Raw genomic sequence first — 56,435 nt, forward strand, 5'->3', positions numbered from 1 at the left:
TAAAAAAATTGATTTCCAGAATTTTTTAGCACTTAAAAAATTTCGGAAGTTTTTTAAAAGATTAAGATGAAAAATTAAAATTATAAATAATGGGAATAGAATTCCGGAAGTTGTGACAATTTCATAGAAAATTACTTCTTCTTTAATAATCGTTTTTTAATTTTACGCTTCCTCTATTAATTCTTGAGTTATTGCTAATAATCAGAGTCTGTCGTTTTTTCTATTTGATTTTGACTTATAAAAATTGCTATTTTTATTTGTAAAAAAAAATGTCTTGTCAAATTTAATAACAAATTCAATAAGCTGTCACTCGTATTTATAAAAAACTAGATTCATTTTCTACAGAGAACTCACTTCTCGACTACAGTATTGTACACTCGTTGTCATTAATGCCTGGTCCCCTGTATGGCTAAGATTCTATAGTCTGGGGGACCAGGCATTAATGACAACGAGTGTAAATAAAACTATTGTAGAATGAGAACCTCTACTCTATAGGATAGTCCCAAAGTTTAGCAATAGATGGCCCCAGATTTCTGGTCAAATTCTGACCTCAGTCTGGCTCAAGTCTTGACCAATACTCTTGGTCAAGAATCTGGACCAATTCTTGTACAATTCTTGATCTAAAATCTTTCTATAGTATCTTGATCCATGCTGGCACAAGGCTTTTACCAAATTGCTACTAAGGTGGATAACCCCGTTCGTACACGGAGAGATATTTATGGTAACAATTACAATATATTATGGTAATGGTTCCCATAATGCATGGTAACCGGTTTTTTTGAAATGTTGATTATAGGAACAGAAACCATATATATTATGGTAATCATTCCCATAATTATGGGTATAATTTCTATAAGCCCGGGAAAAAATGTTCAGGCCTGATCAGACATGAGCAGGCATGAGTCTTCAGGCCTGATCAGACATGAAAAATGATCATGCCTGACCAGGCCTGATCAGGCATGTTCAGGTCTGATCAGGTCTGTTCATGCCCATTCTGGTAAAACAATTATATATAAAAAATGGTCCTATATAATTATATATAATTATGCATAACTATATACAATTATATATAATTATTTCTATAAAAATGAAAAAAAAAATAAAAAATATGGGAGTGTTTAGGATTCGAACCGTGGACCTTGCGCTTGAAAGTTCGCCTCGTTACCTGTTGACCTAAGAGATTGAGTTGAAAAATAGGTATCGTACGAACTTCAAGTACTGAAAGTCTTAAGACTCATGCCTGTTCATGTCTGATCAGGTCTGATCCTTTTTTCCCGGGTTATACGTGATAGATTCTTTGTCAAAAAAATTTTATATCTATGAACAGACATGAACAGACATGACCAGGCATGGGCAGGTATGATCAGTCCTGAGCGTAGTTAACGCTTCAGACATGAACAACCATGAACAGCCATGAACAGACATGATCAGGCATGATCAGACCTGACTGTATTTAACGCTTCCGACATGAACAGCCATGAACAGTCATGAACAGACATGATCAGGCCTGACTGTATTTAACGCTTCAGGCATGAACAGACATGGACAGGCATGGAAAGGTAAGATCAGGCCTGAACGCATATAACGCTTCAGACATGAACAGACATGGTCAGGCATGAACAGACATGAACAGCCATGAACAGGCCTGAGTGTATTTAACGCCTCAGACATGGATAGGCATGGACAGGTATGATCAGGCCTGATCATGTCTAATTTCAGGCCTGATCATACATGAACAGGCATGATCAGGTCTAATTTCAGGCCTGATCATACTTGAACAGGCATGGTCAGGCCTGATCATTTTTTCCCGGGAGGTATCGGAATAGTTTCTATGGAATTATGGAAATCGTTACTATGTAACTATGGTAATGGTTACCGTAATATTATGGTTACGGTTACTATAATATTATGGCAACGGTTATCATAATGTTATGGTAACGATTACTATAATATTATAGTAATGATAACTACAATATATGGGTACCGGTCCTATAATCAACATTTCAAAAACACCGGTTACCATGCATTATGGGAACCACTCCCATAATATATTGTAATTTTTACCATAAATTTATCTCCGTGTTAATTATAGGAACGGTACCCATATATTGTAGTTATCATTACTATAATATTATGGTAACCATTACCATACTATTATGGTAATGGTTACCATAATGTTATAGTAACCATTACCATAACATTATGGTAATCCTGGCGATTTTGAATCACCCTGGAAACACCCTGGAATCACGGTGGATCCACGGTGGTTAGACGGTGTACCCACCCTGATTCCACGTACACCGCGTAATCACCGTGAAATCAGGGTGGGTACACCGTGTAACCATCCTGGTAACACCGTGTAACCACCGTGGAATCAGGATGATAAAATGGCACAAAACCACCGTGTAACCATCCTGGATCCACCGTGATTCTACCGAGTTTCCAGGCTGTTTCCAGGGTGATTCAAAACCGCCAGGGAACCATCACCATAATAGTATGGTAATGGTTACCATAATATATAGGATTTATTCCCATATGCACTCAGGAATCGTTACAATGTGGTTATAGGATTGGTTCCTATTTGCTTATGGGAACTATTCCTAAGAGTATGGTAATCATTACCATAATTCTATTACCATGCGATATGGGAACTGTTACCATAATAATGGGAATTGTCCCCATACTTATGGGAACTTTTCCTAGAAAATATGGGCCTGTATCCCATAATTCCAAGTAATCATTACCATAACGGTATGGGATGATATTTCATAAACATACTAGGAACGGTTACCATAAATTTCTCTCCGTGTAGTAGGTTAGAATTTGAGGGTCAACAACGTCTTCACACCTTTAAAATTGAGCCTAGTTATTGACCCTCAAATTTTAGCAACAAAACTCATTTTAATATGTTTTATCCGTATATTAAAATACATTTTAATTAAATATTGATCTATCCATACATTTTTAATTAAATTTTTTTACTGACATGATAATTAGTGCACAGATTCAATTGTCGCACCTTCTAACGTCAACTGCTTAGACTACACTTAAAAAATGGTTTCGTCAGCCACCTCCGACTAAATCAATTTTTTTTATTCAGTTAATAATTTCTATGTTTTTTAAATTGCCATTAATTAGGCTCAGAATAGATAACTATAAATTAAGAAAAAATCGATTTTCTTATTAAAGTTATAGTTTTTTAAGTAAGTTAGAAAAAAGTTAAAAAGGTCAGAAACTGGATCATGGTCAACAACAGGGTTTTTTACCTTATGTGTATGTTTTTTTTAATTTTTCTGAAAATTTTAATTTTTTTCAAAATGTTAATTTTTTTTTCAAAATTTGATTTTTTTTTATTTCAATTTTTTTCAAAAAAAATTTTCTTCACAACTTTTATTCCGAGGACTTCAAAAATTTTTTTAGTGTATACTCGGTGTAAACACTGTATATATCGTGCGCATATACACCGTGTAAATTCAGTGTAAACTTTGAGTGTATTTGGTGTATACTCAATATGCAATAAATACTCAGACATGAGTTCAATTTTTCAACTGCTCTTTTTTCCGTATACGTAGAGTAAGCTGAATCTTATATAAAAAAAATGATCTAAAGATTCCGTCTTAATTAAGAAATCTCGAAGGTCATATATATATGTGTGTGACTGATTAAAAAAAACGACTATTTTTTAACTTCCCGCTATGAAAATTTGCAATTTTCATAGCGGGAAGTTATTGGTCTCGGTCCGATTTTCGAAAATCGAGATTTCAATAGATTTCAACGTATTAAGATCTGAGGAAGCTATTCTGACTATTTCTGGACGTCTGCGCGTGTGTGTGTGTGTGTGTGTGTGTGTGTGTGTGTGTGTGTGTGTGTGTGTGTGCATGTGAACTTTGTTTATCTGAAGATATCTTTGGAACGAATCAACCGATTTGAACGTTCTTCATGGCAATCGAAAGGGCTCACCGACTTGAAATTGATTAGATTTTGGAGTTGATCGGTCATGTAGTTCACAAGTTATGAGAAAAATAAAAATAAAAAATTTTTTTTTTTACGTTTTTTGCGTATAAATCATAAACGACTTGACCGATTCGCCCTAATATGTAATCAGTTCTTTATTGGCAAGCTTTTTTGATTGCCATCACGAACGCTTGAATCAGTTCATTCGTTCTAACAAAAATTTACAAGCTCCCTGAACTCGAAAACAGCGGGCAGTTTTGGGACTGGCCTGCAGGGTCAGGCGGTTTTCAAAATTTTTTTTCTCGATAACTCTTCCGACGAACCTATCAATATCATACACTCGGACATCATCGTGAAATTAGTCAGAATAACTTCCTAGAACCTCAAAACGTTAATATCTGATAGAAATTCGGTTTTCGGAAATCGTACTGAAACCAATAACTTACCGAATTTTTGAAAATTTTAAAGTTTCTTAGCGGGAAGTTAAAAAAATTGTCGATTTTTTTGAATTGATCTAATACATGATATATATATATATATATATATATATATATATATATATATCTCTTGGAAAAGATGAAAGATAAGATAACATATTGATACCAACTGTGATATTCCTATCTGTTATTAACACAGCGTTTGAAGTGATTCACTAATTTATAACTGATTGCTTTATAAATCAATGGATTACTTTGAATATGAATTAAAACCAGATATCTAGTAATATTTTCACTGTGCTTCACCTTCCCTCATATAATTGTTTCTGAAAAATTTCAGTAAAATAATTAACGTGCGTTGATGTTAGTGCGTATTTTTTCATATAGACTTTTTATAGCTTCATTTTATTTATTATTATAACATTTTTCTTTTTAAATACTTTTTACTCAACATTAAATAATTTTTTTTTATAATAAGATTATCACTTTCATAGTAATATTATGTCGTTTATAATCAATAATGGTATTACTTTCATTGTTCACTTTCTTGTTTTTTTTTATTAAAATTATAAATGGTTTATTAAAAAACGAAATTGATAAAAATAAGGGAAATCGCAAAAAAAATATTTAATCTGATTTTTTTCTTAAATTAAATGTTAATAGATGAAAATACTATAATTACTTAGATCTGAAGGATAAATTAAAAATTGTTACTAAGAGTGGTTTTAATGAATTTAAGCATTATAATGCTATATTTGCGTTTTCAAATAACTTTCCATAAACTTTTTGGGTGAAATTAAAAAAAATCGTCAAATGAAAAAATACTAGAAGAATTAAATGTTTCCTATTTTATAAAATGTTTTATGAAGCCAGTGCTAATTTGGTTTTTAATTATACTTTTATTAATTTTTTTTACTAATTTTCTCTTAATTTATTCAAGCATTTGGCCTCAATTGAAAAAGTAAGTCAACAACGCTCTCGTCAGCTAAAGTTGAAGTATCTCCTACATTACGATCACCAATTGCAATTTTTCTAAGTATTCTTCGCATTATTTTTCCTGAGCGTGTTTTAGGCAGGCCTGGAGCATGTTGAACTACATCTGGTTGTGCAAATGGTCCAATCCGTTCTCTTACTGTAAATTCAAATAATTATGATTAATATAAAATTATTAATTAATAATTCTGTTTCTTGTTAGTCTTACTTTTTTTTTTAAGTTCATCTTGCAATTGTTTGTCAAAGTTTTTTCCCTCATTAGTTGTAATAAAACAGTAAAGACATTGCCCTTTTATTGGATGAGGCTTACTGACAACTGCCGCTTCAGCAACTGCTGTGTGTTCTGCTAAAACACTTTCTACTTCAGCCGTTGACATAAGATGTCCAGAAACGTTGAGCATGTCATCAATTCGACCGGTAACCCAAAAATAACCATCAGCATCACGTCTTGCTCCTAAAAAATTTTTCGCAAATTGAAAGCTTTTACTTTTTTCGAAATTAAAAAAAAAAAACAATGAATAATTATAGTTGGATTAGCGAAATTTGGCGCTTTGGTATTTACCCCCATCATCAAGGTGCAATGTGTTAGATATTAAATTCAGATGGTTAGGGTAAAAACTGATAATATCCGAAACGCAAAGTCTTACTAATCCAACTATACAAAGATTGATTGTAATAAAATATTAAGATATTAGTAATTGCATAACTTCAGAATGAAGTAAGTTCGTAATTTATATAGTCTTTAAAGTGAAAATTTTTTTAAAAATTCTTGTTTTTATTGCCATATTAAAAATTTTAATTTAATAAAATGCCTATCGAAAAAGTTAAAGCGCGACAAATTTTTGATTCACGAGGTGAGCCTACTTTAGAAGTCGACTTAATAACGGATATTGGGCTCTTTAGATCTTCAGTACCATGTACCCCTTCATCAAATTTAAACGAAGCTTTAGATCTTCGTGATAATAATGCAATAATTTTTAATGGACGTTCAGTTTTGAATGCAGTCGAAAATATTAATAATATAATAGCTCCAGAGCTAATAAAAAGTCGATTTGAAGTTTGTCAACAGCGAGAAATTGATTTACTTATGATAAAGCTAGATGGTTCAAAAAATAAATCGAAGCTCGGGGCAAACGCTATTCTAGGAGTGTCAATGGCTTGTTGTAAAGCAGGTGCCATTAAAGGGCGTATTCCTTTATATAGGTATATAAGTCGATTAGCAGATACTCAACCAATCATTCCAGTCCCTATGTTTAATATTATCAATGGTGGAAAGTTAGCAGGAAATTCTTTGATTTGTCAAGATTTTATGATTATGCCAACAGGTTTGATTACTTTGTAATAAAAAAAAAAAAAATGAATATAAAGTTTATGTGTTAAAGCTATAAAACTTTTTAATTATTATCAGGTGCTGAATCTTTTAAAGAAGCTATAAAAATGGGTATAGAAGTATTTAAAATACTTGAAAAAATGATTGCTGAATCTGAAGAATTAAAAGTTCCTTTAACTGTTGGCAACGAGGGAGGTTTTTCTCCGCAAATTGAAGAAGATTCAGAAGCTTTAAGTATGATTGTAGAAGCTATTAAAGCTGCTGGTTATGAAGGAAAAGTAAAAATTGCCATAGATATGTCAGCGAGCTCTTTTTGCAAAGATGGTATTTTTTTTCCTTAATTTTGTTGTATATAACTAAATTATAATATTCAAAGAACTTATAATGAGATACTATCCTTATTGCATTTATCAAAGGACAATATGATCTTCAGTTCAAGACAGAAGATACAGATCCTGATGATTATATAGAGGCTCAAGCATTAAAAGATCGATATCTCGAAATTTTAACAGATTTTCCACAGTTGGTATCAATTAAGGACCCATTTGATCAAGACGATTGGGATGGTTGGCTTATGTTATCAGACCAGTCGATTCAAATTGTAGCGGACGATTTGACCGCAATGAATTCGGAAAGGATTGAAGAAGCCACGGAGCGAGGAGCAGGAAATTGTTTAACAATAAGATTGCCTCAAGCTGGAACAGTTACGGAAGCTATTGATTGTTTTAAAATGGCACGATCAAGTGGTTGGTCAACAATTGTAAGTGCAGGTTATGGTGAAACTGAAGATTGTTTTGTAGCGGATTTTGTCGTTGGATTATCAGCAGGACAATTTAAAGCTGGTGCGATTTGTAGAGGAGAGAGGATTTCAAAATATAATCAAATTCTGAGGATTGAAGAAGAACTCGGTCAAGGAGCTAAGTATGCTGGAGAGATGTTCAAGAACCCATTGTCATTAATAAGTCATTCAGAAAATCATCAGAAAGACGAAAAAAAAAAAAAAAAATCAAAGAAAACATATTAAAATTGAATTTAGATTATTTTGCAGATGTATTTACCATCTCCTGTACAGTAGAAGCCATTAAATTTATCAAAATATGCAGTTTCGAAGCGTTCGTGATTTCCATAAAGTGATCTCATCATACCTGGCCAAGGCTGTCGGAAGACTAAATATCCCTCACCTTCACCTTCAATTATTTTACCATCTTCATCTAAAAGTTCTGGGAGTACACCAAAAAATGGGAATGTCTGTAAAATATAAGTAATGATAAATAAATTTATAATAAAAATATATTTTTTTAATATCAAAGTTATACGAACTGCTGATCCAGGTTTCATTGGCGTAGCTCCCGGAAGTGGTGTTATGACATGTCCTCCAGTTTCTGTTTGCCAAAATGTATCTGCAATACTACATTTACCCTGACCAATTAAATTATAAAACCACAACCAAGCCTCAGAATTAATTGGTTCTCCAACTGACCCAAGAACCTAAAGAAATGATTTTGAATTTTGATTGTAAATTTTTCTCAAATTTGAAAAATAGATTAAAATTGTTTAAGTATTATAACTATACCTTAAGGGACCTAAGATTATATTTTTTTATTAAATCATCTCCAAATTTCATTAAACTTCTGATGGCTGTCGGTGCTGTGTAAAATTGTGAAACTTTATATTTTTCAATCACCGACCAGTATCTATCGTTTTGTGGATAAAATGGTGTCCCTTCAAACTGTAACAAAATAATTTAAAACTAAAATATTTGTTAAATTATAAATAAATTATTTACCAACACTGAAGTTGCAGCATTAGCTAATGGGCCGTACACTACATATGTATGACCCGTAATCCAACCAATATCTGCCGTACACCAATAAATATCATTTGGTTTATAATCAAAGACGTATTTAAATGTTGTGGCAGCGTAAATTAAGTAACCAGCGGTAGTGTGAAGAACGCCTTTTGGTTTCCCAGTTGAACCACTTAACAAATTAATTTTATATTGCAATAATTATTATTAATTATAATGAACTAATATATTTTATAATTACTATTTAAAGATGTATCTTTGTATACCTAGTGTAAAGAATGAAAAGAGGATCTTCAGCTGCAACCCAAACTGGATAACAACTTGCTTCAGCATCTTCCATTTCTTCGTGCCACCAACAATCGCGGTCGTCATCCCACGAAAGATTCATTTCATTGCTCCTTCCATTAGTGGTCCCGTTGTTAATATTTTTTGTTTTCTCTAGAATTAATGAGTTATCGAATTTTAATAAAAATATTATGGGAAACGGTTGACAATCGATTTACGTACCGTAAATCGAAACTCGTTTCGAAAGCGAAAAGTTGCATTCTCACCCCCGTCTGATGTGCTTCCTGGAGGACTGGTCACACGCCGTAGATGTGATACAACAATACAAGATTCCACCTTATGATCATGAGATTTAACTTTAGCCATTGCTTGATCACAAATTGATTTTAGGTTCAAAAATTTTGGACCACGCCAAACACCATCTGCCGTTAATAGAACCTTGGCTTTAGAATCCAACACTCTTTCAGCTAACGAATCTGATGAGTAACCAGCAAACTAAAATAAAAATAATAATATTTGTTATTATATATATTTCATGACATAGAATTCTTCATTGTTTTTATTTTAATATAAACTTTAGAACTTACAATAACACTATGGACGGCGCCAATTCTAGTACAGGCAAGCATTGCAATTGGCAATTCTAAAATCATTGGCATATAAATTGCTACTCGATCACCTTTTTGAACACCTTTAGATTTGAGGACGTTGGCAAATTTACAAGTTTCTTCAAGCAATTTTCGGTAAGTCAATCGTGAATAATCTTCAATATCGTTACCTTCCCTGAAATTTGGTTAAAAAAAAAACATTCTATTTTTATATTATGAAAAAGATATGAAAAGAAAATTTTCATTAATTTTCAATAATATCTTGTCCTAGCATAGAAAACAAAATTACCAAATATGTAATAAATATTGTTAGAATTGAATCAATTTTGTTGTTAGTAACTTTATAGAATATTAAAAAATATTAACGTTGAAAAGCCGTTAAATATTATAATAAACGAAACAATTTTTTTTTTCTGTGGGATTTCATTCAAAATTATTATGAATAATTATAAAATGTTTAATGAATGACAAAATTTTAAAATGAGCTACCCGGGGAAAAAAAATACATATAATTCTATATAATTATACAGAATTATATGTAACCATACAGAATTATATATAATTATATATAATGCCATAAAAAAATCACAAATGATTATATATAATCTCACGTAATTATATACGGTTATATATAATTAACAAGCAATCTCCAGATTCTATAATAGGTACATGTGTTTTACTAAAGCTTGAATTTTTAAATAACTTGTCATTTTACTATGTTCTGCTTTCAATTGTTCGATTAAAAAAATACAATTCATTTTCACTTTTAACGAAAAACTTTCTTCAAAAAAATATCTCTCATACTAAGAAATAAAAACACTTTAAGCAATTAAAAATTTTTCAATTTAAGCATAAAAATATGTCGATTTGAAAAAAAAAAATTTTGACATAAAATAAAAATATCAAGATAATTATTTACTTGGTGCAAGATAATTTTGATTTTCCAGATTTTTCTGGATTCGAGTTAACTGTTTTTTCTATGTAGTTATAATTTACAAAAACATCAGATAATTGTAAAATGTATTTTTGATCAATGCTAAAAGTTAAAATTATTTTATAATATAAAAATTAGGGTGTGCCGAAAAACAACATTTTTTTTTTTGGCACCACCAGAAATTGATTAAGGACGTTCCCACCGAAATCACTTTTCTTACAATCTTCCTGAAACTTTGAATACACATACTTTGAAGTATATTTTAAGCGTAGAAATTTTACAAAATAGCCCTTGCGGTACTAAATTTGTAATTATTGACTAATTAAATTTGCATATTTAACATGTGAACCCTACCCCGATCAATGTTGTAGCACACGTTTTCTTGAATAAAAATAGAAATTTTCTTACGATTGTTTTAAAAAACTGAAAATCATTAATTGAAGATATAAAGAATATGTTCCTGTAAAAATAAGAAAAATAAGCGGTATTTATTTTGTTGTAAAAAATTCTAAAAGTTAGCTACTCTTAACAGTTTGCGAATTTTCTGTCGTTGCTTGAATCATGAGAGATAGCGACTTAGCAACGTTACACTTGGCGGGAAGTTTGAAATTTGGAATTTTATGTTGAGCTGTTTCATGAATTTCTTCTTGATTTTTTTGCTTTTAGCCTCAGACATACTTGCTAAGGCTTTGGTTATTTTAGCACTAAGCTTTTTTAAATAAATATTTACTTACAATCACCAATATAAAAGTAACCTCTAAAAATTTTTCAAAACATTTAAGGTCATTCTCAAACAGTACCCCCCACTTTTTAAAAATCTTCAATGACTTTCACCTGTCATTAGCGTATCAAATTTTTATTAATTAATTAGAAAAAAAAATTAAAGCATTAATTGAAAATTTTGCCGACATATAGACTTAAAAAAAAATTGTTTCCACTTGATATCAATTAGGAGTTAAACAAAATTCGTTAAATAAATTTCAGTAAAATTATCATGTCAATTTTATAATTCGAATTTTTAAATTTTGTTGGTTAAAATTTATTCAACAAATTTCGTTTAACTCCCAACTGATATCAATTGTAAGTAATTTTTTTTAAATTCTATATCTTAACGAAATTACGACTACGTTGTCTTTTTTTCAATTAAGGTTTTAATTTTTTTTTTAATTAATTAATAAAATTTTAATACGGTTATGACAGTTGAAAGTCATTGCATATTTCTAAAAAGTGGGGGGTACTGTCTAAGAATGCCCTTAAATTCTACGACAAGCGTCTTCACATAAGAATAAACAGAGGAAAGAAAACCACGTTGCCAGATCGGAGAATCAACGCAATGAGAATATTTTTGGACTTCTGCGCATGTGAGAACAAGCGAAAAAGTGCACTGTACCTCAACTAGTTTTCATTATATTAAGGGGGGGGGGGTAGGGCTTTAAAATTAGTTTTTTTTAATTTTTTTTCTGAATGAACAATATGTCGAGAATATTGTGTACAAATTTTAAATCAATCCGAGTAAAACTAACGGAGTTACAGCGTTTCGAATGACCGGCCGTTATACCTGATTTTTATACCTGCCCGACCTGCCACTACATACCCCTAGTAGAAATCAGCTGCAATTTTCTTTGTTCTTCCGAATCCCTTTCTCCGGCTGTGTGTCTTTCAAAGGATAAAAACTGATGACTCAATATAAGTATAAAAATTCATATTCTTTTATCGATAGTTCATTTCAAATTTTCACGAATAAAAAACTTTAAATGGATTTTCCCGACAACGTTATTTTTAAAGTCCGTGAACATCATAACTCAAAATGTACTGAACCGATCCTTTTGAAAATTTGAACATTATTTCTTCACATAAATCAACAGGTAACCACAAAGAGTTTTTTTTTGTTTTTCATTTTTTTCTATTTTTTAATAACAAATTAACCGCGATTTTTTGAGCTAAAATCGCGTTTTTCACTTCCAAGTGCTGCAAAAAATCGAAAAAAATAAAAAAAAACTCATCGTGGTTACCTCGAGAAATACATCAACATTAAAATGCATATCAATTTTTTTTTTTCCGATGATCTGGTAACGAGTTATGATGTTCACCGCAAAACGACTTTTTTTCGAGGCGCCTCCGGAGATTCAACGTTACCGGCTTATTAATCAATATTTTTCGTTGAAAATTGTTTCTGATATTCTTTAAAAGTTGTACAATAATATGTGATTAAGTTTAATTAAATTATATTACTCATCTCGCCGGGAAAAAATCACAAAAATATGCTTTTTTTGCCTTTAAACCCCCCCCCCCCTTAATAGTACTTAACATAGGGAGAATCGTCTTTAAAGTTGAGCACGACTTAGTTAAAAGACCGAGACAAGAAATATACATAGCTCGATTACCTTTCGAGGATAAAGAAGGAATCTGCATTTATCTCGCACACGGGACTTGTGAACATGTGTACACAGCCACTTCCACCATGCACGCGTGCACATGTTGGAAGTGGTCGTGTGCAGTGCCACTAGTCTACCAGTCAGCAGTGAGCCAACCCGGCTTCTGTACGACTGCTCGGTGGGAACGTCCTTAGAGGTAGCCCGTCGCATCTTTCGGTTTCCGATTTAAATAACATAGGAAAAATTTTTTTTACAGTTTAGAATTTTATCACTCACCAGGGAATTAGTGTATTGGAAAAATCGATGAATACTTGTGTTAAAAATTGAACGATACAAATTATATATAATTATATAGGGCCATTCTCCATCCCTGTGGAAAAGCTCTCATAAATTCTGATAAGACATTGAATGTTTTTTATGAGAATCTATGAGCTTCGAAAATATCTATGAGATTTAAAAAAATTCTCATATGAATTTTTATGAGAATCTATGAGTCAAAGCGTTTGATGTTTTCCTATCATGATTTCCGTACTAGATTTTTAAAAGAATGAGTAAGATTTTTTAATTTATGAGATTTTGTGACTCGAATTCCGCCAACGATTATGAGATTGAATAAGTACTTTCACTTCTATAAGATTGTTACAGTTTATTCTAATGTATTTTCAATAAGAATTGATCAGGCGAATTCTGATGTTATAATACTTACAAAATCTCAATAAGATTATTTTTTTATACGAAATTTTCAGAATTTATAAGTTTTAGTAAGAGTTATCCTAGGAGATAATATCTTATTGAATATGATAAAATATCTGTCATATTTTATGAGAAAATATTTAACATGTATTTCTTCGAAATTTTATGAGACTGAATCAGGAATCACATGGACAAATGCAGACCTTTTTCTCATAAAAATTTTATGAGAATTAGTAAGAAAATCTATAATCGAATTAACTTGTAAAAACTTGAAAGATTTAATTTTAATTTAAAAGCTATGTGATTTATGAGTTTTTGTAAGTTTTATTTAGAAGGCTATTACTTATAAAATATTATGGAGTACTTATGAGATTTTATAAATAATTTCCATTCACATAAAATATTAATTTTATCAGATTCATTTAAAAATAATTGCTTAACTTCATTTTTTTTTTACAAAAATTAACACCAAAAATACTAATATTATCACTTTTTCTTGTACTTTGAATATTTAAACTGTTCGGAGGTGAGTGAAAATATAAGTTTTTATGTTATTTTTTACAAACCCAGTAATGTATCTTGCCCCATTTTCTTTTTTTTTGGTGCAAGATACATTATTTTTTTGTAGCAATATTGCATTTTTTTGGTTAAACAGAATAAAATTTCTCGGAACAAGTACTATTCTTTTCACGCAAGTATTTTTGTATTCTCTGACCAAAATAACAAAAGTTGCTTAAGCCAAGAGAAAAAAATTTCTCGGGAGAAAAGATCGATATGGAGAAGGGGAAAGTCACCGGTGCTAAGCAGCAGCAGCGGGAGTAGTTCGGTGCTCGCCACGAGATCGCGCCTACGATTTGTAGTGTCCCTGGTAAGACATTTATTTCAGAAGTGTTATATTCCAAATTTCAATACGATTTTATTCGAGTACTCCTCGGTCATTTGACAGACCAACAAGTACCTGTTTGGATTGTACTATAGTATATCCCATAATACATCATGACTTTAATATTTAATATTAATGTTTACTTGAGTAATTTTTGATGAATAAATATACTGACTCAATTTCATTGATTTCTCGTGAATAGATTGCTAAGGATTTTCAGCATAAATACTCATACAAATATTCTTGAGTATATATATAATAAAAACTTTTTGAATTCATGCTAAAAAATTTAATAATTTAGCATATAAACCTTAATCAATCTCATAAATTTTTTCGTTACTATATGGAAAATTACTGTAATCACATTGATTAATCAGTATCAAATCTTGTATGATTACTTCAGAAATCGTCTCATACAATCTTATTCATTTCCAAAATCTACTCAATTGTAAACTTTATATTTTTCGAAAACTTATAAATACTTATAATCACAATAATTCAGCTTCTGTTTCTTATAGATTCTGATGATTTCTATGAGAATTTTAAGAAAAAATTTTTTTTGATGCACCATCTATGAGAAAATAATTGTATAAGAATTTTTGAGATTTTTCGTGGACAAATACTGATCGTTTTCTCATAGCCAATTTTTTTTATGAGATTTTATAAGACCTTTTCCACAGGGATATATAATTATAAATAATTTTTTTTCCTCGGCTATAGTCGACTATTATTTATATCAATCATTTATATAGCCGTTTCATTCGACACTATTGATAAAATATCCATGTTTAATATTTATTTTTGTAACTTTATAATATATGTGCTAATTTGAATATTTTCTTTACAAGAAAATGCATTCAATTTTTCAGAAAAAATCTGTCTATCGGTTGACCCTAGCTGCGGGCCAGCCCTAAAATTTCCCGCTGTTTTCGAGCTCAAGGAGCTCAAAACATCGTCGTGAATACATTTTCGAGCTCTTCGAGCTCGAAAATACTTTTGTGTGCCATGGTTTTCGATAAAAAACCGTTTTTTAGCATTTCTTTCTTCCACGATATCTCGCGAACAAATTAACCGATTTTGATGGTTGAGGCGGCAATCAACGGGCTTTATTGCGTTCTAGAGTTGATCAGATTTTGGAGTTTTTTGGTTAAGTTATTTCAAAGATATTCGCGAATAACTGTATTTTACCATTTCTTTCTCCCGCGATATCTCTCGAACAAATTGACCGATTGAGATGGCTAAAGTGGCAATCGACGCATTTTATTGAGTTCTAGAGCTGAGTAGATTTTGGAGTCGATCGTTTGAGTCGTTTCTGAAAAAATCAATAAAAAACTAAAAAAAAAAGTATTTTCGTCGTCATCGCCAATATTTTCGAGTCTACTTGATCAAATGATCTGAAATTTTCAGGAAAGTTGATGGCCGACATGCTCTTTCGATTGCTGTCTTAACCATCCAAATCGGTTCATTAGTTAAAAAGTTACAAAGAGTTTACATACATACATACATACATACACACACACACACACACACACACACACACACACACACACACACACACACACACACACACACACACACACACACACACACACACACACACACACACACACACACACACACATACACACACACATACACACACACATACATACATACATACAGACACTCGGGCATCATTCTGAAAATAGTCTGAATAGATTTCTAGGACCTCAAAACGTCGACATCTGATAAAATTTCGATTTTCGAAAATCGGGGTAAAAACAATAACTTCCCGAATTTTTCGAAAATCATCGATTTTCTTAGCGGGAAATTAAAAAAGTGTATCAGACAGTGATATTTTCGAAAATTTAATGTTTCTGTTTACATTAATTATCGTCTTAATATTTTAAAAAGAATTATTATCTTTCATTTGGATATGTGACAATAAAATGATTCATAATGTTTTTTAGTATTTATTGTAATTTAAAATATCACGAAATTTGCATTTTATAAAATAGTTATTTCTGATTATAAAATGGAAATGAAATCAGGAACAGGTCGTATTACATTGTGTATTATTATACAAGTTTGTATAAGAGCTATTTGTGTCAAAAGTCAAGTTCCCCGTGCATTGATAAACAAAATTATTTATGTGTTACTGTGAATACACAATCGAGCACAAAAATATTTTCGTAATAATTTTTATTGAAAATCGCTAAGATTATTATTTTTTTTAATAATTTAATGACTTTACTTGAAGTATATAAACATAAAAAAAAGATATGGATAAACATAGTCTTAAAAAAATTTGAAATTTATAACTTGTTTAAATTTTGTTGTAAAGATATTTCAAATTAAATTTTTTTTTTGTAATGAATTAATCTTTTGATAAGACTATTCAAATTAATTAGTAAAATCAACCTAGTTTATTGATTTAGGGTGTTATTAGATCAAATATATTTTATCCGTTACATAAATATTTTTCTGTATTTTTTTTATGCAAGTAAAAATATAAACGCATGAATAATCACACGCTTTATTATTCAGTCTCGTAAGAGATGAATTTTATTTGATTAAAATAACGTCATATTCATTACGGCAAAATGAGTAGTTCTATAAACTCAAGAAACTGAATAACTTACATTATTCTATTGTATGTATTTAAATTGGAAATTTTCCGATATTTGTTTTATGCGACGTAATGGATTCACTAAAATTAGACTTTATAAAATATATGTAACTTATTTTTTGATAATGAAGTTTTACATATTTTAAAAGAAAAGTTTTTCATAAACTCAAGAATTGATTGTCAAATCATAAAATAAAGAAAAGTAAGGAATGCATTTGGTATTTTAGGGTCAGCAGGTATATCTGCAGATGCATCTCGTACCACTCTAGTAACAGCCAATAGTAAAGTCAGAATGAAACATGCGTTATTTTCAACCAATAATATGTTTTCAGAATCTTAGATGGTTTTTCGATGCTTATCATTCTTCATGTTTTTTAAATTATCTCAATTACTTGTTTCATTTTTTTTTTCTAAAGGTCAACTAAGTATGAGATTAAATTTTTTTTTGTTTATTTTTCGTTTTTATATTTCATTTATACATCTACAATAGCGTTTATTAATATATGTTGTAATTTTACGAAATAAAAATTTTGAAAGGTCGTTCTTCAATAGTAAACGACATGAATCTTACTCAAATTCACGTTTTAGTTACGTACAGAATGAATGAGTGACTTGCGAATACAAGCCAATTTTTTAATATCTTAACATAAACTTCGTTGTTCTTTATTACAGTGTTATCGATTCTATTGAGCGTTCTAACGTATGTATAAATTAAATTGTGGTATGTAAATATTCGTTTCATCGATAACGAAAGTGTCAACATGACATAAAAATAAAAAAATACTTTTTTCCTCAATGTCATATTTAAAAATGGTAATTTTTTACATAATCCGTTTATTTTATTTTTTTTGTTTGATTGAAATATATCACAATGTTTTAAATATAATTATGAAGTTTTTGATAAGATTGATTCATAACTAATGAAAAGCTTACAAATACATACCAATAAAATGCGATTTTATCACCATTTCCACATTTAACGTTTTTATCTAGAAGATTGAAACTAATATTCGTTGATGCACCTTCCATCCATTTTATAAAAATATCCCCGTCGTTACGGTTAAAATTGTAAGAAAAAAATTTGTCATTTGATGAAGTTGTTTCCCAGTAAAATTGTTTTGCTATTTCACCCCAAAATTCTTCTGGATGCTTAATAGATCTATAAAAAAAGATAGGCAGGTGAATAATAATTACTCTCAGAAAATTAAATAATAGAATCTACTATCTAGTTATGGTAAAATTTCTACCGTCAATCTGATAGTAGTGAATATTATCTAAATGATTGTATAAATCATCTAGATTGTCATATTCACCATATTTATAATAATTGTTACAATCCTGTATGTTAACTAGAGTTAATTATTCCCTGTTTAAAAATATTGATTGAAAAGAATTAAAAGTGATGAAATTTGAATTCTTTTCAATAATTTCAATTGATTTCAATTTTTTTGTTTGTATATATAGATATACAGTTTGCATGGAGCGACCGCTTCTCAATTGTTTTCAATCAATATTTTTAATCAGGGTTATTATTATTCTAAATAGTTATATTTATAATCCAGATGGTAACAATAACCATCAGAAATTATAATTGTTACCATTCTGATAGTAACTGTTACGAAATTTATAGCAGAAGTAAATATTATTATCCTGATAGTAAATATTACCATCCTGATAGTAACTGTTATCATCCTGATGGTAACTGTTAACATCCTGATAGTAACTGTTACGAAATTTATTGCAGAAGTTATCACTCAATAATTATTAATTCTATTAAAATAAATTATAACACTATAACTATTTTTGCATTGAAAAACGTCCCAATCATTCTAAATAATTGGAATTAAAAATTTAGCATAATAAATACAATTACTTAATTTTCTGAGTGTAGTGAAAGGGCAATATATCTATTCAAAAAGTGTGATATAACAGGCTTATTATAACCTCTTTTTGGGGACTATAATAAAATGAGATACACTCCCATGCAGGAGCCACCAGAGTTGAACGACAGGGCCCTACTTGACCCAGCACTGGGGAACCTAGCTTTGGCACATCTATATTGGCCCATGCTTGGCTCAAGATTGGGTACTCAGTCCTGGCCGTTACAATGATTACCCGGGCTTGGGCCAAGACTGGGTAACCTAGTCTTGGCCATTCAATGGCAACCCAGGCTTGGGCCAAGACTGGGTAATCTAGCCTTGGCCGTTACAATGATTACCCAGGATTGGGCCAAGGCTGGGTTCCCCTGTCTTGGCTATTCAATGGCAAGCCAGGCTTGGGCCAAGACTGGGTGCCCCTGCCTTGGCCGTCCAATGGCAACCCAGACTTGGGCCAAGGTAGAATTACCCAAGTTTGGCTATACCTATGGTTTAATAAGTAGATCATATAAATAATTCAGTTCATCGTTAGTAGGTTCGTCCAGTAGCTATTGTTCGGGCCCAGCAATCAGAAGGATGGCAGTTCGCACCCGGAGCCAAGCAGAATTTTCACCGAGTTTTTTTCACATCATTAACCTCCTTTAGATAGTTTAAACGTTAATGATCATAAATTCTACGAAGTTAATAATAATAAAATTTTTTTTTAATTAAATTTATTCGTTTTCTCGAGGCATGGGCAAGGTCTGGCAAAAAAGTCAGGGCCAGGTCTAGCAACCAGGTCTAGCCCAATGTTATCATTCCAGAGTCCTACCAAGGCTGGGCCAAGGCTGGCTTACAAGCTTTGGCCGAGGTTTTACATACTTGGGCCAAGCCTGCGCCAAGCCTGGGCCCGTCGTACTTTCCTCTCTGGGTTACTAAATACATGAGTTACTTGTAACAAGCAATTATTTCTTGAATTAAGTTGACATATTTTTATATTCAAAAAAGCAATTACGTAAGCCAAAAAAAATCTTTCTTGGACCAAGCAATTTTTTTCCAAGTTCGAGGATATTTTTTTCTCAAGTCAAAAAACTTTATTCTTGGCTAAAGAAATTTTTCCTATTGAGTCAAATGAAAAAATTTTTGAACTAAAATAAAAAAAATTTTAAACTAAGTAAAAAATTTCTCATCCCAAGTGATTTTTTTTTCAGTTTGAGAATATTTTTTTCTCAAGTCAAGAAACTTTATTCTTGGCTAAAGACATTTTTTGTATTACGTCAAAAAAAAAGTTCTTGAACCAAAACAAAAAAAAAATTTTAAACTAAGTAAAAAAATTTCTCAGCCCAAGTGATTTTTTTTTCAGTTCGAGAGTATTTTTTTCTCAACTTAAGGAATTTTTAACTTCCCGCTAAGAAAATTGTAAATTTTCAAAAATTCGGGAAGTTATTGGTTTCGGTCCGATTTACGAAAATCGAATTTCCATCAGATGTCGACGTTTCGAGGTCCTAGGAAGCTATCCTGACTAATTTCACGATGATGTCCGAGTGTATGTATGTGTGTACGTACGTACGTACGTACGTACGTACGTACGTACGTACGTATGTATGTATGTAAATATTCATAACTCTTGAACGGATGAACCGATTTTGATCGTTGAGGTGTCATTCGACGCGGCTTGTTAATGTCTTGAGGCCGTAGAAATTTGAACTTAATCGGTAGGGTGCGTTCAGAGATATTTCAAAAATAAAATTTTTTTAAAAATGTTTTATTTGGATAACTTCCAATTTGCTCGATGGATTGATTCCAAAATCTAATCAGCTCTAAAACTCTATAAGCCGCGTCGAATGCCACCTCAACCATCAAAATCGGTTTATTCGTTCAAGAGAAACCGTTGACGAAAGAATTCAAAAAAAATTTTTTCCTTGGTTTTTTTGAAATTTCTCAAAAACGGCTGAATAAATCAATTTCAAAATTCGACCAGCTTTAGAACTTGATAAAACGCGTCGATTGCCACCTCAACCATCAAAATCGGTTAATTCGTTCGCGAGATATCGTGGAAGAAAGAAATGCTAAAAAATGGTTTTTTACAAAACAATGGCATACAAAAGTATTTGCGAGCTCGAAGAGCTCGAAAATATATTCACAATAATGTTTTCGAGCTCAGCGAGCTCGAAAACAGCGGGAAGTTTTGGGGCTGGCCCGCAGGGTCAACTGACAGACCGATTTTTTTTTCATGGTGTGACCAGTCACAACATTTACATATATAAAAAAAAAATTATTAAAAGAAAAACAAATAAACGCAAAAAAAAATGTGTAAAAAAAAGAAATAAATAAAAATAAATAAATTTAAATGAATAAAGAGAGAGAGAAAAAATAAGGCGAGTGAAAATAACAAAGTGTGCAGACGCAGAGTGCAAAAGAAAAAATTAGTACCAGGAGTCACCGCTAGGCGCAGAAGAGCGCTGCAACATTTTCCTAGTTGGACAGTTAGAATAGAAGTAATAACTTCCGCTCAAAGGAGTGAAAATGGCAATCTGGCAACTACTCGCTACGGGAGAATGTTCTAAGAGGAATCCGAAGAAGCATCCATACGGATTATGTTTAAATACTAAATATAAATGTTTAATTAGTAAACTTGAATATTTTATATACTAAATGAGAATATTTAATTATTATACTTAAGTATTATCATGACTAAATATAAATTTTTAATAACTGAACTTAAGTTGTTCAAATAATAAATGAAAATTTTTAATTTAGTCAAAATTTTTAATCTAGGCAGCTACAATAGGATAATCCTCGTATCCTATCCTCGGCCGATGCTCAGTCGGCAGCCTCGCGCTGATGTTAACATCCGATGCCCAGCGAATCTTGCTCCTATACCCTGATAGCCAAAGCTGGCCGCAACTTGTCGGCAACCTACTGCCGCAACCTGTCGCCAAGTTGGCCGCAAAAGTTGGCATTTCCATAAGTTGACGGCAACTTTCCGAGAAACTTGTCGACAACTTTCAGCTCGTGTAACTGATGCCGATAACTTGGCTACAAGTTGCTCAGAAATTTGGTGACAGGTTGCGGCAGTAGATTGACCAATCACCGTTCTCTGTATGGTATTGGCAATTAGTAATGGCCCAAACCTGTTTAATTACCAGCAGCCGTTTAATTTTTTATCAACATAGCGTAGTCAAATCGAAATGAGTTTTTAATAAAATTTTGGAATGTATATGTTATGGTATTACTGGTTTCTTATTAGAATGTGACTTTCTATAGAGGAAACGCCAGTCGTACAACGTTGCCGATGGCTGGCCAATGAATGGCTACTTACGACTGGCTGATTATCGGTTCGCAACGTTGGGCTACCGTTGGTGAATCAGTGTTTCATGAATGATTGTTTTTAAATGAAAAATCTACCAATCAATTATTAATTATTCAACTTTTTATTGTTATTATAGTTTTCTGTAATTAATAATTATTTATTTTCAAAGTAAACTAAGTTTTAATTAATAAATATTTCAATTTTCCGATTAAAGTTATTTACAACTAACAATTTATATATTTTTTAGTTCGTTATTATTTGCAATCAACAACCGCAATTTTATAACTTTAATTACAAAAATTAATTTAATTAAAAATTAAGTCATAAATTGTTATAATAAATGTTATTTTTAATAATGGCGGTAGAGCAAGATAATTCAACTGGGTTCTTGATAAATAATCAATTAAATTTAATAAGTTTTATTTTGAAAAATTATGTAATTATAATAAAAATAATACGAAGTTATTTTTTTTTTCTTAATCAAAAATATTAATTAAATTGCTCGTTATATTTCATAGAACCGAATGGTTGCAACCATGAAAAAAATTTATAAAAAAAATATATGTCTAAATATAAAAAAAATATATTTTTCATATAAAAAAAATATATTAAAAATACATAAAAAAAATATAAATATATATAAAATATGTATAAAAAATATATTTTAAATAGGTAACTTTTGGCCGATTTTCGTATACACAGAAAAAAAGGTTTTTTATGCTCCTCAAAAAATGTGAGCATTTTCCTCATCACGGGCGTAAAGGCGTAAGTAAAAAAATTCTACGTTCGGTTACTCTCGTGACTGCTCGTATACCTTCGGCAGTCTGCAAAGTTATTCGGTTGAATTCATTAAAGTGTAAATAACGTTTATTAATCGTCAATAAATTACAATTATCATTTATTTATTTTTTGTTATTCTTATAATACATAGAGTAATTAATTTATGAAAAATATTTTCTTGCTTAAAATTTGAAAAAATTTTGTTTGGTGCCTAGGCGTTAAGCGTGAGCAAAATTCTCATCACGGGCGTAAAGTATACCGAAAAGCTGACGGGAGTGCTGACGGTTTAAATTAACTTTATTTGCTTGCTTGAATGATTGCTGGCTACCATTAATCGGCCGATAGTCGAGTGCCATTAATGGGCCGAGGTTATCATTCCAGCTATAAGCCGTTTATCGGCCAATAAAAATTGCCATTGCTGAGCCATTAATCGACATTCTTGGCTCAGTAATGGCCCGATCTAGGGCCGATTTCCAAACTTTGTATGGGTTAACTGAAGAAATCGAGTAAATTAAAATATTCACAAAGTAAAATTTTTTCAACACCGATAAAGAAGATTTACTCCAGCGGCAGTGTACTTTTAACACCGCTTTCGGTGTTGTGATTTAATACCATTAATTTTTCAAATTTCGAAAAATTCTTCAGCAGCCGGATTTGGGCGTATCAAGGTCAAATTTTTAGGATCTTTTTTTTTCTGACCTATTTTCGGTAAAAAAATCGGAAGCCAAATCGGTGACCCACCTCCGCAACTGTTCGGCGAAAAGTAATCGATCTTCCCATATACATTAGGGTGATCCAAAAAATAACAAATTTTTTTTTTTTTCTTCCAAACAGGTTCAAAAGTTTCATTTAGATAAAAAAAGACGCCTGTGAAAATTAGAGCTCTTAATATTAACATTAAGAGGTTCCTCATCGCACTTTTCTATTTTCCATAAGAATAACATGGGAAAAATTTTTTTTACGTCTTCTGATTTTTATAAGTAGCTAACGATGCGCCATAGGAATAATTGGCAGGCATATTTTTGTAGGGAATTGAATGCTCTACAAAAAAAGATTCTTATCATTTTTTGAGGAATCTATTTGTTCAAAAGTAATTTGAGGTTGAAGTCGAATTCATATTAAATTTTGAGATTTTCTACTTTTCCGGTGAAACTATCAGACTTATTACAAAATATCGTCAGACCTTTTTTGTAGACAATTTTAATCCCTAAAAGTTATTTCTAATAAAGTTTTTTCGAATTCCGCATTGTTTTCTAGTTATTTTTATTTTAATGTGATGCTCATAAAAAAATAGTCTTCTGATCGATTTTAAGAGCTTGACATTAAAATAAAAATAACTAGAAAGCAATGCGGAATTCGAAAAAACTTTATTAGAAATAACTTTTAGGGAATAAAATTGTCTACAAAAAAGGTCTGACGATATTTTGTAATAAGTCTGATAGTTTCACCGGAAAAGTAGAAAATCTCAAAATTTAATATGAATTCGACTTCAACCTCAAATAACTTTTGAACAAATAGATTCCTCAAAAAATGATAAGAATCTTTTTTTGTAGAGCATTCAATTCCCTACAAAAATATGCCTGCCATTTATTCCTATGACGCATCGTTAGCTACTTATAAAAATCAGAAGACGTAAAAAAAATTTTTCCCATGTTATTCTTATGGGAAATAGAAAAGTGCGATGAGGAACCTCTTAATGTTAATATTAAGAGCTCTAATTTTCACAGGCGTCTTTTTTTATCTAAATGAAACTTTTGAACCTGTTTGGAAGAAAAAAAAAAAAGTTTGTTATTTTTTGGATCACCCTAATATACATATATTAATTTTTAAACGAATGGTATTTTTGAACCCCACTCAACCAATTATGATAGGTTATGACAAAATTCCTTGAAAAATCGACCATGAGGACAAATACAATAGCTATAATTTGGAAAAATCTACCCAAAAACGGCTGGACCAAAAATATGTACATTTCGCTGAAAGAAAGTAATTTTTGTCGGACGATATTTTCAGAAGAAATTGACCGATTTGCACGGGCTTTACGGCAATTGAATGAGCTTGATGAGACTTAGATTTGACGAAACTTAGAAACAAATTAGTTGAGTTATTTACGAGTTCTGCAACAAAAATGAAAAAAATGTATATTTTCTGTATGAGTTGTAAATTACTCGGCCGATCAACTCCAAACATTATCAGTTCTAAGTCTTAATGAGCCTTTCGATTGTCGTCAAGAACATTTAAATCGGTTCATTCGTTTCAAATATATCGTCGGACAAAAAATTTTACACACACACACCCGTGTGCACACGGGCGTCCATCAGGAAATAGTCAGAATAGCTTCGTAGTACTTTAAAATGTCGAAATCTAATGAAAACTCTATTTTCGAAAATCGGATCGAAACCAACAACTTCCCTTTTTTTTTTTTTTAAATTTCCAACTTTTACGGTAGGAAGTTAAAAATATGGATAACAGGATGTAGTGTATCTGATCGATTTTGTTATTCTATTTTCGTTACTTATCAATTATCTCATAATATGCGCGTCGTCGTAACTCAACAATTCGATCATTTTTTGATGTAGAGTAGAAATTGTCAACACAAATATATTACACGGAGAAAAATGCCGCTGAAAATTAAATAGTATTTACAACCATGACTAAAAATTTGCTATCTCAAATGAAAGACTACAATCCATAAAAAAAATTACGATGATTTATAGAAAATTAATTTTTGATTTCAATTATTACTATCTAGATCGTCATTTTCACTTATCATAATAATTACAATCCTTCGTAAAGATAATTACTTAAAAAATTAAAAAATCTCTCACAACTTTGATAATTTTTATTTTAAAACTGTAATTTTTACTTAATTTGAATCTAAAAATGATTTTGTCCCGCTAAATAAAAAGTACAATTATGTAAACAAAAATATCATTATTAAATTCATTTTAATTATCATTAGATATTGAAAAATTTTATCTAAATTTAAAAATTACAATTACACATAAAAAATTACTATCATTTGTAGAAAATTCAAGTTAATTGTAAGAATTACATTAAAGCTTTGTTAAATTTTCCCTTGGAAAAAATCAATATTTTCTTATTCAAATAAAAATAGTTCAATTTTACAAGAAGTACACAGAAAAAACAGTTAACTTGAATCAAGGAAAATATTCTTGATTCAAGAAATTTTTTTTGATCTATTCGGAAAATAAAAATTTACTTGCCCCAAGTAAACAATTATCTTCAAATTTTTATCTTGAATCAAAATTTTTTTTCTCACGTCAACATATTTTTACGCTTAAATCAAAAAATTTTCACTTGTTTCAAGAGTTTATAGTTCTTAAAGTAAGAGATATTTTTTTTGGAGCGAGATAAATTATTTTTTTGTAGTAATTAATTGCATTTGTAGCAATATTAATATTGCATTTTTTTGGTTAAAGAAAATAAAATTTCTCGGAACAAGTACTATTCTTTTTACGCAAGTATTTTTGTATTCTCCGACCAAGAAAACAAAAGTTGCTTAAGCCAAGAGAAAAAATTTCTTGGGAGAAAAGATCGATATGGAGAAGGGGAAAGTCTCCGGTGCTAGACAGCAGCAGCGGGAGTAGTTCGGTGCTCGACACGAGATCGCGCCTACGACATGTAGTGTCCCTGGTAAGACATTTATTTCAGAAGTGTTATGTTCTAAATTTCATTACGATTATGTTCGGGTACTCTTCTGTCATTTGACAGAACTACAAGTACCCTTTTGAATTGTACTATAGTATATCCTATAATACATTATGATTCATGACTTTAATATTTAATATTAAAGTTACTTGAAATTCAAGTCTTGAATAATTTTGCTCGGAAAAAAAACACAAAAATTTACGTTTCAAATAAAACCAAAAAATAAAAAAAAACTACACGTCAACCTTTCGGAAAGAGAATACATTTTTGACTGAGAAAAATTTAAGTCTTCATTAAAGAAGCAAACTTTTGGAGCAAGAAATTTTTTTTTCTTGGCCCAACCAACTTTTATTTTCACTTAAGCAATTTATTTTTCGGAGCAAGAGAATTTTTTTCTTGGGCCAAGAGATTTTTTCTTGGCCCAAAGGATTTTTTTTTTTTCAATCAAGACGTTTATTTTTTGGAGCAAGGAAATTTTTTCCTTGGGCCAAGAAATTTTTTCTTAGCTCAAGTTAACTTTTTTTCATTCAAAACTTTGATTTTTTGGAGTAAGAAATTTTTTTTCTTGGGACAAGAAAAAGTTTTTTGGCCGAAGTTAAACTTTTTTTCGTTCAAAACGTTGATTTTTTGGCAAGAGATGACTTCTTTTCTGTAGCCAAGAATTTTTTTTTCTTAAACCAAAAAAATTTTAATTTCGCTTCAAAAATAATTTTTTTTGGAGCAAGAGAATTTACTGTCTTGAACCAAAAAAAAGTTTTTGAATCAAGTGTTTTACTTTTATTAAATCAAGAAAGAAAATTCGGAAGACAATATTTTTCTTGAACCAAGTTAACTGTTTTATCTGTGTAGAAATGATTATTAGATTTATTAAAGATTAGTACATTAGTGAGAATTTCTGTTTCGTAGTTGATAAATATTAAAACATTTTATTTAAATTATTGTGAAGTTAAAATATTAAAATTTGCTACAGTTATACTGAATATTAAACTACACTTTAAAAAAATTATTATCAATCCCAAACAAATTTTTTTGTTCATAATAAAATTTATTAGATACACTAAATATTTTAACTGGCACGATAATAAATGTTACACTGAGAAAAAAAAATACTTTTATCAAGAACGTTTACTTGATACAAGAACATACATTCTTGATAATTTTCAAGAATATATAATTTTGTCTCAAGAATTCGTAGAATTGAGGGAAATAATTTTTATTTAATTCAAGTAATATTCTTTTGTTTACTCATAATAGAATATCAAATTCATATAATAACAAAAATAAATTTGATGCTCTTTTCTCAAGAAATTGATAATTAATAAAGATATAATAAATATTTTGATCGGATTTCTTAAACCAAGAAATTCTGGTTTGGACAATAGTATTTTTTTTTCTCAGTGTAGTCTAATGCGTTTCACAATGAAAACTTAAAATCTTATAAAAATAGTTATTTCCAATGTAATTTTATGTAAGTAGTGTATGACATTTTAGAATGTCGGTAAGACAAATTGCTACTCCGGGAGATAAAATTGTTATTTGAGATTGTAATTTTTAGTTCAGGGTATATGATGTCATTGATGTTGTATCCTACCCATGTACTTGCTATAAATTCAAAATTTTTAATCGTCATTGTGGCTGAGCTGTCAACGTACTTGGTCAGGGTATGAAAAAACAGTGAGGACCGGGTTCGATCCCAAGTCGGGCAAAATTTTATTTTCAAGCTTTGATTATAAATTATTCTGCGTTTGTGTACGTATGTGTGTGTTGTGTATATGTGCGTCTCGTAAAAGTGATTCCCCATTCAACCTATGTATGTGTATGTGTGTGTGTGTGCGTGTGTGTGTGTGTGTGTGTGTGAGTAAGTCCTGTTCGTCAGTAAGTAGTGTAGTACCTGAATACGCGTCTCCCGACGCGCATGATTATTATTTTAGGAGTGGGGACGAAATTACTATCTGGATTGTAAAAATTACAATCTGGATTGTAAAAATTACGCGCCAGAATACATCTTTCACAAAGCGCGTTAAATAATATTTACTAAGTACAATAGTAAAAATGATTGGTACATTATAGTTTTCGATTCGTCTTTAGTAAATTTTATCTTGAATGGAGTAATTTTTATGATGAACAGATATTATTATTCTAAATAATATGCTGTAATTTTTACTTTGAGTTATGTAAAAGTTTTGATTTTTTTTAACATTTTGAGATTACGTACTTTCTCAGATTGTAATTTTTTTTTCAAATTTAGTAAAACTTCTTTAATTTTTTTCTCCGTATAGATAAAACACATTGACATTTTAAATAGGCTGTTTACTATTTTACATCGGTAATTTAACTGAGTATTTGTTCTTTACATTTAAAAAGTTAAAAATTGTTTGTATTTTAAAAGTCAAAAAACATAGTTTTTGTAAACTTACTTTTCATGCATTTGTTTATACTGTTCCACACTATTGCAATATGCTGTTCTTGCAAGCTCAGCATTTGGATAATATATCCTATCCGCCATCTTTGCTACCCTTAATTCAAATATTTGCACTCACTTGTATATTTATTTCTGTAAAATCGAAAATTTTAATTTTTCAATTATTTAATAAATAGTTAAAACAAAAAAATCACAATTTAAATTTATCTCAACTCTAAGTAAAAAAATTAAAAATTAAAAATTAAATAATAATATTCATCAATTTTGAAGTCATGATCGATTAGATTATTACATTAATTTATAATAATACAACACATTGAATATGAATGAGTCAGCTGGTAAAAAGAATTATAATACAAATGATTAGCTAATGATATAAATGATTACTTTATAAATTTCTTTTATGTGTAGTATATAAACTGAATTATACATTACGTATATACAGTTATATACATTGATATATATACATAAATATTATTTGTAGTTAAAACTATTTTGTTTTCAAATTTACAATTAAATATATATAGCTACAATGTGGATTCAAGTTTACCTGCGATCTATTTGACACCGTTCACAACGGCTGGAGTGCAACTGACTGCACTGACTCTAAAATAAGATAGAAAGGCCAATCCAGAGCTGAATCCAGTCCAACGTCGGCTATTAGAATGGTAGTGGGGAGCATGTCATGACGATCGATACACGTGGTAGAATGTTTCATTGGGTGTGCTTTAGGTACATTATGTCCTTTTAACATTCAGAAATATTTTTTATAAATTGATTTTTACTAAAATCGAGTTGAAAAATTATTACAAAAAATTTATTTCGAAAAAGTTACAAATGTATAGAATTTTTTCTTCACTACAATAAATTAAATTGAAAGTAGGACATAGCTAATTGGTGTAGAACTAAAAAAATTTATTTAAAAATTATAAAACAATCATATTATTATTTTTCATTATGATATTTTATTTTAACCTTTTCTCGGTTGACCTTGAGTCCCTACTTTTAATTTGAATCGTACGTCTTTGTCTTAAAGTGAGAGAGCGCTGTTCTGCTTAGTAGAGAAGGGGCAGAAAAAATAGTAGAAGGAGGCGCATGCATGCACTACTACGATTAAATCGTTACTCACACAGCCTTACAACGAATTTTGATTGGCGCTACCCCTGTAGAGCTCATACCGATACGTTTCGAGACGAACTTTCGGGAAAGGGTTAAATTTGGTTTTTAGGTATAATACTAAATGATTATTATATTACTTATTAAATAAGATGAATAAAAACGTAGTAATGTAGCTCGAAATCATTGTAGTATAGTCAACTACCCGTCATAAGACTGGTCTACGGGACGTAAGGGAAATTTTTCTTGGAATTTCAATCTCCTCACTACCGTGCGTTTAGTTTTGTTTTGACGACTCGTTGTAAGCCCGTTTTATTTTATATGCTTGATGACGTCATATTTACGGTTTGTTACATACATCAGTATCCCGATTTTTCTAGCGCTTAAACTGTTAGAAATTTCTATTGTAAATTTACGAGAAATAGATTGGAATTTTTTATCCAAACCTTTTTGCCATTAAATTTCCCATACAATTGACTATCAAAATTCAAGACCGACTATCTTAAATTTAAGTCAGGATTTGGGAATTCAATACCTTAAGACTTTAAATTTACAACCTTGATTGAAAATTCAAAACCTAAAGACTTTAAATTAAAAACCTTGATTGAAAATTAATTACTCAAAGATTTAAAATTCCAAACCGTGATTGAAAATTCATATCCTAGAGACTTTGAATTTAAGAAGCCAACGACTTAAAATTTAAAATCGTGGTTGAAATTTCAAAACCTAGAATAATAAAATTAATAATGCAGTGATACTAATTTTTGTATATATATAATATATATAGTAACTGGTAATAATTACAGAAGCAATAACATATAAAATAATGTTTTTATTTTAACTTTCAAATACAAAACATGCTTAAATTAGTCGTGATCCCCAATAGGATAAAACGTACAATAATGTAATTTCTTTTCGATTCGGATTTCCCAATTGGGTTTTTATTGGGTCCTCATATGGATTTCCCTATTGGGCATGCCTTATCGGAACCCAATGAGGTCCACATGTATACTCTGGACGATCCCACAGTACTTTCTAGTCGGGAAACATATGCTTAAATAGGCGTCGTAAACTGTCTTTTACAATTTTCTACACTGAGAGAAAAAACAGGTTTTCGGAACTACGAAAACGTAGCACTAAAAACATCTCAGCTATAGGTTTGTAGTATCTGTAACTAAAGTGTAATAGTAAACAGTACTACAAAAAAGTAGTCGATTAAACTATTATGAAAAAACTACGATGATACTAGTGAACATGACTGTTCTGAGTTGGATAATTTAAATTAAAAATTACTAGTCAGCAGAACTATGTTATTCATGTAAACTTAACACTTTATTTTAAGTTAAGTTAACTACTTTGGGCTGAGTCTACTAAATTCAAAATTTATAGTGAGCGCAACTATGCGATATGGTAATAATTTAATATTTATATCAAGTAATACCAACCAATTGAACATAGTCATTCAGATTTTGTGTATATATTGTCTTTCGAAATTTTGTTTTGATTCGAAAACCATTATTTTTTGTTAACTGGAGAGAATTTTTTATCTTTTTTTTTTTTGAGAAAAATTATTCAAGGAATTATTAATGTCATTATGTAGTTAAGCATCTACAGAAACAATGTTGTCGATTGGTGGTATCAACATTTTGTCGATTTTTTTAATCCAATCCGGACTTTGAAAAAATCCATTTGTTTATAACTTTAGTTAACAAAAAAAAAAAAAAAAAAAATAATGGTCTTTGGAGGATACAATAGAAATTCGTTTCCGAAAAAATGCTGACGATTGGTGTTATCTACATTTTGTCAATTTTTTTTTTTTGTCTTTGATTTTTAATGTAAAAGCCTTAAGAGAAAAATTTGTTGGGAGAAGATGTATATTGAAGAGGAGAAAGTCACCGGTGCTAAGTAGCAGCGGAAGTAGTTCAGTGCTCGCCACTAGATGGTTGGCCAACTTATTGTGCTGTCCCTGGTTAGATAGGTATTTCAGAGTTTTTATATTCGATACTTGATGACAATTCTGGTATGGATATTTCTCTGTTATTTGACAGAGTGACAAGTACCTGTTTTGGTGGTCATACCCATACAGGAAAATACGACGGGGCCAGATATGGACCACGCTTGGCGCAATGCTGTCGATCTCTGGCCCATGCTTGTAAACCCGCTTCGGCCCAGCTTTGGCAAAAGTCTGGGATGATAACAGGGTGCCAGGCTTGGTTGTTACCAATGGCCCAGGCATCATTGCCAAGGCTGGTCCATGCGTGGTGGCCAGATCTGAGCCATGCTTGTTTGCCAGACCTGGCCCATGCTTGCTTGCCAGACTTGGCCCATGCATCGACAAAACAAATAAATTTAATTTAAAAAAAATTTTATTATTATTATCCTAATAGAGTTTGTGATCATTAACATTTAAACTATTTAAGTGAGGTAAATGACGTGAAAAAACTCGATGATAATTTTGCTGGGCTCTGGGCGCGAACTGCCGTCCTTCTGATCGCTAGGTTTGAAGGGTAGCTACTGGACGAACCTACTAATGTTGAACCGAAACTTTTATATGTTGTACTTATTCATTTTACTACAACCACTTGGTTTTATGAAATATAAAGAGCAATTAAATAAATATTTTTGATTAAGAAAAAAAATAATAATTTCGTATTATTTTTATTATAATTACATAATTTTTAAAAATAAAATTTATTAAATTTAATTGATTATTTATCAAGAACCCAGTTGAATTGTCTTGCTCTATCACCAATATTAAAAATAACATTTATTGTAGAAATTCATGAGTTATTTCTTACTTAAATTAATTTTTATAACTAAAATTATAAAATTACGGTTGTTGATTGCAAATAACAACAAACTAAAAAATAATTCAATTATTAGTTGTAAATAATTTTAATCGCAATATTATAATATTTATTAATTAAAACTTATTTTAATTCAAAAATAAATAATTATTGATTTAAAAAACCATAATAATGAGTTAATTGAATAATTAATAAAAAATATGGGTTAACTAATTCTGGCCCAAGGATGGGAAACTATAGGTATAGCCGAACTTGGATAATCCTACCTTGGCCCAAATCTGGGTTGCCATTGGACGGCCAAGGCAGGGGAACCTAGTCTTGGCTTAAATTTGGGTGATTATTGGTTTGGCCAAGGCTAGGTTATCCAGTCCTGGCCCAAGTGTAGGTTGCAATTGAATGATCAAGGCAGGGGAGCCTAGTCTTGACCTAAGCTCGGGTAATCATTGGGTCGGCCAAGGCTAGGTTACCCAGTCTTGGCCCATGTTAGGGTTACCATCCAACGGCCGAGGTTAGGTTACGCAAACTTGGCCCAAGTTAGGGTGACTCTAGGCTTGGCCAAGGCTAGGTTATTCAGTCTTGGCCCATGTTAGGGTTACCATCCAACGGCCGAGGTTAGGTTACGCAAATAATGTTAGACCTTTCTTGTAGAGCATTAAATTTCCCAGGAAGGAATTGCCAATTGGCCGAGTCTTGGACCAGTTGTAATTTACCAAGCCTTGGGAAGTTACCATGGGGCCAGAATAGGTCCGAGCCTAGGCCCTATGGTTTGATTTTGTTACTCCCAAGCCTTGGGGGTAACCATGGGGCCAGACCAAGTCCGTGCCTAGGCCCTATGGTTTGATTTTATTACTCCCAAGCCTTGGGGGTAACCATAGGGCCAGACCAGGTCCGAGCCTAGGCCCTATGGTTTGATTTTATTACTCTCAAGCCTTGGGGGTAACCATGGGGCCAGACCTGGTCCGAGCTTAGGCCCTATGGTTTCATATTGTTACTCCCAAGCCTTGGGGGTAACCATGGGGCCAAAGCTGGTCCGAGCCATGGTCTACTCGTTTCATTACTTTACATCAAGCTTCGGGAATAATCCGCCAGAGCGTGTACTGTCTACTTCGATAAACGGTAAACATAACCTGCAAAAATATTTTAAATTATCACCATGTCTCGTCAACGTTCCTCTGACTCTAATTCTTATTATAAAGTTAAAAAACAAAGATATTTGGAAAATGTAACATCTGACTCTGAGTGGGAGATACAACAAGTAGCAGTAATGTGAGTGAAAAAATAATTGAAAATTATAATAAATCTAACAACAATAACAATAATCACAATAATTACAGTGAGCTTGAAATTTCTTTCAGTAAGTTATATCAATTATTAATATTAATATATACTATAATATAATATTAATAAATGGTTTATGATGGTGTATTTTATTTTAGGCAACTCAATTAGTTACGAAATAACATTTTCGTTGGGTAGTTTCCATGTTGAGCCCTTAAATGAAACGGTAAATAATGAAAATGTGAATGGTAATGTTCAAGAAAAAAATGTTTCAGATTCAAAATTTCGTTACTTCAGTGATTTCTATTTTTATAAGTTTCTATCTAAGATACATAACATTTTTTTAATAATTACTTTACTATATAAAAATAAAATTCATAATGGAAAATTACACGTTTAAAAAATAGTATTAGACAATCAATAACAATTTTTTTGTACATTTCATAAATATTGTACATCTAGTTTTCATCCATTGTATTTTGAGGATTGATCCGAGCACGTTGTTTGGTTTTCTAAGGCTCGGCCCAGATCTGAATCTGACGTTTCTGAAGACTCGACCCAAGCCTGGTTCTTTATTTTCCCGAGGCTCGGCTCAAGCCTCGCTTTTTTGTTTCCCAAGGCTCGACCCAAGCCTAGTTCTTTTTTTCCTGACGCTCGACCCAAGCCTGGTTCTTTTTTTCCCGACGCTCGGCTCGAGCTTAGATTTTTTGTTTCCCGAGGCTCGGCTCAAGCCTCGATTTCTTGTTTCCCAAGACTCGGCTCAAGCCTTGATTTTTTGTTCCCCGAGGCTCGGCCCAAGTCTGGTTTTTTTGTTTCCCGAGGCTGGGAACATGGCCATCATCCAAGGCTTGAACCAAGGCTCGCCCAACGGTTCAACCCAGGCTCGAGCTAAAGCTTGGTAGCATTGGCTGACGACTGGCCGAAGTCTGGTCCAAGTCTTGCCCAATGGTTCCTTCCTGCCAGGGTTCCTTCGAGAATATGTATCTTGACCAAAAAAAAATTATAATATTTCTAATAGTTACAAAAATCCAAAATAGAAACAAACAATTAAAAAAACAAATCAATGTTTAAGGCACGGTTACAGGGAAACAGCTCGTTTTACGTCAATTTACTAAGTGAGATTTTTTGTAGGGAATTCAATTTCCTTTAAGAATATCCATTGCTCAAATTTTTTAAGATAGATGACTTACGAGTTTTGGGTAAAAAATGAAATTTCTGTCAAAAAACTAAAAGTCGTAACGATACACCTCTTAATATCAATATTAAGAGCTTAATCTTGCACAATAATTTTTTTTTGTCATCAGGTATAATATTTTCACAGTATCGAAAAAGCCCCTGCCCCTAAACTTACCGCTGTTTTCGAGCTCTAAGAGCTCGAGAACATTAGTATAAATACATTTTCGAGCTCTTCGAGCTCGACAATACCTTTGCTTCCCTTTTTTATGAGCTTTTCCCAACTAGAATTTTTCATAAGGGCCTGACGAGGTCCTTATCGGGTTAACCTTATTTCAAATAAGGTCCCGATCAGGGTATCCTGGCGAGGATCCTGATATGGATGTAACGCTTAAGACCCATGAGGTCCTTATCGGGATTGCCTTATCAGGACCTTACCAGGATATTCTCATCACGTCCTTATCAGGATTGCCTTATCAGGTCCTTACCAGGATATCCTCATCAAATCCTTATCAGGATTACCTTATTAGTAATTATTTTTAACAAAATATTAAATTGAAAAAAAAAAATAAGCGAATTTTAATTCGATCGAGAATGTTATCTATTGTATTGAGAGCATTAATTAGAGGAAGTAAACATATTTTTTATTGATGAAAAAATCCCGATACCTGCTGGGCTCGAACCTGCGTCCTTTCGATTCAAAGTCCTCGATGCTATCCACTGGGCTGACATACACAAGTGATCGTAAAAGTGTAAATAATATTCATTATGATGTCAAAGAATAACTGATGAAGAAATAAAAAATCTGTGCTACAATGATTGACGTGATTTTTATATAATATTCTTTTGTACTTTTTAAAATTTTTAGCCTGTAAATGAAATATTTGAAGGAATGGGATAACTTTTTTTTTAATAAGGATATCCTGATGAGGTCCTGATCAGGAACTTGTCAGGTTGACTTGGTGGCAAATAACTTTTTTTTGAATAAGGATATCCTGACGAGGTCCTGATCAAGAACTTGTCAGGTTGACCTGATGGCAAATAACTTTTTTTTTGAATAGAGATATCCTGATGAGGTCCTGATCAGGAACTTGTCAGGTTTGCCTTAATAAGGCAAACCTTATATTAACCTGATAAGGTCCTTATGGTACTTCAGGCAAATCAGGAAAAAATTCTAGTCGAGTTCAAGCTCAAAAGGGTTACAGTTTATGTTAAAGTTTAAGAATTTAGGATCCAAAATAATGAATAAATGAGCGTTTTTTATATATTTATTTACAATTATGTTCAATAATTAGCTCAAAAATAAGTATTTACGTGATACGTTGTATCTATATCGTGTAAGTATATCGTAATACGAGCGAACACGACGATTTTTAAGCAGTCACTTCCAATGACTTATATAAAGAAGAACATATTAGTTTTGAGTAATTTTGTCCAGTAATTGTGATGTTATCCCGAGTCGAAATATTAGACGTAAATTGAACGCTCTTAACGTTTTAAACGTAAATTGAACGTTTTTAACGTTTTGAACATAGATTGGAGTATCATAAATTGAAAAAATATTTATCATAAAACTAAAACCTATTTATACTTACAATAAGAAAACATAAGCATACCAAGAAATTTTTTTCATAGATTTTGTACTCCTGGATTATAATCACGTCAATTCCCTAAAATTTTGTCGTGCACTGTTAGAAGTATTTATTTGAGCCAAATAAGATTTATTAATAGTTAATAAATGATTTATTAAATGAGATTTATTTGAGCCAAATAAGCCATTTCTTAATAGTTAATAAATGGCTTATTTGAATAGAAAGAAATGACACATGAAGTTCAGGTTATAATTTTGAATGGAATGAGTGTGATTGTTAGTAAAAATTTATTATAAAATTTCATTTTTTTTATATCTTTTGTATAATAATTTTTATCTTCAATTAACATTAATTGTGTGTATTATTTTCTTTAAAAAAATAAAATTAAACAGTCCTATAAAATATTTGTCATAACCTTACTTAATTAACATCACGTGTCATTTCTTTCTATTCAAATAAGCCATTTATTAACTATTAAGAAATGGCTTATTTGGCCCAAATAAATCTAATTTAATAAATCATTTATTAACTATTAACAAATATTTATTTGGCTCAAATAAATTCTTCTAACAGTGTGCGCTTTTCTGGCTCTTAAATAAAGAATTCGTATTTTGAAAAAAAATTTTTTTCAGTTTCATACTTCTATCTTTAACACTATATATGTATATTAGGGTGGTCCTTATTTTGGACATTTTCGAATTTTTATGCTCCCAGAGGCTTACGTGTTTCGAAATAAATAAAAAAAAATATCCTCAAAGTTTCAGGTCTCTATTTCAATTTTAACCCATGCCGCACAGCGATGTAAGTTTCCCATTTGAATAACACGGGGTTTTTGGCATTGAACAATTAATTTTTTATTCCGGCTAAAGTAATTGTTCGAAAAATTTCAAACTCTGTAGACTTTATCCTTATATTAGCAGCTGCTCCTCAGAATTATTACAGATTTTCAGTTACTATAATTTTGGGAGTACAGCATGATGAAAAAAAAGAAAAAAAAAATTTTTTATTTCTATCTAAAATTTTTTTCAAATAACATATCAAACCACTCTGCATCCTTATCGGAAGTTCTTACTTTTTTTCATTCTCGCACCCAAGTGGGTTACCGGCGTATCTTTGTTGCACTAATACAGTAATCAGGAGTTTTGGACGAGTTTTTCTTATGAACAAACGAATATTTTCAAAAAATTAACGCGCACCTCGCTAAATAAGACAATAGTGTGTTAATGTGCAGTAGAGTGTATCTTAATAGTATATTGTACAACTAGTGCGGTAAGTCGTCGATTGCCCACGAGAGCGAAGTTGAGCGCACGAACGAAGTGAGTGCGCTCATTCGCTCGAGTGGGTAATCGACAACACCGCACGAATTGAACACAGTTTTTTTTATCATTAATGCAATATAAGTACTATCTTAGTGCTCGCTGTTTTATTCTCCAAGTAGCTTTTTGCTGATTCAACTGTTGTCGCGAAATTTTTGTGGGTTAAACGATAATCTGCATGCGACAAGAAGTAAATTTGAGTGCGACAAGTTTACTTGTCGCACTCAAATTTACTTGTCGCACGCAGATAATTGTTTAACGCACACAAATGTCGTGGAAACAGTTGAATGGGCAAACAGCTATTTGGCGAACAAAAGAGCGTGCGCCAAGATAGCACTTATATTGCATGAATGATAAAAAAGAATTTTTCGAAGTTATTACGATCACCTCTCAAAATAGTTTCAAGCACAACAGAAAAAATTCCCTTAAAGTTTAAGCTCTTAATTCTAACGGGAAGAGTTACCGCAAAATTTTTTTTGTGATTTTTTCGAGAAATGTTTTTTTTCTATGTTATTTGACTTTGTGTCTTTTTCAAAAATACATAATGCATTCAATTGATATCTGAGATCGGTATATCAATGCCACTAATCATATTATGCCTTAGTTTAACATTTAATAAATATTATCAATAAATTAAATTTCTGTAAATATTTGCTTAAATAAGTTGGTCACCTTTAAGTTTATTATTTGTTTTAAGCAATGAATAATAAACTAAAGGTTGATAGCTTTGTGTATAATAATATCGAAATAAATATTTATTTACAATTTTCTAACTATAATAAATTATTAATAAAATAGATCTCTTTTATAAATAAACATAATAAACTTAAAAAATCACAAAAACAAAATTTGCGGCACGTGGTCCCGTTGAAATTAAGAGCTCAAACTTTAAGGGAATTTTTTTCTGTTGTAATTGAAACTGTTTGTGGGGTAATCGTAATAAATTCAAAAAATTCTTTTACACGGAAAAAAATTTACTGTTGCTGCAACAGGAAAAAATCCTGTTGTAGCAACAGGATTTTCCTGCAGCTGCAACAGGAGACAGCCATGTTGCAGCAACAGGATTAATACTGTTGTTACGACTTCATAGTAAAATATAGTAACACAGTAAAAAATTTTGTGTCATTGCGTCAAAAAACTTAGTGTTAAAAATGTTTGTGTTAAATATTTAACACTTTCTTGTGTTGATTTGACAGAATAAATGTTAAATGTACACATAAAAGTGTTGAATATTTAACACAAAAATTTTTAACACTGAGTTTTTGCAGCTACAGGAAAATCCTGTTGCTACAACAGGATTTTTTCCTGTTGCAGCAACAGGAAATTTTTTTCCATGTAAGGAACACTTTACTGCACACTAATGCAAAGTTCCTGATTACTGTATTAGTGCAACAAAGATATACCGTTCACCCACTTAGGTGCGAGAATGAAAAAAAGTAAGAACTCCTGATAAAGATGCAGAGTGATTTGATATGTTATTTGAAAAAAATTTTAGCTGAAAATAAAAAAAAAAATTTTTTTCTTTTTTTTCATCATGCTGTACCCCCAAAATTATAGCAGCTGAAAATCTGTAAACATTCTGAGGAGCAGCTGCTAATATAAGGATAAAGTCTACAGAGTTTGAAATTTTTCGAACAATTACTTCAGCCGGAATAAAAAATTAATTATTCAATGCCAAAAACCCCGTGTTATTTAAATGGGAAGCTTACATCGCTGTGCGGCACGGGTTAAAATTAAGATAGAGACCTGAAATTTTGAGGAAATTTTTTTTTATTTATTTCGAACCACATAAGCCTCTGGGAGCATAAAAATTCGAAAATATCTAGAATAAGAACCACCCTAATGTATATCTATTCATATATTATGATATCAAGGTGATGAAAATTGTGATTACAAATATTGAAATAAATTAATTGATGTTATCATTAAACTATAATCATAACTCATGAAATTACCAATTTTTTATGAACCAAAATACAAAAAAATCGTTCAATTACTTTCAAAACGTTAAAAACGTTCAATTTACGTTTAAAACGTTAAGAACGTTCAACTTACGTCTAATATTTCGACTCGGGATTCAATGGAAAAAGTAGATATAGATTTTACATTTATTATTCCGTCGACGATATCTCTCGAACGGATTATCTGATTGAGACGTTCTTGGTAGCAATCGAAAGCTATTATCGAGTTATAGAGCTGAGTAGATTTTTGAATTGATTAATTCGATAGTTTCCGAAATATTTACGAAAAACGAAAAAAAACGATTATTTTTTCATTCTTTCGTCGACGATATCTCTCGAACGGATTATCCGATTAAGACGGTTGAGGTGGCAATCGGCCCGTTTTATTGAGGTCTAGAGCTGATATAATTTTGGGAATGATTGATTTAATAGTTTCGACGATATTTGCAAAAAACCGTTTCCTACTGTTTCTTTCGTCGACGATATCTTTTGAACGGATTATCTGATTGAGACGTTCTTGGTGGTAATCGAAAGCTTTTGTCGAGTTCTAGAGCTGATTAGATTTTAGAATTGATCGATCCAACAGTTTTCATAATATCAAAAAAAAAACGAATAAAAAAATTTTTTTTTATTTCGTATTTCTTAAATATCTCAGAGTTTATTTGACTAAATGGTCTAAAAATTTGTTGAAAATCTAAGTTCAGAAGATATCTTTCGAATGCCGCAAGAACCATCTAAATCGGTTCCTAGCACCCTAGCACCTTCAAATGTCGACATATGATGAAAACCCGGTTTTTGAAAATCGGGGTGAAACCAATAACTTCCAGAATTTTTTGAAAATCGTCGATTTTCTCAGCGGGAAGTTAACAATAGTTGATTTTTTTTGGCCAGTCTAATAACTATGTATGATTATACATGAAATTATATATGAATTTATGTATGATTCTATATAATCATATTTACCTCCATATATAATAATGCATGACGTTATATATAATTTGATCTGATCATGTCTGACCAATACATTGTGTCTCGAACTATGTATAAAGCTATATATAGGCTTATATATAATTATACATGAGTTAATACATGAGTAGATCTAATCAGATCTGACTGATATAAACCCATATATAATCAGATAAAGGTCTGTACATAATTAGATCTGATCAGACATGACTGCTACAAACCCATATATGATTAGATATAGGCCTATATATAATTAGATCTGATCAGACATGGCTAATATAAATTCATGTATAGTCGTGCAGAAGTTTATACATGATTGGATCTGATCAGACATGACTGATATAAACTTATATGTAGTTATATATGTTTATGTATGATTAAATCTGATCAGAAATTAGTGATTAGCCAGAAAATATTACTAATTTTCCGTTAAAATAAGTAATTAGCCAGAAATAATTACTAATTTTACATCAAATTAAAAAATTAACAAAAAAATATTACTAATTTTCTCGGAAATAAATAATTAGCAAAAAAATATGCCTAATTTTTTTTTTAAATTTGTAATTAGCCAAAAATTATTACTAATTTTATATAAAATTAAATAATTAGTATAAAAAAATTACTAATTTTTTTCGGAAATAAGTAATTATCCAAAAAATATTACTAATTTTTATTTCAAATTAGTAATTAGCCAGAAAATATTTCCGAATATTTTGGAAAATTAATAATTAGTGAAAAATATGTTACTGTATGTTCTATATGTTTCTGTAAAATCCCTGTTGAAACAATCTCATAGATTCCCATAAAAAAATATTTACCCTAGAAATTTAATGAGAAATGGCAGTGTATTTGGCACTGAAATTCCTCATAGTTTCTCATAGAACGATTGTATGAGAAAAAACGCAAAAGTCTTATTTTTTATTCAGTTCTCATAAAATCTGATTAAATTTTTATAAGAAATTTAAAATGTTTTGTATGTTTATGATATTTTATGAGACATGAAATCATAAGCAGAGCAGTCTATCATTTCAAGCGATTTTGAATAATCTTATGCGATTGAAAGGTATTTTCGTCTTATAATTAAATGAGAAAATATTAATAATCGACTGCGATTTTCCTATAAGGTTTTATGTGGAAATAGTACACTGAGAAAATAATTTTCTCCTGACAACTAAATTTTAGTTATGACAAGAAAATGATTTGATTGCCCGCATTGCCAATCATATATTTGGTTATTTTAACTAAATATTTTATAATCAACCAACAAAACTAGTTATTGGAAACTATAAAATATTTAGTAAAGATAATTACGTGTTTAGTAGAAAGCATAAAATCAAATTTATTACCTGTAGAGTTTATAAAGTAGTCATAATGAAATATATGAGTGATCTTTAGAGAATGTGTTATTAATAATAATTGAAAATTATTTTAAAATGACAGAATATTTATTTAACAGTTAAATAAATGCATATTCAAAAGAATAATTTATTTCCTTGCCACTTAATTTTTTTCGTACTATGACAAAAATTGTTCAGAAAAAACATTAATATTAAACATTAATGTCATAGTCTAATACAGGATACCACTATAATCAAAAATTTTCAGCGGAGAATCCGTCCCATGAATGCTTCAAGCTGGTGAATATAAAAACTCTGAAATAAGTATCTTACCAGGGACACCACAAATGGTGGGCGCGATCTAGTGGCGAGCACCGAACTACTCCCGCTGCTGCTGCCTAACATTATAACTTTTTAAATCAATAATCATTAGGTTCAAATAGATATTTATTAACCTCGAACAAATATATATATTTATTCTAAATGAATATATTTTTTTGTATCTAAGTAATGTTTATTAGAGTTAATATAACAATACTTTGCTTTAATATTTGGATTTATTGGGACTATAAAATAGTTTAGTTGTCCCTTAAATAAATATTTTCTTAACTTTACCAAATGATTTTATTATCTTAGAGAGAGAAATATTAATGTCAACCGAAAAGGATCTATTAAATCATTTGTTAAAAATGATAAAATAGATTATATTGACGTAATAAAATTTAGTTGTCCCAAATAAATTTTAGTTTTTGATTTTAGATTTTGAATGAATTTATGCGAATGAAAGGGATTTTCGTTTTATAATTATATAAGAACGTAAAAAAAATGAATTGCAATGTTCCTATGAGCTTTTATGTGGAAATAGTAGATCGTATTTTTTCCAGCAGTTTTGAATGAATTTATGAGATTGAAAGGGATTTTTGTCGTTTAATTAGATGAGACGTATGGATTATCGACTGCAATTTTCCTATGAGGTTTTATGAGGAAATACTTAATCTTTATGTCATTTCGAGTGATTTTGAATGAATTTATGCGAATGAAAGAGATTTTCGTTTTATAGTTATATGAGAATGTATAATAAATTAACTGCAATGTTCCTATGAGCATTTATGTGGAAATAGTAGATCGTATTTTTTCCAGCAGTTTTGAATGAATTTATGAGATTGAAAGGGATTTTCGTTTGATAATTATATGAAAATATGTAATTAATTAACTGCAATGTTCCTATGAGGTTTTATATGGAAGTAGTCATCACATATTATTTCCACAGATTTTGAATGAATTTATAAGATTAAAAAGGATTCTCGTCTTATAATGCGCTGAGAACGGATGAATCATCGATTAAGTATATCCATTAAAATCTTATAGAAACATTGCAGTTAATTTATCATACCATCTCATTAAATTATGAGACGAAAATACCGTGTAATCTTATAAATTCATTCAAAATCGCTTGAAATGATATAGCGATATCAACTATTTCCACATAAAACCTCATAGGAAGATTGTAGTTACTTAATTATACGTTCTGATTTAATTATAAGACGAAATTTCCTTTCAATTTTATTAATTTATGCGATTGAAAGGGATTTTCGTCTTATAATTAGATGAGACGTATGAATTATTGACTGCAATTTTCCTATGAGGTTTTATGAAGAAATACTTAATCTGTATGTCATTTCGAGTGATTTTGAATGAATTTATGAGAATGAAAGGGATTTTCGTTTGATAATTATATGAGAATGTATAATTGATTAACTGCAATGTCCCTATGAGGATTTATGAGGGAATAGTTGATATTCATATCATTTCAAGCGATATTGAATGAACTAATGAAGTTGAAAACGATTTTCGTCTTATAATTAAATGTGAACGTACGAATAATCGACTAAAATTTTGCTATGAAGTTTTATATGCAAATCCTTAATCTTTCTATCATTTTACGCGATTTTGAATGAATTAATAAGATGGAAAGGCATTTTTGACTTATTATTATACGAGAACGTATGAGTAATCAACTGCAATGTCACTATGAGGATTAATACGGGAATAGTTTGTCTTATTGTTTTAAGCGGTTATAAAATATCATTCAACATTAATAGGCTCCTACACGGAGAGAATTTTATGGTAAAAGTTACCAGCAAGTTATAGTACAATTCTTAAACTGAATTATATGATTGATAATATCATTTAAATTATTAAATAAACAATCTGAATGGTAGTATCTACCATCTATATGGTCAAGTTTACCAATTATTTATGATAACCAGAAATTATAACTGTTATTATATTAAATAATTACTACTATTATAAAAAATCGTAATTCTTAATAACCTCCCTCGCAGATTTGAATCACGGTGGAAACACGGTGGGTTTGTTCCATTCTACCACTGTGATTACGCGGTGTATCCACCGTGATTCCACGGTGGCTTGACCACTGTGTATACACGGTGTTTCCACTGTGATTACGCGGTGGATACACCGTGAAATCACGGTGGATACACCGTGAAATCACGGTGGTGAAATAGCACAAAGCCACCGTGGAATCACGGTGGACACACCGTGTAATCACAGTGGAAACACCGTGTATACACAGTGGTCAAGCCACCGTGGAATCACGGTGGATACGCCGCGTAATCACAGTGGATATACTGTGTATACCCGGTGGTGAAATGGAACAAACCCACCGTGTAACCACGGTGGATCCACGGTGTGTACACTTCCACGGTGTTTCCACCGTGATTCAAATCTGCGAGGGCTGATGGTAATGGTTACTATCAGCCTGAATATTGATGACCATCTAAGCTAATAAAAAATTAAAATATAAACGTTATAGTCTGACGCTTGTCTATGTGTAAGTTGTTTAACTGGGGAAGTGATTAATTTCACACACACACACACACACACACACACACACGCACACATATATATATATATATATATATATATATATATATATATATATATATATATATATATATGCACACAAACACACACACACACACACACCTACGCACGGGTTCGCACACATGACATACACACGGGTGCGCACACATACCCGCACACCTGCACACAAACGTACACTTATCCGCACACATGCGCACACTTACCCGCACACATACGCACACATGCACACGCACACATGCACACGCACGCGCGCGCTTGCACTCATACACCCACTCGGACATACACACACGCGACACTCATGCACACACACATTCTTAGTTAAGAATTTTTACAACTTTGAATGGTAATAGTTACCATCATCGATTGTAACATTTATAATTTTTAATAATTACAATTAGCATCTTCGATAGTAACCGTTACCATCATCAATTGTAATTGTTATCATTTTCAATAGTAATACTAATCAGTATAACCACTGAAAAATGTTATTACCATTTTAGATAGTTAAAATTACAATTGTTGTATTGTAGATACAATAATTAATTTCTCTCCGTGTAGATATAATAATTTTTCTTTATGTAAAATCTTCAAACATTACGTAGGTAAAAACATTTTTTTAAAAATTATTAAAAAATTTTTTTTTCTAATCGATTTAAATCGTTCCTTTTAATAAGGGATGTCATTAAGCTTTATATTTTTCAATAGTCGACCACAACAAATCCACTAAAAGTAAAAGATTTTCTGAGAGTTACTGATTTTTAAAAAAGTCTCATTGAATCTCATAAATCTAGCGTTTTCGAAAAATAGATTTTATGAGAAATTTATGTCATTATGATATATACCAAGTTCTCATCGGATCTCATAGGATGACAATTTCAACATGAAGAAATAAAATTTATTATAATTCTTTCAAATTTGTTTAGTAGAAATAATATAGTTAATAATCATGTAGGAACTTTTTATTTACTTGAACATTTGAATAGTAATTTAAGAGAAATTTCTTGTTAGATAAGTCTCTTAGAAACTCATAAATCAAGTAACCACATAAATATATTTTTATGAGAAATTGATGTGTATTTGGCACTGAAATTACTCATTAAATCTTTTAAAATTTTTGCATTCATTACTCTGCGGAAATGTCTTATAAAATCTTTTAAATACTCTAAAATTTTTTAAGAGAATTCAACTTTAGATAAAGTCCCATTCAAACTCATAAAACTCGTAGGTGTTTTTACATAAATAGAATTGATGAGATTTTGAGAGACTTTTATGTATCAGGATATTCTATATAAACTCTCATTAAGAGTAAAGTAGTAAATACTTATAAAAACTCATAAAGAAATTTTCTATATTCAATCTTATAGAAATTTCTGACGATTTAACTTATAGTATCTCATAACATAAAAATTCTCATTCATTCCCATGAAAATTGTATAAGATATATCGCTTAAGATCATGAACAAAATAAAAACCCATAAATTCTCATAAAGAGTTTTATGAGCAAATTTTTCGTTTCTCATAGAAAATTTTGTAGCTCATAAAGTCTCATAGAAAAATATGTTTTTTTTTATGAGAATCTGTGAGTTTGTTTCAACAGGGATTAACACACAAAATATGTTAAAAATAATGTCGACCATTACAAAAGAATTCTTGGAAAATTTTTACTTTTAACATATGCGTATGTAACTTTTTTTAACACTCACAACACGTTAAAATAACACACAAATAAGTGTAAAACGTTCGTTTTACACACGATATGTGTTGATTTCGACGAATCCTTTTTTATTGTGTACCTCGACGAAACCCTGAAAATTTCAAAGCGCTGCGACTTTTAACTTCCCGCTATGAAAGCCAATTTTTGAAAAAATCGGGAAGTTATTGGTTTCAACCTGATTTTCGAAAATCGATATTCTATCAGATGTCGACGTTTTAAGGTCCAAGGAAGGTATTCTGATTATTTTCAGAGAGAGAGAGATGTATGTGTGCGTGTGAGGGAGGGTATAAACCTCTTATACCTTTTTAATGAATGAACCGATCCTGGTAAGAAATAATAATTTGGAATGGTTCAAAACAATTTAAAATGATTTAAAAAAATTTGAATCGACTAATATCTATAGATATACACTTAACATGAAGCAAATCATTTTTCTTAATCAAGGGATCTAGATGGTTCTTGTGGCATTCAAATGAGTTCTTCTGAACAGAGGTTTCTAGCAAATTTTTAGTCTTAATCAAATAATCCGTTCGAGAGATATCGTCGACGAAAGAATAAAAAAAAATGTTTTTTTTTTCGTTTTTCTTTATTTAAATATAGTGGAAACCTAAACATGCAAACATGCAAATAACCTTCTCAATAAGACAATTTATAGATAAATTGAGAAAAATATAGATAGTCCGAACATATTAATTAATTTAGATAAGAAATAACTATATAATGTATTATTTACAATCAGAAATTACTGATGTACTTTTACTCTAAAAACACTCAGTCTTTAGAAAAAAAAATAATTTAAGTAGAGAATATGAAGTTTTGGGAAACGAAAAAATTATTGTTAATGTTCAGTAATAATTAAATATATTTTTATTAAACTAATTAATAAAAATACTTTTAGAGTACTTTTTTTTCATTCATTTCTCATTTCCAACAAAAATTATTGGTATGTTATTTCTAGTTTTCAATTATATTCCATGAATATTACTAATATTTGCAGAAACTCAGTAATATTTTTTGACTAATTAATAATTTTTGTGAAATAATTATAATAATATTTTCCAGTAAATTATTACTTTTTCAAAAAATTAGTTATATTTTTTACCAATTATTAATTTTCCAAAAAATTTTGCAATATTTTTTTGCTAATTACGTATGTTCGAAAAAATTAGTAATTTTTTTTTCTAATTTTGCAATTTTATGAATAATTAGTAATAATTCTTGGCTAATTACTTATTTTTGAATAAAATTAGCAATATTTTTTTGCTAATTTCTAATTTTTTGAAAAAATTAGTAATATTATCGATATCGTTAACAAAAATATCGATACTGCCGATCACTGGTGTCGTCGTGACAAAACAGTGCGGCCTTGAGTTGCCGGTGTAGACGTTCCACCAGTCCATTGGATTGAGGATGATATGGCGTCGTTAATAAATGTGTTATGCCAAATAATTTGCTCAAAGATTGGAACAACGATGATCTGAATTGTCCTCCTTGGTCGGACGTTATTCTAGTGGGTACACCGTATTTTGCGATCCATTCTCTAAACAGCGCGAGTGCGACAGTATCTGCGTCTCCGTTTTTAAGTGCCACGGCTTCTGGAAACCAGGTAAATCTGTCGACGATGGTCAAGCACTTGTTGTAGCCGCGAGATACTGGTAAAGAGACTAAATCGATGTGAATATGCTCAAAACGTTGCGTCGGCAATTCAAAACGTGCGAGAGGTGATGACACGTGACGATGAATCTTGTTTCGTTGACAATTTATGCAAGCTTTGGCCCACTCTCGACAATCTTTCTGGATTGATGGCCAAACATAGCGCTTGCTCACTAGTTTCTGAGATGCTCTGGTACCAGGGTGTGTCAGAGAGTGCAACGCGTCGAAAACTTTCTTTCGAAGTTGACCAGGAACGTATGGACGTGATTTACCTGATGAAACATCACAATAAACTGCAGCCGGGTGGTCGTTGTAGACAATTCGTTGCCACTGTAGACGTTGCTGCGTTGTTAAAAAGATTTTGAAGTTCAGGATCGTTCTTTTGAGCATTTACTAGCTCGTACGTGGTAATCGGCGTCGAAATGGCTTCAACGCGTGACAGCGTGTCTGCAACGATGTTCTCATGTCCAGAAATGTGTCTAAAATCACTTGTGAATTGGCCAATAAAGTCGAGGCGACGAAATTGCCACGGTGATGCTCTCTCAGTGCGTTGCTGAAAAGCAAAAAGCAATGGTTTATGATCGGTGTAAATTGCAACTTGTTTACCTTCAAAAATATGACGAAAGTGTCTGACAGCTTCGTAGATGGCGTGAAGTTCACGATCGTACGTCGATAATTTTTGAATGGAAGGTTGGAGTTTTCTGCTGAAGAAAGCAAGCGGTTGCCATTCTCCGTCAACTAGTTGTTGCAGAACTGCACCAATGGCTGCGTTGATGACAAGTCCGTAGTCTTGTAAGCATTGAAATAAAATTTTTAGGTGCTCGAGATGTTGCTCCTCGTTCTCTGAAGCACCAGCACGTCGTCGATGTATGGGAAGACAAACGGTAGGTTTCGTGTGGCCTCATCGATGAAACTTTAGAAGGTTTGCGCGGCACTTCGAAGTCGAAACGTCATGTATGGGAACCAGCCGTGATAAAAGGCTTGTGCAACACTTGATTCACGCACTTCACTGTTGTAAAGAACTCGCGGAATTAATATGTCGCGATCAGCGGAGACGCGATATTGTACACTCCACGTGCTATTTGCCATGCGGAACGTGTGCGCAAAATGGCGTCCTCTTGAAAATCACGTCGGGCAGTCACCAATGTAGTGACTGGGATGAGGTTCGTGGAACTTAATCACTACGTTAAATAACTTTATCTGACTCCAATTATTAGTGTTAACAAAATAATAAATAATTACACGGAGAAAAAAATATCGCCAGCTTAAGTATACGTATCGCTATTCTGGCTATACGCTGTATAGTCATCTTACTTAACGATACGCCGTATAGCCAATTCAGCTATACAGAGTATCCTCACAGTGGATCGTCAAAATGACGATCCGTATCCTTATTTTAGGCATTTTATGAATCGCTGACATGACTATTGCGCAAACTCTGTATTTAGGCATCCGGCAACCGAGAACAACGGTACGTATAGCCAATTTAGCTATACGGATCCTTACGCTGGCGATACAGATACCTATGTTAACGAAACTACATATCGTTACAAAAGCTATTCGTCGTATTGTTAAATTAAATAAACGAATACTTAACCTAACCCAAATACGTATCTTTATTTTAACGATACTATAGATTATTAAATTAATATGAGAGTATTTCTAAATTAGGTATACGAATCGTTATTCTGACGATACGTCATTTAAGGATACATTGGATAGTCATTCTGGCGATATTTTTCTCTCCGTGTAGTTTTACTTAATGAATTATATAATAATACAAGGTAATGCTGGTTGCATTAGATATGTGTTAGCTAGTTGCCGTGTATCTTTCTACTGTACGTGTGTACTGTACCGTGTACTGTTGCTACTGAATATCATATCCGCGTGGGGGCAATATTCGGCGATCGATGACAATCGATGATTGACGAACTTATCCGAAATTATGAATATTAGAAATATCCGTAGTGACGTAGTCGCTACATATATATATATATATATATATATATATATATATATATATATATATATATATATATATATATATATATATATATATATATATATATATATATATATATATATATATATATATATATATATATATATATATATATATATATATATATATATATATATATATATTAAATAATATGACAATTTTTGAATATCAATGTTATTAAATTTTTATTTTGTCAGCTATCAATCAAACTTATATCCCCAATACTTAAAAAATGTTCAAAGGTTTCGGCAGCAATTTAAAAGTATAAATCGATATCGATTTATATTCGAATATTTATAAGTTTATAGATAAATAGATTTGATTATATCTATTTAATGAGTTCTATTGTAATTTATCTACAAAACCAAATTCATCATTAGATGCATTATTTACATAGGATGTATCAATTTGATTATTTGAGTTAAGTAATGCCATAAACTTATCTTAATTATAACTGTATAACAGACTAGAGGATCAGACTACAATCAATCGATAACCAAAGCTAAGCAGCATTAACGTGGGACATTAATTGGACGGGTGACCTCGTAGTGAAATAGTAGTCAACGGATAAGAATTTTTTTTTTTTATTTAATTTTTACCGACATTTATATTGATGAAGACAATGAATCCTAATTAAATTACTTAATTCATGAATTACAGATATTCTAAATGAGATTCTAAAAATGGCTTTATTCGTTCATGCATGATTACATATAATCAGATCTGGCCAATTTTTGGATCTGATCATATATAAGTGATTATATATAGTTGTTACGTCCTGGAGTCGTGTCGGCTTGTAATATGCCGGCGCGAATTATTTGAATTGGACGTGACTGTAGATCTTCGGATACATGGGCAGTTCTCGAAAGCTCGAAATAACTTGGTCGTTTATTAGAGAATAAATATGTTTGATTTATTCAAATAAAATAGAATAGTCGAAGAACTTGGTTGAAAATACACCTGAGTTTTACAATTACTATTGACAAATAACTTCGAGTCAAAAGAATAATATAATTTAATTAAACCGGGAGTTTACTTGCGTGTTCTAAACCGTACTACTATAATTTCTGGATGATGTGAGAGTATCTAAGAGTACTAGCGTGAGAAGAGAGTGATGCATTGGGCATCGGCTTTTTATATCTTTACGCGAGCCAACACCCTAGAGAAAAATGGGATAATGTATTAGGGCCTTATTCCCAAAAAGAGGGAGTTTCGTTATCATCGTTCAGTGCTGATGCTGTTGCGTCAGCAATACTGAAAAACTAATTTCACTTTTTTATTCTTTTGACAATCATTCTTTTTCGTACAATTATTCTTATCTATTTTTATTCATTAACATTCTTTTAGAGAAATCGTTGGTGATGAATAAATATTCTAATGCATTGAAAATATCTTATCTATCTGACTATTTTTAAATGCATACTTATTAATATACGTTTTAAAGAAAATATATTATTATTAATAATTCTATTATTTAAATATATCGATTTGGCGGGTCTCAGGTCGGTCTCTTATTATTTGTTTTTTTTTTAACTTCCCGCTAAGAAAATCGACGATTTTCGAAAAATTGGGAAGTTATTGTTTTCACCCCGATTTTCGAAAGTCGAGTTTTCATTAGATGTCGACGTTTTGAGGTCCTAGGAAGCTATTCTGACTATTTTCAGAATGATGTCCGAGTGTATGTATGTATGTGTGTGTGTGTGTGTGTGTGTAAACTCTTTGTAACTTTTTAACTAATGAATCGATTTGGATGGTTGAGGTGGCAATCGAAAGAGCTTGTTTGCCCGCAACTTTCCTGAAAATTTCCGATCATTTGATTAAGTAAACTCGAAGATATTAGCGAATTAATGAAAAAAAATAATTTTTTTTTTAGTTTTTTAGTGATTTCTAAGAAACGACTTGAACGATTGATTTCAAAATCTAATTAGCTCTAGAACTTTGTAAGCCGCGTCGAATGCCACCTTAACCATCTCAATCGGTCAATTTGTTCGAGAGATATCGATGGCGAAAGAAATGGTAAAAAACGTTTTTTTTCGATTATCTTTGAAGTGACTCATCCGATCAATTTCAAAATTTAATCGACTGTAGAGTTCAAGAAAACGCGCCGATTGCCACCTCAAACGTCAAAATCGGTTAATTAGTTCAAAAGATATAGGCGCTGGAAAGTTAAAAAAATAACATAAAATGTTATTATTTCCGGATAAATCAAAATATAATGTGCTAAAATGTGTCTGAAATCATACCAACTCTTTCTCTTTATAGTCTCTTTCGATTATCAGATAATGTCATATAACTTGTTCCTTAGTTTTAAAGATATCGTCAGCAAAAAATTGAAAAAACCCAGTCGTTAATGTTTTTCTCAGATATTCCATCTATTATTGCTCTGACCTAAGTCAGAACTTATTCAAATCACGATTTTGTCACTGACATTGATTTCTGCCTCAAAAAATTTATTTCAGAGAACATAATTGATAATAAACATTTAAAAGCCGCTTCTTCAATAATGATTTTCGATTCTTAACATTTCAAACTCTAGCATAAGACGTAACTTGTTAGAGCTTGAAAGGCTCATAATAGAATGATTGCATGTAACAGCATTTTCGAGCTCGAAAATATATTCACAGTGATGTTTTCAAGCTCCTTGAGCTCGAGAACAGCGGGAAGTTTTGGGGCTGGCCCGCAGGGCCAACCAACGCCCAGATTTTTTTTATTAGAAAAAAATAAAGAAGAGGCTATAGGCTGTGGCCCTTTTAGCCTTGTACAAAAAATAGTATTACACTGTATACCAACGCTTAAACGTTAAATAACAATACTATATCTTAAAAACACTCCTCTGTTTTGACTTGAGGTTCGTTACAATAGCTTAGTATACTACACTAATGCAAAAAATTAAAGGAGCAGAAAAATTTTATAAATTTTTTAGTGATTTTTGGAAGGCTGTAACTTGGTGAAAAATGATCGTATCGAGATTTTAAAAAAAGCATTTTACAGCTTAAAATCTCTAGTTGTGGTGCATTTTTTTCAAAATTTTTTAAAAGCTCCGGTTATTGCGCAAACATGAGAAATGCCCCGAGACAAAAAATTTCTAAATTTTTTTTTTTTTCCGAAGAGCCCACGGACCGCGAAAAAATTCTTTCAACTAAACGAATGCATAGTTCGTTTAGAAAATTTATTCAGCTTCAATTTGGGTTTTTTTTTAAACTCGTAGGACGATTTGTCGCAGAAATATCAGCCTTCAAATAGAAAATGATCCTTTTGGCTTTGATCATCGATATTTCAGGTACCAATGATCGCACAGAAAGTTGAAGGGTGGCGGTGAAAACTTGAATAAATTCCCTAAAAGACCCTGTCATCATTTTTTGAAAAAAAAAATTTTTTTTATTTTTAATATCCATTAGAAGTAAGTACAAAAGAATGACTTTTTTTGGTTTTTTAGTAAATCAACCGCTACTCTGCAAATATCGATCGAAAAAATAACGTTGCCAGGGACTTTTTTAGCTTAATGTACCCCCAAGACCCCTGTAAATTTTTGAATTGATCTATCAAACCGTTTTTTGGGAATCATCGATCAAAGTTTAGCTAAACAATTAAAGGAGCAAGTTTTGTGCCTTTAATTGTGTAATCATAATCAAAATGAAAAAATTTTTTTTTTCGACTTTTCTCAAATTTTTGCGTTGGTGACTCAGCAAATGCAAAGAAATGACAAAAAAAATAAAAAATTTCCAAAAAATGTCAAAAAACATCGAAGAAAAAAAAAATTGAAACTTTTTTGTTGTGTTCTAAATTTTTTTTTTGACATTTGACAAGTTTTCACCGCCGCCCTTTAACTTTCTGTGCGATCATTGGTACCTGAAATATCGATGATCAAAGCCAAAAGGATCATTTTCTGTTTGAAGGCTGATATTTCTGCGACAAATCGTCCTACGAGTTTAAAAAAAAACCCAAATTGAAGCTGAATAAATTTTCTAAACGAACTATGCATTCGTTTAGTTGAAACAATTTTTCGCGGTCTGTGGGCTCTTCGGAAAAAAAGAAAAAAATTAGAAATTTTTTGTCTCGCGGCATTTCTCATGTTTGCGCAATAACCGGAGCTTTTAAAAAATTTTGAAAAAAATGTACCAAAACTAGAGATTTCAAGCTGTAAAATGCTTTTTTTAAAATCTCGATACGATCATTTTTCACCAAGTTACAGCCTTCCAAATATCACTAAAAAATTTATAAAATTTTTCTGCTCCTTTAATTTTTTGCATTAGTGTATCTTACAAAATATAAAGCAGTGTTTCTTACATGTCTCTTATTATTTAAGATTTAAAAATTGGCAGAGCCATCTGATGAGCAGGCTGGGACGTAACATATAATATTATATAATTTGGCAAAATCATTTTTTCCCGGGGCTTTATGATATCGCTCTAATTTTTTTGACTCATTCACTCACATTAAATTATCTCTAGACTTTTTCGATTATCCTCGCGGTCCTGCAACCACCGTGGAACCACCGTGGATCCACGGTGAAACCACCACATCGTGGACCCACCGTGGAACCACTGTGGATCCACCGTGGTTTCGTGACATTTCACCACAGTTGATCCACAGTGAATCCACAGTGTATCCGCGGTGAATCCACAGTGAATCCACGACAAAACCACGGTGGATCCACGGTGAATCCACGACAAAACCACGGTGGATCCACAGTGGATCCACAGTAGACCCATTGTGGATTCACCGTGGTTTTTCCGTGGATCCGCCGTGGATCCACCGTGGATCCACCGTGGTTTTTCCGTGGTTTTACCGTGGTTTGACGCGAGATCTTGACATGAATTTTTCAGTTGAAATAGTGATAAATGAAGACGTTTCTAAAAATCTAACTCAAGTAAAAAAATTTTTTCCGTAGTTTTTCCGTAATTCAAATGGAAAAATAGAAATTCATTGAATCTCATTAAGAACTGAGATATAAAGCTGTGCTTTGAAGGGAATTTTTTTTTGTCTAAAAGCAGTTTTTTCTTTGGACCACTCTAGTATGTATAAATAATAGTGATACTTTACATAATTTTTTTATCGACTTAATTAACCTAAAATATGATGCAGCAATCATAAGACTTTTTTTTTGTCCAACTTTCTGTAAATAATAATTAACGTTACCTCGTTGATTTTCAACAACCTCACGAATAAAATTATCTATAACATTGTTTTGGAGTGATAACTTTTACGTAATTTTATTGATCAATTCCTGAAAACTAACTAGTAATTTTATTCAAACACGATATCAAATGTTGCAAAGCATGTAATAATTAGCTGATTTGCTCAAAAAATTCTGTGGACGAAGTCTTTCGAAATTCAAAAAATTTTTATCCCAATTTTCTTTTTAATTATGTATTTGTTAATTAACAAAATTTGTAAAAATAAAAGTAAACAATAAAACCTCGATAATTCTTAAACCGGAAGTCACAAATTTTTTTCTTCTTTTGGACTTGTTCGTTGAAGGCTTTAGAACAGATCCTCGTTGGAAAAATTGAAGATTTTCTTTTTTTCATTTTTTTACAATGAAAAATGCTGAAAAATAAAAAACATAAATAAAGCAGAAAAAAATTTTTTTTGTCATGATCCCGAGTGATTCGGTTTTTTATTACAAAAAGCCATACGAAAATAAATTTAAAAATTTTTTT

The 56,435-nt window shown here is 31.1% G+C and overlaps 2 protein-coding genes across 2 annotated transcripts; one reads left to right on the forward strand and one right to left on the reverse strand.

Annotated features, from left to right (window-relative positions):
• Positions 1–262: 262 nt before the first annotated feature.
• LOC130669378 (acetyl-coenzyme A synthetase) lies at positions 263–29,646 on the reverse strand. Its single transcript, XM_057472280.1, has 12 exons — positions 29,501–29,646; positions 28,946–29,082; positions 17,851–18,066; positions 9,394–9,589; positions 9,073–9,301; positions 8,788–8,959; positions 8,501–8,693; positions 8,288–8,443; positions 8,035–8,202; positions 7,773–7,962; positions 5,593–5,838; positions 263–5,523 (listed from the first exon to the last, which is right to left on the reverse strand). Exons 2-12 carry the CDS (start codon positions 29,032–29,034, stop codon positions 5,327–5,329), a joined length of 2,052 nt encoding a protein of 683 aa, XP_057328263.1. The 5' UTR covers positions 29,035–29,082; positions 29,501–29,646; the 3' UTR covers positions 263–5,326.
• On the forward strand, positions 6,118–7,775 carry LOC130669444 (enolase-like). Its single transcript, XM_057472401.1, has 3 exons — positions 6,118–6,709; positions 6,793–7,038; positions 7,131–7,775. The coding sequence occupies exons 1-3, from the start codon at positions 6,193–6,195 to the stop codon at positions 7,736–7,738; spliced, it is 1,371 nt and encodes a 456-aa protein (XP_057328384.1). The 5' UTR covers positions 6,118–6,192; the 3' UTR covers positions 7,739–7,775.
• Positions 29,647–56,435: the final 26,789 nt, after the last annotated feature.

The sequence above is a fragment of the Microplitis mediator genome, chromosome 1 (assembly GCF_029852145.1).
Source record: "Microplitis mediator isolate UGA2020A chromosome 1, iyMicMedi2.1, whole genome shotgun sequence".
NCBI lineage: Eukaryota > Metazoa > Arthropoda > Insecta > Hymenoptera > Braconidae > Microplitis > Microplitis mediator.

Coding starts and splice junctions, on each gene's coding strand:
- LOC130669378 (XM_057472280.1), bottom strand. CDS start 29,034: ATGGCGGATAGGATATATTATCCAAATGCTGAGCTTGCAAGAACAGCA. Junction 8,694..8,787: donor CTTTTCATTCTTTACACTAG/GTATACAAAGAT, acceptor TAATTTGTTAAG/TGGTTCAACTGGGAAACCAA. Junction 8,203..8,287: donor ATAATCTTAGGTCCCTTAAG/GTATAGTTATAA, acceptor TCATTTCTTTAG/GTTCTTGGGTCAGTTGGAGA.
- LOC130669444 (XM_057472401.1), top strand. CDS start 6,193: ATGCCTATCGAAAAAGTTAAAGCGCGACAAATTTTTGATTCACGAGGT. Junction 6,710..6,792: donor TTTTATGATTATGCCAACAG/GTTTGATTACTT, acceptor AATTATTATCAG/GTGCTGAATCTTTTAAAGAA. Junction 7,039..7,130: donor GAGCTCTTTTTGCAAAGATG/GTATTTTTTTTC, acceptor CATTTATCAAAG/GACAATATGATCTTCAGTTC.